This window comes from Saccostrea cucullata, unplaced genomic scaffold (assembly GCF_032062105.1).
Source record: "Saccostrea cucullata isolate Sc308-1 unplaced genomic scaffold, CSIRO_AGI_Scuc_v1 ctg74, whole genome shotgun sequence".
NCBI classification, from domain to species: Eukaryota; Metazoa; Mollusca; class Bivalvia; order Ostreida; family Ostreidae; genus Saccostrea; species Saccostrea cuccullata.
Window position 1 is genome coordinate 972157 of NW_026934212.1, and position 72089 is coordinate 1044245.

Below are 72089 nucleotides of genomic sequence, written 5' to 3' on the forward strand. Positions count from 1 at the left end.
GAAAAAGGTCAAAATAAAAGGAGTTTTGGCTTAGATTATATATGATGTAAAATATTTGATACTGAATGGCCGATCTTTTAAAAATCAAAACATTATTAAGAATATTCTTTTATTTAACTTTACGTATTCAAAATTATGCAAATCATTTAGAGAATAAATTTTTTTAATGTAACAACTAGAGTTAGCTTTCTTTCCTTGGCATATGTAAGTAAGAAATCTTTGATGCAAAAACTGGATCTGTTCAATTAGTTTTGAGGGTTTTTTTTAAATAAAGCATTTGATTAGATAAACTTTTATCAAGTAAAATTATACATATTATATAGAAAGATCAGTTTTTTTGTAATAGCTATACACAAAAATTCATATATTGCACATCAGGGTTTACAGAATTTAATTGTAGAGTTGATAAATTTCAGAGAATCGGTGTAAATCAAATATCAGTCTCAATTCTTAATTGTAAATATTTATGAATGTTCACAGTTCCCTATACTGCGTTGTATTTGAATGATTTCATTTTTTCTCATGTACATGTATTTACCCTCTGCTTTTTTCTTTTGCAGAAGGCAAAATGTCAAGTAGATTATGTTTTCACTTTTGACAGAACATTATTTACTTAGATATAATTTATAGAGTGTGTGTCTTCCATAAAAGGTCAAAATTCTAATTAAAACAAAAATATGATAAACATCGAAAAATCACACAACTAGATACATGTATCTATCCTAAACCCGCGGGGCTTTTAAAGATATAAAGATTTTACATAAACCGAATAAATAAAATGTGGCATTATTTCCTTTCCTCTATTCACAATTACCATTTCTAAAAATATTATAGAATGATGAAAAGGAACTGAAAAAAGTTCTATACTTATAAATGGAATCTTAAAAAAAGCTTAGCTTGAATCGAAGAATTGAATTGTTATCGGGACTTTCAAATACGTATGTTTACTTGACTTTCATATTCACATGGTATTTCTAAAGTAATAATCAAAGAATGCTCTTGGTTTTAAATAAAATTTCTACTGAATTTTATCTTTTTTCTGTAAATGACTCACATTTGATCAGACATTTTTCATTTAATAATTGTTTCAATACTTTTTTTGAGATAAAAATGTTTTGATTTTTATGATTTTATGTCAGCAAATAAACAACTAAGAAATCACTTAAAACATGAATTGTTTTGTTCGGAAGAACATAGATTATCACTGTATTTTAATCTACTGTATTTACATCACAAAGATCACAAAGAGTATCGATTGGATCAACATTATCGGGACCAAAATCACTCAAGATTGGCGTGCCCCAGGGTTCTGTACTTGGCCCCAGGATCTACTGCTTGTTCGCAAAACCAATTGGGGAAATTTGCTACAGAAACAACATGAACTACCATTGCTATGCAGACGACACGCAGATTTACATCATGATTGAACCCCGGGATAATTGGGATAACATCTCCGACCGGCTAACTACATGCCTAAATGACATACAAAACTGGATGAGTGCAAACTTACTTAAACTAAATCGGGAAAAAACGGAACTCATGATTTTTGCACCTAAGACCAGATCAGTTGAAATTGAAGCTTTTAGTCTTTCATTTGGAAATAATATCATCCACAATACCCCTTTTGTTAAAAATCTTGGGACATATTTTGATACGTCATTAACAATGGAAAAACACTGCAATGCATTATCTAAATCATGTTATTTTCATCTGCGAAACATCGGACGTATTAGGAACTACATCACTGAAGATGCATGCAGAACGCTCGTTAATGCGTTAGTTACATCCCGTCTGGATTACGGAAATGCTTTACTTGTAGGAATCAACAAACAACTTACAGACAAGCTTCAACGCGTACAAAATACGGCTGCGCGCATAATAACACTATCGAAGTCAAAATATGATCATATAACTCCTGTACTGATCAACCTACACTGGCTGCCGGTAGAGTTTCGTTGCCAATTCAAGACTCTTGTGTATGCATTTAAAGCACTCCACGGACAAGCTCCAACTTACATTAGCGAACTAATCGAACCGTATATACCTTCACGTACCCTACGCTCAGAATCAGCTAATCTTTTAGTGGTTCCGTCAACAAGAACTGTGACATATGGGAATAGACGATTTGACAAAGCGGTCTCCACTTTATGGAACTCTTTGCCTTTGAATTTAAGAAAGTGTGACTCTGTTGGAATTTTTAAGAAAAAGCTTAAAACCTTTCTTTTTAAAAAGGCCTATGATTTATAAATTGTGTATCTAAGACTTTTATTATATTTTGGACACTTTTTAAATTTTTATAGTCTTTTTAGTACTTTTACGTATATTGGACACTTTAAAATTTTTTTATATATTTAACTTATAATTTTTCGAATGTGATTGCTGTAAATTTTTAAGTTCTATTTGTTTTATATATATTGCTTGTACAGCGCCTTAGAGTTTAATATATAGGGCGCTTTATAAATGTTTAATAATAATAATAATAATAATACATCTTGGATAAATAAAATTTCATTGGTTGTAAGAAACGATTACTAGTATATCAGATATATATCTTTTTTCATGTTCAAGGAAGAGACAAGTCATAATAAGTTGACCTGTATATATGAAATGTTTTCTGATCTTCCTTCTGTAATATCTACTTCAATCTCTTTTGGTTAATATATGCCAAAAATTCATGAAACTTTCATTCAATATATATTTTAAATTTTATTTTTGTACCAATTATTTAAACCACAGATAAATTATAAAAGAATAAACAAATGTAGTAAATTGATAAAATGATAACAAGAGAAAGTACTTTAGAGGGCTGCGACACCGAGTTGCTTAGTCGGTTGCTTATTCTTTTTCTGTCATAACACTTTCACAGGTACATGTACGATAATGCTCATCTTTCACTACAAAATAACATCCGATCTACACACAACGAATATACTTATTCGTTAGAAGTTGTTTTGAAAAAAAGGGGGTCAACAAAAGAAAGTTCCTCTATTTCAAATTAAACAAAAATACGTCAAGACCAATCTAAATTTTTCCCCTTAATCAAAAAAGTAATTGGATGTATATATGTAACTTTGTGGCTTATAGTGCATCACAAATATTTTGCCAATGCCTCTCTTAATCCTCATATCTACAACTAATAACAACAACTATTTTTCAATACAAATTCTATCTGTGATCCTCTTGAATACAGTGTCAGCATTATTTTTGGAACATTCTTATATAAACCAGCAAAAAAAAGTTGTTTTAAAAATTGTATTAAGTAGCTTACTCTTTGGTTTATTAAAACAGGTTCTAATTCTTAGAACTGAAGAGTCAACCACGTTTATTCCTTCAGTATAATGTCAACAACTTTGCTAAACCTATCATTAATTTGACCTTCAACATCTTCAGCTTTGAATTTGACCAAATAAAGTTAAGAGGAATGAAATTTAGCAATCTACTTGTACAGTGTATGTCGTTAAACCCTATTCTTTGTACATACTACAGTACGTGGCAGTCTAAAAAATGCAAGTTAAGTTGCAATTAAAGACAAAAAAGCATGTTCCTGAGTTTTTTTTTTATTATGCAGACAACGAATAGAAACCATGCTCAAAAGTATATTTGAAATACTACAAATTAGGAGCCGAGCAAACACGGACTTTTGAAAAACATCAGAGGTGGGACCATGTGTCATGTTTGAGTAAGCATCCCTGTCTACCAGTGGCACCCACCGTGTGCTCAAGTCATAAATAAACCTTCTATTGCGATGATCAAAAGTATGTTGATCATTTTTTATCAGATTGATTGATTGATTGTATATTGTTTTAACGTCACTCTCAAGAACTTTTCACTCATATGGAGACGCCAGCACTTGCCGGTGGAGAGCTGCAAATTTTGTTCTATACTCGTGGATCGATACTCAGGATCATTGAGCAGGGAGGGATCTTTTTCGTACCAGCACCTACTGCGACACTGGACCTCGGTTTATACGGTTTCGTCCGAAGGACCGGTCTCAAGGTCCCACAGTGGGATTTTTATCAGGAAAAACAAGGCAAAGGTTTAGAAATCATTTTTTACTTCCGTGTTGTTGCGTTGTGGTCTCCTATATATCAATACTTACGGTACACACCACAAACAAAGAAATCGATGCATGGATTGATATATTTTGCGACTCTTTCTGAATTGAAATGACAAAAATATCCAATCCCTAAAATAAAAAAAATATGTTAGTTTTTTGTGCTTATATAATCAACTTTGTATTTTTTTTTAATGTAATTCTTTTTTTTCACATTTCTTTTTCACATTGTGACAAAATCCTACAAAATTCTCCAAATTTACCCCTAAATGAAGCATATGGAGATAGCAAACAATATTCAAGAGTCTATTTAAAAAAATCTATTAAGCAATACAAATTACGAGCAGAGCAAAAACGGATCTCCAAAATATCGGAGGTGGGATCGGGTGTTATGAAGGAGTGAGTATCTCCTCTCGACCAGTCACACCCGCTGTGTGCTCCTTGTCATGATGGGAAATAGCGGAAAAATCCGTCGTCAATTCAGTGTTAAAATAATGGACTGACAATTAGTATGAAAAACGTCAGTCAACATTTGCCTCAATGATAAATTGTATTTGCTGACAAGGTTATTGTATCTACCATAGAACTTACAAAATTATGATTTTAAAATTATTTTCAGGGTTACCTATTTGAATACTAGTATTCATCCATGAGAAATATTGCTAATTTTTCAAGAAAAAAAAGTTTGTGTTATTTATCCCTGATCTTTTTTATTTCTGGGGATCAATATTACTCTTTTATAATAATAAATAACTTTAATATCATAATTATAAAATACTTTTTAAATGGTGAGATTGTCTTTTATTACATACTTAGTAATAAATACAGGATTTTTGCATATGCAATATGCCTGACGTCACAATAGCCGTGCCAGCCCTGCAGAGCTGATATAGGTTATCAGCCCTGGAGGGCTGATAATGATCAATATCACACCCCTAATAAATTAAACCACAAAAACAAAAACAGTACTTGTGATCATACACAATTTTTTGGTGGGTTCATATTCTCTTAATTTCAACTGTTTGAAAATAAGGATAATCTAATGTACAAATAATAGATTATTTTCGAATTACCCAAACCGTATGAGACAATAGACCAAGTACATGCATGTAAGAAGTCCCTGCAAGGTTATTTACTTATTTTTTTATCAACTTAATGTGTGCTGTATTTTATTACTAAGTATGTAATAAATATAATGATCATACCCTCTGGCTGATATTGGTGTCTCGGGCTGATACAGGATGTGATATGGAAAAGGATATCTATTACTAGTATTCTCTATATAATAAATCAAGTAATTCTGTCTTAAATGGAATAATATTCATCTCGCTTATATGAACGGCAAACTTCTAATGTTTAAAAATTGTAAGAATGAAAAACATATAAATTAGATATTGTATTTATTTAGATTCAACTATTTATACATTTCATGAAGAAATAGAAAAGATTTTAAATTTACAGAAATCACAGACACAATTCATTTATTGGGAAAAAAATATGCTGTGTAAAATAGAAATTTCATTATCGCAATGTTTTTTTTTTAAATTTTATTACAATCAACTGAGATATATAAACCTCGTATGGAGGTGATAAGTGTGTACCATGAAGCTTGGTTGTTAAATTGTCATTAACGCCTTTCTCTATTAAAATAATCAAATACGAAACAGATATATCAGACTCTATGGTATCTATTCTCTCAAGCTCACCTGGATATATCGTGTCGACATAAGAACAAAAATAACCATATTGTTAATTGAAAATGTGTCGTCCATATATCCAAATGTCGAGTTGAATTTCACAGCAAGTGTTTTCTTTTACTTTTCTTTTTCACGTATACGATTTTGAACGAAATACTGCTTCATATGAATACAAAAATAGGTTTTCTTGTAAGAGAATGCATTTAAATACCCATTGGAAATGCGATAGAATGTTTGATGACCTGAAATCAAAATTTAAGCATCTTTTAATATCAACTTCAGAGTACATTTGTGTTTCATTAGCATGTTTTTAACAAAATAATTTTGCAAATGACCAATGACAAGATGATTAAGGTTACGAGTTCCACTTACAATATGTACTAGTATATGTGCAGACTTTTTGGAAACAAATGACAGCTGCTTTTTCAATTTAAATGGAAAATGCAGCTGTTAATTGTTTCCAAAAAAGTCTGCACTTTAATTCGCGTGGGGAATGGCTGTATATAAAGTTGAAAAGTAAAGTCGTAATTGTAATTAATATATCAAAGTTACTAAAAAGTTCTTTTAACGAAAGGGGTTAAGAAACTTCTGTAGGTGAACGTGCTTACACAGTGCATATTATTTTGATGGATATAAAATGTTATATTTTTGAGAAATTCATATTAACTTAGATCAATTGCATTTTATTTTTTTATCACTTTAAGGCTTTTCAAAATGTAACCATATTTATCCTATGCTCAAGAATGCTTCACTCGAAGTGTAGAAAGGAAATGACACTGGGGCTTCGGGAAACCTGTCCTTGAGCAGATAACACCACTTCCGAACAGGTCACGAAATCACTTTCTTAGCTTGCAAAGTAATAGTGCAAATAACGGCCTTTCAAGTCATATATTGTTTTAAAACAGTTGATGATTTTTTCTTGACAAAGAAGAAATATTTTTAGGTAGTTTATTTACTTATTGTAAACCAACTATTCACGACAACTTTATTTCGCGATTTACCAGGGATAAACTAGTTCGCGACGATTAATTTTCGCGATCAAGCCTTTTTGCATCTGTTTTTAATAGACAAATATACTATAAGGACCGCTCCGCGGCGAGAAATATTCGCGACGACGAGGCTCTCGCGAACTTCGCGAAAGTTTCTCGCACGCGAATAAAAGTTGGTTTACAGTATTCAATTTATGTTGCACATATTATGGAAAAACAAAAAAAGTCATTAACAAGGAACAAAATTATATTTTCAGATTTTTATATGACGTACATATCTGTGCAGAATATGGTATAACTGAAATATGCATCATCATTTTTGGACAGGCAAATATATATACATTAAAAAGTGACCAATAGATCAATACAGTACATGTTCATCTCTCTCTCTCTCTCTCTCTCTCTCTCTCTCTCTCTCTCTCTCTCTCTCTCTCTCTCTCTCTCTCTCTCTCTGATAAAATATACGAGTTTTCAATCATAGCTTGATAATGAAAATTGGATTGAAATTTATACAACATATACTACATGTGTGTAGAGATGCCTTTTCAAGGAAACGCTTTCAGCACCTCTCAGAATTCATACATTTGTTAAGTTTTACAATGCTCTGTACACTTTTTTGGAAAATATTCATGAAAACAGCAAAGTCGATTATATTAACAACATGTCTCTTTCCATTTTAAGACTTAAAGACTCGAACAAATTTCCGGAAGCACTTTATACATTCTTCTCTGAATTTTTCGCTCATGAAGCTGTAAATGACGGGGTTGAGGGACATACTGAGGAGATATGACCTCAGAATAAACTGATAGAAGGCTTTCCCTGTGTCTGAAAGAGATGGGTAGTAAGAAGGCTGTACATATCTAATTATAACGATGACGCAAAAAGGTATGAAGGAAAGCATGAAGAGTAGCGTCACCAAGAACAACATGAGGGTGATCTTGATCATCCGTGCCCTTCTGACCTCCTCGCTTTGGACAGACATGGATCTCTGTCTGTGAAATTTTGCTCGTTTTTCAGCTGCTTTGTTGCCACTGTTACTGTCTGTCTTTTTAAGAGATCTTTTAGTGTTGGAATTCAAGCTTTTCAATTCTGCCTCACTGTCCGAGGTTTCTTGGCTGTTGCCATATTTATTGGCGAATTTCTTCAGTATAGAGGGACTTCTCCCGGAACTGTTTTCATCCAGGAAGACATCCTCCGTGTGAGATTGACTACCACTCTGACTGTACTTCCTTGAATCTGGAGAGGTCTGGCATAAAAATGACGATCCTCGCTTGATTACCTGTATGGCAATTAGACTGTAGGCGATGATGAGAATTAGATCAATCAGCAAATTACCTGTCAGGAGAACAATCACGAACGCCAATGGGTAGTCAGTTTTCACAAAAGAATCCTCTATCAAGCACATATGACCCACTACGTATGTCTTAGGGGCTATTGGTACCGGTATGGATTGAATTCCATAGACGACTAAACCAGGCCAAGCAAAAACAACAGCGAAAAATGCACCAACGAAAACAATAATTTTAGCTGTTTTTGTGGACATCTGTGTTTTTAGGGGTCGGCAGATACTAATGTAACGGTCCACTGCAATACCTAGCAAAGTAAAGGATGAACAGTTGTTCATCATAAAAGTCAAAAATCTAGAAAACTTGCACAAAACTCCATTCGTAGTTTGAAACCATTCAAGCATAAAATACAGTTCTGTTGGGGCAGTGAGACAACTGTTTATCAAGTCAAATGCAGCAAGTGCTAAGATGAAAACCCTCGAAGTGGTCTTTCTCCATCTTGTGAAGTAAATGTAGAAGACAATGGCATTTCCTAGACATCCTATTACAAGCATAACAACTGTATAGATAAAACTTGGGATATAGACTTTATCGAACACAGAATCGTTTACTTTCTCCACAATGGCTTCATTCTGCAAAAAGGTAATTGTTTTTCCAGCAGTGCTATTGCTCACCACACTAGTTATACTACTGTTGTTTGGTGCACTGGTTATGCCGTATGTCACACTGTTGGTTGTACTATTTCCCTCCATGATATCTGAAATTAAATGGAAACTCTTTGAATAAAACTTGGAATATTCCTCTATGAAGCTTCTGTCAACTTGCTGTCGTTAATCACGCAGTAAGTTTCCAATAGCCATTCGATTGATAACGTTTTATATACAGTTAGTTCCTTTTTTAAAAATGAGATTAAAGTAAATGTAGATTTTTTTTCTTACCAGGAAAACAGTGCGGGTCTTGGGTAAAATTGTCAAAGAAGGAGATGTGTATCAGAATTCCTATTTTATAGTCATCAAGCAGTATCGGAAATGACGCCAGTTAAACACACAACAAAAACACTCAGACGTATACTGCTCTGTTGTTGTTTAATGCAACAACAACTATCTACATTCAACTGAAAAAAAACAAAACAATAATTGAGTAAATTCACTTTTGTTTACCGGTATTTTGACAAATTAATTATTGACTTAAAGTTGTTACTAATATATGAAATAATAACAAAAATTATCCTTTACAAACCTTAACGAATTTGAAATGTTAACTAGATTACATGTTAATAGATATTAATTGAAACATGATTATCTTTTGCACGATGTTCCTTTAGTATGGTTAGTAAATATAAATTTTTATGCCCCCCACCCCACCCTTCGAAGAAGGGAGGGCATATTACTTTTCTGCTGTCTGTCTATCTGTCTGTCTGTCTGTCCACCAAGTTTCCGTTCATTTTCTTCGCAGAGGTTATATCTACTAAAATGAAATTTGGTATACAGATTTTTCATAAGAATATCTAGGCCAAGTCCTGTTTTGGTAAGGATCGAGCCATTTTTGACAGAGTTATGTCCTGTGAACTTAGAAAAATTCCAATTGTATGCAGTTTCCGTATTTTCTTCGCAGAAGTTGCACCTGCTGAAATGAAATTTGGTATATAGATTTTTCTAAGAATATCTATGTCAATTTATGTTTTGGGTACGATTGAGCAATTTTAGATAGAGTTATGCAATTGGACTTGGAAAAATTCCAATTATTTGGGGGCATAAGAGTTCAACAATCATCTCTTGTTCCTTATTTCATTTCGGTTATAATTCATTGTAATTGAAATGAATTTTATTCGAAATAATTTGAATGTTCACTTGTATTTTTTTTTTCGTTGTGGTCTAATATTTGTATTTCATCTGATCAATAATTATATTGAAATCATAAAAAAAAGCGGCAGTATTATTTAAAAGTACATACAATCTAGGAAAGAAGGATATTTTCGAAAGGACCTTAAACAGTACCACATGCGCAATATATTTTAGAATTTACCTTCCAATAAATCAAGGAACGGATTAACTACTTACAAAACAAATACGCAATGTGCCTACTGATCGGTTTAATTGGAGCCTATTCAACACGCAACAGAGAAATGCCCGACGAATGCCTGACGTTAATTTCATCCGTTAAACACCTGTAGGTCGCTTAATTTATAATTATTCAACATTTATTTGATAACAATTTGTGTTGTCACCAGCGGAACCAACTGCCAGGAACAATGAATTTGTCGTTTGAAATAGCTCTCGGGCCCGTTATCAACGCTCCAACAGTTGGATATTTGTCTGGGGTCGTACAAGGGGGAGACAAAAGAGAAAACTTGGGCGTGATTAATCGTTCTTGAATTGATAAGGTTTTTTGTTGAGGGGATGTCTATCGGTTCCATAAATATGGCCCTACAAACAGGCTCCTATTGCAAATTATGACAACCAGGAATGGCTTCTGACTTTCTACTTAATTAAATTCCAAAAGTTACGAGTCGCCTATCGCGACGTGGGTTTTGGGAAATATTTAGAATGCGATTAAAACTTAATTGAACACTGTGCTAATCTATACTCGCTTCTAATAAGCATTTACAAAATCCTTTTGGTAAATATTTGAGAATGTCGAATACTTAATTGTTTACATATGCTTTAGATTATGTTACAAATTCTAGTCATACCACCACTTTGGGGTGGAATAATTTCCTTTGGTTAATTATGTCTAATACGACATTTATTAATTACCTGTATTTGGCAGAACATTAAGTAATTGCTGGTTAATCTTTTATAAGTAGTAATAAAATGATATTGACATAAAAGCAAATCTTGCGGTAAACATTGCAAGACACATGTCAAAATAAAATTCACTATTAGAGATTGGCAATGAAACATAGATTTACTGAAAAAGAACACCTCACATCTTTTCCTCGATATGAAAAAAAAACATAGTCTGTTTTATTTACATATATAGCTCGTTGCCTGCGTGGAGCAATGGTTAGAACTTTTGCTCGAGAGTCGCAGAGCGAGGAGCTTAATATCCTTACGTACGTTAAGTCGCGATTTCGAATCCCACTGTGGGACATGGAGACTAGTCCTTCGGATGAGACAAACCGAGATCCCGTGTCGCAGAAAGTGCTGGAAAATAATGCCTTCACTGCTCAAATACCCTGAGCCCCTAATAAAGGTTTGAATTTGCAACCCTCCACCGGCAAGTGGCGGCGTCTCCTTACGAGGGAAAAATTCTTGAGGAAGATTAAAAAACAAATTTAAAAAACCCAAAACATATTACTCTTTTAAGCTATTTTACTTATAAATTTCCGGAGGGTACTTCAACTCACAAGAGTTGCACATAATTTCAAGATCATCTGTATAAATATCAGTGATCTATATATTTCAAGGAGGAAGTTTCATTGAATGCATTTTCTCAATATTTAAGCATGTAAAGCAGAACTAGTAAAATGTTAGAAATTGTTTCTTATCCTTTTCCTTGTCAATAAAATGTGTTCAAAACAATAAAGCATCATATATAAGCATGTATATCTCTATCAAGGTGACCAAAAAGTAGAATATTATGTCTTGAAACTATTTTTATAGTATTAAGTCATCTCTCGTTTTGGCTGTTTTTAAATCTCTCGTTGTTCTCATTTTCTGTATCTTTCTCAAAAGAATGTTATATGTTGTTGATTTAATTGCACGTTTTATGTTTTGATTATTGTTTGTGTTTGCCATGTCCTTAAAACAGGATAGGTCAAGGGATGTGATGCATTGTGGTCAACTACAATCCAGAAATGATAGACAAATATGATTGAAATTGACAATGCATTCTTTTTTATTCTTTAAACAAAGAAAACTCTTGTCCCTGTTAAATTTTAAGAAAAATGAAACATCAATATTTAATAAATAAGTTAACAAAGAATGCATTTTAAAAAAAAAATGACAAGGAACATGTTAATATGGGGAAGCCGTAAACACTTGACCCATATATACGTCTTCCTATGAAAGGTATAACAGTTTCTAAACTTCATAAAGAATTCATAATAGTCCGGCATTGTTATGTTTTTTCAGTGTTGGTTAGAATTTTTCTTAAAGAATTCTACCAAAATTTATCATAAAGAATTCTTACTGTAAAGAAAAAGTTATTGATTTTGAAAATGAAATCAACCTATTTCAATCTTTTCATAAAAACTGTTGCGTTCAATTCGATCTGAAACAATAGAAAACTAGTGCTAATTGTAACGGGGACCGTTACAGATGTTCCCCAAACGCTCCCCAACAACTTCCTTTTGGTGCCATATTCCCTGTAAGCTTCATTAAATAAGACAAACTCTATGCATTTGAGGCTTTAACAACATTTACCCAGGAGAAAGTACCAAGTTCATTCAAATTTTAGAATTCCACGCGTGCGCATGTGAATGCATGTGCGTAATGACCATATCATCTTGTCTATACAACCTTAATAATATTTTAATATACTAAATATTAAAGTAATTAATCCAAAAGTATTAAAAAAATACTCGCATTAAACTGTATTTTTGATTTTACTCATTTCACGTGGAAGCACGTGCATACATGAGCATGATGACCATACCTTCTTGTAGAAGTCCATTACATCTATCTATGTTCTAAATCCCACCCCGTTTGGTTGAAAACCAAGGGAGTTATAGCTGTTTAAAGTTTCAGCCAATCAGATTGCAGTGCACGTACACGCACGTGTATGCATGTACATGATGACCATACCATCTTATAGAAGTCTATTATATCTATCTATGTTCCAAATCTCATCCTGTTTGGTTGAAAACCAAGGGAGTTATAGCTATTTAAAGCATAAGCCAATCAGATTGCATCGCATGTGCATGCACGCTTTTTCATGATAATTGCTATATATTTTATTGTAGGATATCCTAATACATGCCTATGTTTAAAATTTCAAAGGATTTCGTCAAAAAACAAGAAAGATATTGAGACTTTAGTTTCAGCCAATCAGAGCAAAGCGCACGTGCATGCGCGTAAGATCTTGCTTTTTTGACCATATCATCTTGTCTATGCTTCTAATATGAGTTTCAAAGCATTTCATCAATAATTTAAATAGTTACGTCTGTATCAATTATGTTGGACATTTCTCATGTTGCACGTGCGAGCTCTTGCAAGCACACGTGCATGCACATGCTTTCATGATAATTCTTATATTACAGGCTGTAGATCTCCCTAATGTATAACTATGTTCAAAATTTCAAATGATTTTATTAAAAAACAAGAAAGATATTGAGACTTTAGTTTCAGCCAATCAGAGCGAAGCACACGTGCTTGCACGTGCGATCTTGCTATTTTGACCATGTCATCTTGTGCATACTACTCATATATCCTTACATTACGAGTTTCAAAACATTTTGTTAAAAAATAGAAAAGTTACGGTTTTATCAATTATATATTGGTCATTTCAAGTTTTGCACGTGCGCGCTCTTGCAAGCACGTGCGCGCAAAATGACCTTGATTCCGCAAATCTACATAACATGTCTACTGACCCTAACAACATTTCACCTAAATCGGATGTGTAGTTTACAAGATCATTCGCGGACAAAATTTTCCCGAGAAGAAAAATAATAATAACTAGATTTGAAACTCGTTGCGAGCAACGAGAGGTCTTCCGTCCGATTCCGGAAAGGAAACGTAAAAACGATCTGCAAAAGTAAAAAAAAATTGCACACAAGGAGGATTGAACCCAAGTCGCCAGCATGAAATACCAACGCACTGAATATTACGCTATCGGGACTTCTACTCTAAATCTACTTGTATATATTAACAAAACAGTGCTTCTCTCTTAAAATTATGAAAGGCGGTTCAATATTCAAAATTTAGCGCCAAACGCCAGGAGTTTATCTTTGCGGCTTTTCTCTGGAATGTTCTATTAAAAAGGTGTGATAGCTTCAATGAAATTAAAAAAGAACGTTCTTATAGCCGTAGATCCGAGGATTAGAAAGTATATTTAACACATTTTACAAATTCCATATTGTATATATGCATGTAACACTAAAGAAGTGAAACGGTTATGAATTTTTTAACTTTTTTCAATTTCCTGTTTATTCCCAAAGTGAACTATCCCGATTAGTTAATCGAAAAAGGTTGAAACGTTTCGCCGAAAAACATGGCTCGCCCTACGACGGTCAAGGAATCAGATATCATTAATGCTCAATAAGTTGAATCAAGTCTTTGAGATAAGAATGCTAAAATAAACTCCATGAAGCGATCTTTAAAAAAAATTGTTTTCTTATTTTTGTCTTATTTATTAGTTTAATATGAAACAAGTGGCAATAAAAAAAAACAGTGGTTAAGATTTAAACTTACAATATAACTTGATATTCTTTTTTGAGAAAGTATTACTTATAAGTATGATTTAAGATCTGTTTTTCCGTGATGCACAAAAGATATTAGGTATCAAATTTCATTTGCACATTTAGTCTTTTCTTTTTCTACTTTGAAAACCAGCCAAAACCAATTATAGAAGACGTTAGTTTGACATAGAACTGCAACGTAACAACGACGTGACAATCGAAGTATTCCTTTACATTTCATTTATCCTTATGTTACTTTCGTTTAAGCAAACGCTCTGCTGCCCCATTGCGAAATACCGGAGACAGCCGCCATTTTGGACCCGCTTCAGATTTTCGAATGCTTATATCTGGAGTTTAGATTTATCAATATTCAAACAAATTATATAGTAAGCATTATAAGAAGGGTCTCTATTAACACCCAAAAAATAAATGAAAAATTTTGAAAAACAAAAAAGTTAGAAAATACACTTTTTTTCAATGTACACCTCGTAACGACCGGAAGTAATGACGACGCACGAAAAGGCGATTCTGCAAACCACAAAGTCATGATCTATCATCTCCAATAAGTCTCCAGTTCATATCTTCAGCCTTTTTCGATAAAAGTGCGCGACAAAATCGCATTTTAAAATCAGGAAATTGTCCATAACTTGGCACCAGAAGCGAATTTTCCAAATTTCTCTTCGGATGTAACATCTTCATATAATGACACATATTTTGTGAAAGTTTCATGAAAAACCGCTGAACAGTTTTCGAGAAATCGCCTGCACAAAATTTTAAGAAAAAAAAAGAATAATAATAAGAATAATAATAATAAGAAACAATAGAATCACTATAAGGTCTTCCGTGAAGACGGAAGACCTTAATAATAATAAGAAACAGAGTAAAAACAATATGTTCCCCAACTTCGTTTGGGGAACATAATAAAACATATTTACGAAAGTAATATAAGGTTTAACTCACATGGGCTCCAACTGGATTCGGTTTATTTAACCCGAAAATGCAAGCGTAACTCATAAGTTTATATGGGTTTAGCTTAATGTGTGTATGATGGTGTGTGTGTGTGTCTATGTGTGAGATATTAAGTGACAACCACTATATGTCTATTAATTTTGAATTAAAAATCGTCTGTGATCTTTAATTTCTTTTATAATGAGTTAACTTTAGTGAAGATTTTAGTGTAAAACGTTCACTTTTTAAAGTATACAAAAATGATGCAGATAGCAATTAAGATAGCTGGTTTATACATCCTGTTCTGTATCAATAATCAAGGAAGATCTTTTGAACATCCTTTTGGAAAATGATAATAAAAGAAATGAAATATTCGGATAGAATGTTATCCTATCAGATACAAAGCATGAACTAGGTTCCATGACAGCTATTAAAAAGAAGCATAATTATAATGTCCATACCAAAAAGAGGAGATCTTATAACCATACATCAAAATTGTATCACACTTTGCTAGGGTAGAAGGCGGGTACTGGAGGAATTTGTTAAATTAACGACTCTATTTCTGCAATAGCTTGTGTTAATTCTCGTAAAATTGAAGTAATCTTTGATAAGACTAACGCTTGTTTTCAGAGAGGAAATTCCTCCGGGTAGGTATAGCTACTATAATTTAATCTAATGCCATAAAAGTGTAATTTTTCTAAACCTTGTACAAACATTACTTGTGAGGCGTCGTCGTCTATTGAAGTAACTCTCTGACCCTCTGTTGTGCCGACATCCGTCTCTGCCATTCTTATTTGTATTCATTGAAACCATTTTTTCTACAGAAATGGCGTCTTAAAACATATTTATCTATTTTATTTTCATTAATTTGTTTTGTTTCTGATTTATTTTTTGTTTTTATGTTCTGTTTTTTTTTTGGTTTGTTACTTGTTTTCCGGTATATATTCTCGCATTGATGTTAATTTGTTTCTCTTTTGTCTTTGTTCAGCCGGTCACAACGTGGATTCAATTGCTAAGATTTATCATAACTCATTGCTTGTTTTTAAAGTACAATGCATCATATATGTGTTATTAAATTAATGTTTTTCGTATTAAAACAGAACATATTTTATTTTAAAAGATATTTGCAGAAAATTAATATAGCTTAAATACGTAATGTATTCAATAGTTTACTCTATGTTGTCTGAATCGTGCCCTAAATAAATGTCAGGTTTTAGAAGAGGGTATTTCCTGGGGACATCAGACCCAAGGGAAGTAACTACTTTCCAACTTAAGAACCCACTTATGTGATATACATCAACAACAAGCTCAAAAAGAATAGCTCTGTCGCATATCCCATGGTAGCCATCAATACTTGTATGATATATACTATTGAAAGATTCAAAATGATGAGTACATTATAAAAAGGTCCTGGACACAGATTTGAAGTTATAATATAATGAACTAAATGTTGCTGGAGCATTTCCCATTATGATATTATAAAAGTATGTTTAAAAAGTTTTGTTAGCTGGAAATAATCAAAACTATGAGTTTTAGGACGCGTTAAATTGAAACACACTCTTGTACTTTCACAAAGTAAATCTTCTTCAAAATATTCAAGAAAAGTAGAGAATTTTCTGTGTATGTATGAAAAAAGCTACTGTGTCCATTCCCCCTTAAGAAGTGTCAGGTAAAGTTTGAAAAATAAAAGTAATTTGTTTTCAATTCATAATGTTTTGACAAGATCAAGGACAGAAACTATAGAAACAAGAGATGTTTGTAAAACACTTATGCCCCCCTCCCCCCAAATTGGAATTTTTCCAAGTCCAAAAGGGCATAACTCTGTCAAAAATGGTGCAATCTTATCCAAGTTAAAACTTGACCTTAGATATTCATGCCATATATCTGTAAACAAAGTTTCATTTCAGAATGTGCAACGGTTGTGAAGAAAATGAACGGAAACTGCAAATAATTGGAATTTTTCTAAGTCTAAGGGGCATAACTCTGTCAAAAATGGCACAATCGTACCTAAAACAAAATTTGGCCTAGATATTCATCTGATAAATCTGTACACTAAATTTCATTTCAGTATGTGCAACGGTTGCAAAGAAAATGAACGAAAACTGCAAATAATTGGAATTTTTCTAAGTTCAAGGGGCATATCTTTGTCAAAAATGGTGCGAACGTACCCAAAACAGAGCTTGACCTAGATAATTACAGGGGCGTAGCAACAGGGGGGGCCAGGGGGGGAAATACTTTTTTCCCAACCTTACCTATACTATAGGAAATGTTAATTGAAAACCTGGTTGGCCCCCCCAGTTTTAGTGATGTACCGAAAATGAAGTATTAGAATTGGTACTGAAAGTAGTTGACAGTGAAAAAAAGTTAGCCTCTACCCCCCCCCCCCTTGTCAACTTTTTTGCAGGTAAGTAAAACAAATTTTTCTCCGACTGGCCCCCCCACTTTCAAAAACGATGCTACGCCACTGAATTATGTGGTAAATCTGTACACTAAATTGCTTTTCAGTATGAGCAACGGTTGCAATGATAATGAACGGAAACTGCAAATAATTGGAATTTTTCTAAGTCCAAGGGGCATAACTCTGTCAAAAATGGTGTGATCGTACCCAAAACAGAACTTGGCCTAGATATCCATGTGATATATCCGTATACTAAATTTTATTTCAGTATTTGTAACGGTTGTGAAGAAAATGAACGGAAACTGCAAATAATTGGAATTTTTCTAAGTTCAAGGGGCATAACTCTGTCAAAAATGGTGTGATCGTACCCAAAACAGAACTTGGCCTAGATATTCATGTGATATATCCGTATACTAAATTTCATTTCAGTATGTGCAACGGTTGTGAAGAAAATGAACGGAAACCAAGTGGACCGACAGACCGACCGACCGACCGACAGACAGCAGCAAAGCAATATGCCCTCCCTTCTTCGATGGGGGGCATAAAAATTATAAATCATTTTGCATGAGTATACTACAGAAAGATACGATGTTTTGTGTTTATTATACAGAAGTTTTTCTTTTAAAAAAAGCAAATTTAAAGAATTGTGCTACCCCGTTTTCAGTGTCTTACATGTAGTGGGTGTGATTTTATTATTTATGGCATATTATGTTCAAATATATTATTCAAAATTAATAACGAAAGTTAGAATTTTTGAAAATTATGTCAAACATGAAGATCAATGACTAAAAAAACAAGGCATGCTTGGAAATATCTTGTCACATGTAATTCACATATTCAATATGAAAGCTATATCTCTTCTAAAAAGTTATATTGAAAAATAACATTTTTGAAAGGGACTTTAAGGTCAAGTTTCACGGTTGAGGTCAAAGTGTCAAAAATCAACGATAGTTTAGAAAGGTCTTGTCACAGATAATATACATGTGTAATATGAAAGCCCTATATTTCTCTTTTAAAAGAAATGGCCATTTTAATTGACATTGCGTCGTCGATATATCTTAATGACGTGTGGAAGGCCACAGCAAGTGTTTTCTTCTTTTGACGCATGCATAAGATTTTGGTCAAACTCCGCTTCGTATGCATAAAAACGTCAAGGTCAAGGCGTCAAAAATCATAGCATGTTTGGAAAGGTCTATCTTGTCTTATTCGAAAAATATGACCAAGTTTTTGTGACAGACGGACAGACTGACAGACGAATGAGATTTAATGTCTCCTCGCTTTTGCAAAAGCGGAAGACAAAAATATTTTTTTTGTTTTCACTTAATAATGTTATGCAACAAGGACAGATTCTGTATAAAAAAAATGATCCGGTTTGTATAATATAGGCCTAATTTGAGTTCAATAGTTATTAATGATTAAGTTTAAAAATAAGAGTTATACGATTTCATCTTATAATGTTATGCAATGAACAAGAACAAACACTACAGAAAAGTAATGATTCAGTCTGTGCTATCTTGTATATAGTGCTTTCAGCAAAACTTCGTGAAATTCCCCACTTGAAATCCTTAGAAATACTTCCTGAAAAGACACAATTGTGTACACTGGGAGCTATGTAGAATGCTAAATTTACGTCAATGTTATCTTAAATATGCCGTGCAGTGAAATATTTAGCATCCTCTTGTATAAATGATTTTGTGTATACACAGTTGTGTCTGGATAACTAAAGTATTAGTGCTGTTTTGTTTTTTTTTTACATTAATTGAAAAAAGACTACTATGAATTTTCAATAAATGCCTACTGAATATTTTAAACAAGAAAACATGGATTTCAGCATCTTGTCAGAAAATAGATTTAAGATTGAAACAAAATTTCAGAATCATCTAGCAAAACTGCATCTGTACAACGCACTTTCAAAAACAGAAATTTTAAGTTTCTTGCAAATTTTAAATATATTGATAATTATTTGAACATGATTGGAAAAATTTTTAATGATCATGTCACTTCAGGATCTGAATTAGAGATGTTTTACATATGACTCTTAGGTGTACTAAAAAATGCGACAAAATGGCGTCCGCGTCTGTATATTCATTGGAAACCATTTCCAACACTATATGATGGTCTTTTAGAGTTACTTGATAAGTTTTAGAAGTCTAAAAATGTTTATTTCTGCGCAGTATGATGACCCTTTTTAAATTTGATTAGTATTAAGATACATTAATTTTTTTTTAATGAATTTATTCGATTTTTTGGTATTTATATTGGATTTTGAAAGATTACTTTGGCCAAAGTATAGTTAGTTGCCTATTGTTGCTAAGATCAGCAATATACCCCCTAGTCGCTCTTATTTAATTCAAGATAGTATTTTTTCTAGATTATTATATAATATAGATTATTAGAAAGACTTTTTAATTTCTTTCAATAATTTAAACTCAAATTAAATATAATTGATAGAATTTAATTAGAAAGTTTAAATGCATATATTTGGGTAGTAAATTTAAGAAAACAACTAAAGGATCTTCTTTTTGTCTTCTGCATGTTCTCTTTGAGGGTAAATCTCTCTCTTTTTTTTTTTTTTTTTTTTTGGCTAAAATCTAAGTCCAGAATTTTTCTTTCATGCATATTTTTTTCAAAGTGCGTTATGCGTCTCCATGGTTAGAAAATGAATACAAACAAGTTCCTGAGTCCAGTGGCATAATATTAAATGAAGTATTATATTGTTATAATAGTCTTTTTCTACTGGTCTCTGTAAGGTATCTATGATTAGTTTCTCTAGATTGTATGAGGTAGAAAAGAAATAAGGTTTAGAAATTTCTTAAATAACACGGCATGTTCAAAATAATCAATTATGAAAGTGTTAATAGTATGATTCGGAATATTTTCTCCTCACTCCTTTAAAGATTTGTAATGGAAACAAATGTATACGTAACTCCTTAATACTGATGAAGGGAAATCATTTTTTAAATGTATTGGTACAATTATGAAATGATGGAGACATATTTAATGTCTCCATAATCTTAAGTCTTTCCGTTAAGTTCTGAAAAGAAAGAGATCACTGTGGATTATTTTATAACACAACGTAGTCCTACGAAAAATTTGGTTTTACAATCCGGAGTGAAAATTGTTACGGAATCATAACCTTTTCAAAGTATATGAAATGTGACTAAAGCTTATGTGCAGACTCAAAATGCAACCATAAGAAATATTAAAAATACTTTTTATTTTCATTTATACATCAATGTGATAGGTTTATGTTCAACTGAACTCGAAAAAGTCACAACGGAGTCTGATATAATTGATGCATACATTTATTTGGAAATGCTCAATATCACTAGAGAAAGACATTGATAAAAAAAACTAAACTGTAAGATACACTTTTGAATTTTCTATTGCTAACTTTCCCCATTTATATAACATACGGACCCTGTAATTTATCTCAAATACACATAATGAGATAGGTAGGTAGGAACAGTATTCAAGTTCAGAGGTCCATTTAAACAATACAAAGCAGGGGAAGAGCAAACAATGACCTGTAAAACATCAGATGTAGGATCAGGTGCCATAGAGGAGTGACCATTGTTACAACACACTTTGAAAAATTACGCACTTTGAAAAAAAAAATCAAAGTGCATAGATTTTGTCTCAATCTTAACGCACTTTGAAAAAGAAAATCAAAGTGCGTATTTTTTTCAAGAGGGTTACCACATAGCATCCCCTGCCAAGCGGTCACATCCGCCGTGACATGATCGGAAATAACAATTCAAAGGGATTTTGTGCAGTTTAAGAATTCGATATAGATATGGAAAATGAAATTCACTTCCTTTGACTGATCTGTACTTTAAATGTTTTGAAAACTGAAACTTGTTTTCAAAGAATTTAATACACAGAAAGACTGTTGTTACACGCTTTGTCGGCTGGAAGCATTATATATTTTTCATGCTGTCTTTCTTTTTTATCACTTCTAGTGTGTTAAAAGCAAAATTATGAGTAGCATTTTTGAAAATCTTATTTTGCTGTTTAAATGTGTTATTATGATAAATCCGTACGTAATTTTTAACCTTTATGATCGATTAGACTAAAACAACGCATTAAAGTGTTTCGGAAGAAAGACTTCTTTACATTCGAATATACAGTATATATATATATATATATATATATATATATATATATATATATATATATATATATATATATATATATATATATATATATATATATATATATATATATATATATTACAAATTAGTTAATTACAATTTTTTAAACAAAATATTCAGTCATCAAAGTTGCAGTTCATATTGCTTAAAAAAGATAGGGTAAAAAAATAATAATTTGTCATTCTATTGTGTAAAGTTATTTTTTAATATTTAAAAATCCTTACCGTAGATTCCTAAATAAACACGCGGAATTAATAATTGAGTTACTTCACAAGAAGCAGCTCTCGCGAAAAAAAGTTACTCGCTTTAATTTTCGTGGAGATGAAATCCGATCCATGTAAATGTATGAATCTAAAATTTCTTTCAATATCAACAGCAGCCTAAATGTTTGCTATAAATTTGCATATAAATTGACTTAAATATTGTACTATTTGTCCGAACGAAAAATAGCCATTATTGCCTTTGTGCACTTTAGTAAGTTATGATCATCAAAATAAATACTTTGGTTTACTATGAAATTTTACTTTGGCACTGCTTTCAAAATCTAGGAATTTAATAACACTTTCATTAACATGAATATAAAATGTATGGAGAAAACGAGCAGTATTTCAGTTCAAAAGTCCATTCTAACGTTGCAAATCAGGAGTAGAGCAAACACGGACATCTAAAGCGTCAGAGGTGGGAATATATGCCATGGACGAGTAATCATCCCCTGCCGGTGTAAAGACGAATAATGACCCCCATCGAATAATGACCGGGGGTCATTTTTCGACAGCGAAAAATGACCCCCAGTCATTATTCGACGTAGAAAAATGACTCTTTTGCCCGTAGAAAAAGTGTCACCACCCTAAAAATTTGCAGAACCCACGTGAAGAAAAATGACCCCGTAGAAAAATGACTCCCTGTAGATTAAAGCTGAAATGTTTAGGGGGCAAAAAAAAATTAGATAAAGAAGCATATTGGCCAAAATGCTCACCTGAGCTTATTTGGAATAAATTGATGATATGTTGACATACGATTATAGCTATATTTTAAGGTCAATGCGATGATTCAGAATCTAAAGGAGTAAAGATTTATCGAGCCTAAAGGGTTAGGTAAACATTGTTTTTCGATGGTGGAAATCATCGTACTGACAGAAAAAATCAGCAATGTCATATATTATTATATCCTCCGCTTGAAAAGCGGGAGGGTATATAGTGATTGGGATGTCCGTCCGTCTGTTACGCTTTGGGGTATCCATCTGTTATCCGCAACTCCTCTTATATATAAAAAGATGTATTTGTATAACAGCTATGCCCCTGTATGGCAACATAGCGAAGATTAAACTTTTCTTAAAGGCAATTTAAATATAATGGTACCCAAAGTAGGGTCTTCTCACAAGAAATACAATTCCAAAATAGGAAAGTCCTAGCACCATTTGTTCAAAATTAATGGCTAAGGATAAGTGTTTGAAATGTAGGTCAATTTCAAAGGTCAAAGGGTCAAAGTTGATGGTTTCTTAAGATAGGTTTAATGTAACAAGGATTACATTTGTGAAGTATGAGAGTACTAGTATCTACCGTTTAAAAGTTATAGCCAAAGTAAATTAAAAATTTGGCATTTTGTGTAAAATGGGACAAACTCCAAGGTAAAGGTCAAAATGTCAAATTTGGTGGTACCCAGAGTAAGGTCTTATCACAAGGAATGTACACATATTGAATATGAAAGACATAGCTACAATAAATGAAAAGTTGTGGTAAAGGTTAAAGTTTTTGCGGAGAAACAGACCGCCAGATAGACAGACAGACGGACACGATAAAACTATATACCCCCGAATCTTCGATTACAGGGACATAAAAAGAAATGGTCTTCAATTAACTTTTCATATTATGAGACAGTATAAAGAAGACGTTACAAAAATGAAAATGTTTGTTCTGATTTTCATATTAAATTCTCTGAAAAATATACTCAGAACTGGGTAAAACCGTGGAGTAAAACAAGAAATAAGAAATATAATGAATACTGTGTGCTAAATCAAAAGGTTATGTCTACATGTATAGTTTTTGCATTAGAATGTGTATTTTACACTAGCCTATAGCTTTACGGGGCATATTTTTAGGTGTTATACCCACCCCACCCCCTTACTTATTTAGAGGGAAGTCGATTATCAACAAAAGCAACAAAAAAAAAACTACTAGAATGTGTATTTTACACTAGCCTAAAGCTTTACGGAGCATATTTTTAGGTGTTATACCCACCCCACCCCCTTACTTATTTAAAGGGAAGTCGATTATCAACAAAAGCAACAAAAAAACTACCCTACTTTTATTTTTCTATAAGGAGGGACTAAAAATAAGCTTAAAATAATCTACTATTCTACTAATTTTCAACTGTTACTTTGCCACAATACTTTCAAGTATACCCCCACCAACATTTAAAGTATGCTTTAATCATGGCGAAGTAAATTATGATATGATAGAACGTGTGTGAAGGCTTAACTTCATTTCAATATTTTATCTAGAGCCTCTTCCAGTATTATTGAAAGGTATAGAGTTTTATTTATATTTTTGCTTTTCATTTTTTTTTTTGGTTTTGATTTAACGTAATTTTTTTTTGGGGGGGGTTGAAAATTTCCTCCTCTTTCATTGTCAAATAGGATTTGCCAAACTTATACAAGCTAAAAGTTGAAATGAAGGAAAAATTAATTTTTCTATTAAAGAGTATTGGAACCTGATTGTTGCATGGTTTGATTTCTAAAAAACAAGTGGAATGTCATTCTTTAAGCAAACACTATAAGGAGGAACATTAAAAATGTATTACTTACTTAATTATTTACTTGACAATTAAAGAATCTCTTTTCACTTTAAAGGGGGTCATTTTTCAATGGGGGTCAATTTTTTATAGGACTAACATATAAAATAATGACCCCTATGACACTTTTTCTACAAAAAATGATTTTTTTCTACAGGTAGGGGGTCATTTTTTGTCAAAAAATTGACCCCCGGTCATTATTCGATGGGGGTCATTATTCGTCTTTACACCGGCCGGTCACACCCGCCGTGAGCTCCTTCTCATGATCATGAAATAAAGGAAGAATCTTTAATGAAAGATTGTTTTTTTTCTGTTTTATAAACTTGTTTATAAGTAACCTATTTCTTTCTAGAAAAATTTCGTACGTAGAACACGCTCTTTCGTATCGAATCAACTGAGATATGTTACTCTAATATGCAGTTGTTTGGGGGTATTTTAATACATGCGTAGGGGAAGCTGACGAATGAAAAGTTTAAGATATCACTTTTATCATCAAGTTTTGTTAGATTACCGTCTTTTTCTACAAAGATACCCAGATTTGAAACAGATGTGTCAGCTTCTGTGGTATCTTTTATAACAAGCTCACTGTCTTGATGTATCGTGTCTACGTTTGAATGAAAATAACTTTTCATTGATAATCTGTCGTCGATATATCTGACTATCAAACTAAAGGCCACAGCAAGTGTTTAATTTCTTCATGTATAAGATTTTGAATCAATTTTACTTCATATGAATACACAGGTCTGCTCTCAATGGAAATGTCGAAGAATTGCTGAAAGACTTAGTCCCCAAATTAAAAATCTAATATACAGGGTGTCCAATAATATATGATACCATTTCATGATTATATAAAATGTAATGTAATGAATTTTGAATAATAACAAATGTACCATATACATTGCATATACTGTCCAATTTTATTCACACAATTTGATGAACATTGAAGGGAACATGACAAAATGAGTTCACTTTGAAAAATGCTATCATTTTTCAATTATGACCCCTACATGACGTCAAATCTGGGTAATGATCATGTCAAGACATTGCACAAAATTCCAAAACTTAAAACAACCGTGCGGTTTTCTTTGGTTATAATCTGGATTTCCAATGGAAATATACCTTTTTACAAATTAAAGATTTAGATTTACGTTTAGTAACAATATCTTAAGACTGGATTTGATAAATAGTTTTAAAATGAGGGTATACCCAGCTTGTTTGTCAATGATTACCGGTAATCCATTTTGCTTGACATGCATTTTTAGCTATTTTTTTACGTAATTATATGTGGCTACATTATTCCAACTATGTGACAATTTTTAACTGAAATTATTTGTTGCTAAAAAATTGTATTTATTCAAATATTTAATGAGACAAAATTCAAAGAAATTGGTCAAGACTTGCGTTTATGACAATAATTTAAAATGGTATCATATATTATGGGACACCCTGTATATAGTCAAACCGATAATCAAGCATTTTTAAAATATCAACTTAAGAACATTTGTGTGTATACTAAGAATGTTTTTTTAACAAAATAATTTTACCAAAGAACAGATGACAAGTAAGTAAATTTATGAGATAAACTTTTGTTGAAAAAGCACCTGTCAATGATGTTAAAAAGCCTTGATTTTCATTTGTCATGGGAATGGTTGTATAGAGTTGAAATGGTTATGATGTCATTAATTTTGGTTAAAATATTGTAATTTTAAATTTTACGAATGTTTGTTGGACGCTTTTAGTATCCACATTTGATTTGTTTCTTGACAATAATGTTGCAAAGAACTTTTGAAACTTATCATTCACTGCTTTAATATTTTAGGTGGGAGTTAACAGAGTCTTGGTGGAATATCAAATGGAATCCACTGTATGTCTATTTATTTATGAAGGTTATGTATAGGTAAGTTACCTATCAAATTCAGTTTGGTTGGTTAGAATATTATATATGAGTGATAATTTCTAGAACAGGACTTGAAGCAACATACAAACAGTGTAATTCTAACATTTTGATGGGAAATGTGTTTATTAGGTTGGTGTGTTCCCTTTTCTTTGCTTAAATGTATTGGATTAGCTATATTAATTTTGATAATTGAATATTTTTCACCTTATTTTTCTTCACAAAAAGCTCTCTAAAATATTCAGGGCTATTATTGATACAGTCCTATAATTACAAGACAATATGGTCATTGAAAATCACCATGCTATTTTGCTTTGATATATCATACTTGCAAAAAAAAAAAACACTGACATATTTGTGTATATACAATGAAATTCGAAATCTCGTGTTCATTAGAACAATATATTCTCACATTCTCGCAATCTATAGACACCCTTTTTCCTCTGTTCTTTTAACCTCTCATACATTGCACACAATAATTTCACGAAAAAAAAACAAACTTTGTTACTTTTTAATCAATTGTAATTAGTTTTTTTTCATTCATTGTTCTATATTCTGATAAAGACATACTCAATCAAAACGATACGAATATGTAATATAACACATTGTCATGAACTTATCAACATTGTAAAACCAAGGCATATATTATATGCTTTTATGATACGTCTTGTGATTGTCTCATATTTAAACCGTTGAATGAAAAGTTTGGATTTGACACTTGAAATGAATCATGGGATTGCAATTTCGCACTTAACGTCAAGTCTTTAGCTTCCGTTTGATCATCGTCGTCATCATCGACGTCATCAATGTCGATATCTTCTGATTCCGGATCGAGATCATACATTTCCTCACTAGATGTCGCCGCGGTTTCTGATGCTGTGGTGGTTCCTTTAGTTCTATCTTCACCACTTTTTCGAAAAGGGTCACTCGCTTTTTTACTTCTCTTCCATTTCATTCGTCTATTTTGGAACCAAATTTTTACCTGAAACGACAGAAAACAGATTAACGTTTTTCATGAGCGTCTTTCTGCAGAAGTTCATAATGAAATGTAAATATCATTATTTAAGTGAACAACATATCCCAGGAACTTTGGTATTTTACATTGCGAGTCGAGTTCCTGGCGATTGATTAAGTAATTAGGAGGGAAAACAGCGGGACTATAGCACGGAATGAGGTGTGCTAGAAGCACCTGTTTAGTAGGTGTGATATGTGTATCAGTGCCCCCATGAAACTTTACCCTGAGTTTGCTTGACAACAACATCGCTGGAGGCTTGTAAAATCCCGCTAACAACAAGATATCCTTTCAAAACTCCACACTCATTGTCAACATTGGTCTGGTAATTAATTTCTGGTGGGGTTGATAAGTAAGACGAGAAGTTAGCCCAGGTGGGGGCTAGAAAAACGTCAGATTCCGTCATACACATATAGGCCTAGTTTACTATTTGGAGAATTGGTCATGATTGAAAAACATATTTTTTTCATTCATGCGTTGTTATTTTTTTCACAGTTTCGTATCAAATCAAATATAATTACAATATTTCCCAGTTAATTGTCTTTCCTAAAGATTTATTTTTTCAGCTTTAGACTGAGGACATGAGTAATGCATGTGAATCTTATACTCTTGTCTTTTATTTGTATTTTAATTGAGGACAATTATGATGATGGATTTATTCTGATACTTATCATTTGTATAGATTTTATAATTTAAAGGACCTTAATAATAAGTTCCAAAACTTTTCATGTGTAAAGACCTTACAATTTTGAATTGAAGACATAGACAAATTTACCAGAAGTCAACAGCTTACTCAGAACTTGTCTCAATATTGTATACATTTTTATATATCGAATTGAGTATAGATGAATGCAATCATACCGTCGTTTGAATATATTTTCCTGTTTTCTAAAGATTTTTCAGCGTTGCATTGAGGACATCGATGAATTAAATCTAAGACTTGTCTTGTCATCAGTTGTATCAGGGGATTATCACTGAGCAATGGGTGCCTAAACCTTCTAATCTAGGTCAAACTGATTCACTAATATTCCCACAAAAGCCAAGATGACTCATAATGCATTCGGGTACTAAGACGTACAAGGTCTATATTCTTATACTCTATCAATTGCAGATTTTAGTCTATAGGAGCATTTTTAAGTGTATTTCATTGATAAGAGGATATAAAACTTGTAGATCTCTTTTTAAATTGAAACAATTATTTTATTATCCAACACAAGGCAACATAATACAAATGTCCGTTACAATGTTTATATTCTTATAATTAACTTTGATTACTTTCAAAACCAATTAGAAGATTTTAAGATCACCAGGTTTCTCTTCATCAATCGTTAAGAAGAACGTTTTATTGAAATGTGTTTAACACTTACTTGTGTTTCTGTTAACATCAGTGAGGTCGCCACCTCGAACCTCTTTGGCCTGGACAGGTACTTGTTCATCTTGAACTGTCTCTCCAGCTCCAGGAGCTGCTGACTGGTGAAGGCGGTCCTCGGACGGCGGGTCTTACCCAGTAAACTAGACTGCTGCTGAGCTGGAAAGGTAACGAACAGTATTCAAGTTCAAAAGTCCAATGTAAACAATGCAAAAATAGAAGCAGTGCAAACACGGACCTCCAAAACAACAGAGGTTGGGTCAGGTGCCAAACATGCATTTTAAAAAGAGATTTCTTTAAAATTGTATTAAATATTTTTTGTGTTTTAACAAATATAAAATTTTCTTTATTTATGTAAATAACCATTTGAGATAATGCGTTCATCGTGCACGTAAGTTTGCAAACAGTGTTTAAAATAATTATATGATTTTTAAAATTCTTTCCTTGATAAAAAAAAAAAATACATTTAAGGTTTAGGGTATTTTGAAGAAACATAGAGTATAGATTTATAAACACGTTCGCTTCGTTTTGATAACCCTTTCTGTAGACGGAAAAGAGACAGAGTAATTTTTTTCTTTTATCTGAGGTCACTCGAGGGTAACCTTCTATACATCAATTTTTCATTTCTCCAATAATAGATGTGCATCACACAGGAATATCTCTTGGTATTCAATATCATGTTTTTATTTATTCTTTTCATATAGCTTATTTTTTTTACTTCTTTCTATTTTATTTGCTATTAACTGTTTTGTTAGTTTCCATGACATTTTAGCTGGGATAATTAAAAAAAACAATAATCACCTGGAAACAAAACAAAAAACAATCACAGGTTGATATTTGACTATGGGATGTGAAACCATGCTTAAAAATAATTTATCATCCCATCTTGTAAAATACCTTTAAGTTATTAGTGCTTGATGTTTAAAGGACATATTTTAAAGTAATATAGTTTGACAAAGTAAAACATATGTATATAGAGCAGTGTTTACATTAAGTTTTAAAAAATAATATACTCAAGTTTAGTTTGACATTCCTATTTTCTCGCTATTTAACTCAAAATGATATTAAATTACTGAATAAAGTTATCTTTCCGGATTTTATATTATTGGAAAATATTTTGTGACTTGACATCTTCTCTGCACGTTTTTGCGTGAGTACGATTCATTTGATTAAAATTGACCTAAGATTGTTTGTGCACTCTTTAGATTTCGTGCTTTTCAGCAGATTTCGGAAATGCTGAATACTAATCTCCTGAACACGAGACAATTTTGCCGTCTTAATCAATTTTAACCAAATTATCGAAGGAATTTGTTCATTTCGCTAACTGTAATTTATTGCTCAGAGCCCACTCGGGCGACAAATTAGGCGTACACTTTTAATCAAATTGCCAATCACAATAGTTCTAAAATCTGTTTCCATATTTCACGGAGATGTCTCAATAGCAACAGAAATATTGGGCAGACATCCTCTTTTTTTTAAAACTGGTTATCAAGGAGGGGGTATTTCCAGGTTAAGGGAAGTAATCACTTGTTCATTATTTGTAAACAGAATTTATTTTCTTATTCTGAAGGAGTGATATCAACTGAATTTAAAGTGTTATAAATGTAACTTTCTAACACACATACATTTATTTTAAATAGTGGAACAAAAATTTTAAATATTTAAAAAGGTATACATAGAGTGTAGATTTTAATAATCGGCTGGGGCGCTCACGATTGATTTTTTCATAGGCATTCTACTCCGTTTTTGTCAATCTTTTTTATTTACATCTTTCATAGTAAATAGTGAATGATAATGTATGTATATTTAAACATGCAATTTTTTGGTCAAAATACAACATATTTATGTTTACACATACGTATGTTATGAACTTTTTAAGTCTCGATTTAATAAGAGTTAATTGACAAATTTACTCTTACATCTGACATCATACCGTTATTAGCAGACGTATTTTTGCATTCATATGAAGCAGAATTTATCCAAAACCTTATGCGTGAAAAAGAATTCACTTCATGTGGCCTTCAACCCGACATTTAGTTATATAGACAACGCATTGTAAATTAATAATGGTAATTTCCATTCTTACGTCAATACGATATGACATATCCCAGTGAATTCGAAATAAAAGATACCACAGAGTCTGACACATCTACTTCATATTTGGAAAGACGTTAATGGTAATATGTGAACCAAGCTTTATGATAAACATGATTGCTCTAACTTTACAATTGTCAATTTCCCTTACTTATTTAGCAATATACCTTCATCACCTGCATACGGTGTTTATATCTCATTTGATTCGATATGCAATAGCGTGAACTTCGTATGAAAAATTTCTAAAACGATGTCAGTTAGTGATAAACAAATTGATTAAATAAGAATATCAATAGTCTCGTTTGAATTCATCATTTCATACGTTCTATAGTCGACAAAATGATCTTGTCAGCAAACAACAATTTATCATGACGTCAAATGCTTACTGACTTATTTCATACTAATTGTTAGACCATTATGTACACACGGAATTGTCGACTGATTTCTCCGTTATTTCCGTTATTATCCGTTTTTAGCTAAATTAGTCAAGATCGCTCAACTTTAACTTACTTTATTGTCTTTTTCCTTTTCCCGCAAAAAGCGAAGGGTTCTTGGAATTATCTTTTTATCCATTACTTTTGCAATAGGAAAAAATACACTCATCTGTAGATTAATATTATTTTACTATTTTAAGAAATAAGCGATATTTTCGCAATTTCAGTATCAGTTTACTTTTGATAATTTAATTTGTTTGAAGTTTTAGAAATTTCATAGAAAAAAGAGAAATCAATTCAAAACAGTTCACAAAAATGGAGAAATATATATTTGTACCACACGAAAGTACAATTGGAATTTGATTGCCTTTACTGATTGAATACTGTATTTTTCTTTGAATATAAATGTACCCCGTTGACAAAAGAAAAACTTTCTCTGATAATTCACTTGATAAATAGATAATACGTATGTTTACCTATAAATTTGAGCGTATTGGCACGTACAACACATTTTAAAGAAAATTATGTTTTGAATGTATCAAATAATATTGTATATTCATCAAAATAAAAACATTAATTTTATTTTAAGATGTGTTTACGATATAATCGCATTTGAATTTTTTATTCGATTATTTAGATTTATTTTTAACTAAATGCGTTGATGCTGCTCTTCGATATATAACCATATTCCACCATATAACGGTATTGTAATTATGTTAATTTAATTAAGATATTTGATACACAGGAGGATGCTATTAATTACTCAATTAGGTCTATCGTTGAAAGCTTAAGAAATGATACGCACATTTTCTACAATTATCTCATCTTAAAATGACCATGAATTCTAAAGACCAACCAATACGGCTGATTGAGTTTTCAACATCGTTCGTTCGCCGTTCTATTCAAATGGTAATGTTATTAATCGAAAGGCAACTTTAATCGGAGAAAACTCAAACAAGAACTGTCAGCAACTCTGCGGCAAATCGACTGTCGGAACCGGCTAATAGCGCGCCAATTGAAAATTAAATTAGCAAATTGCAAGCCTTTTGCCCGTAGATGCCGGTTTAATACTATCTTGATGGGCAACTTTGTTGACTTATATGAAGAGAAAAAATGAATCCAGCTGTCTAATGCGAGAAACTAACATCAGTAATGAAATTTTACTTCCAAATCTTCAACTCATTTCACTCAGTTCAAGTTGTGACAAATTAATAGATCATCCCTAGAGAGAATAGCGCCGAAACTAGATCACGTGATTAAATAACTATAGCTAAGAACTGACATACAAGACTATCACTGGCAAATACAGAATTTCCATCTCTCACAAATCACTTCTTGTTGTGAAATGTGATCAAATCTTATTTCAAATAGAAAGTAAATGAATAATTCATTCTTAAACCATTAATAAAAATTATTTTTTATATAAAACAATGCATTTATATTAGGAAAAAAAATACAAGAGGATGATTTTTAAATCATAAAAAAATATATATACATAAGTAAGTTTTTCAAAAAAAAAACAACACATATTTGGTAAATTCTCAGAAAAGTGATCAGTAAACGGAGTATGATAACTTGGCTTCGTAAATATAGAAGTTCCAAGAATAACTTTTGAAAGAAAAATGTCTTCTTTTTTTTTACCTCAATGGGCTCCCAAGCTAAGGTGAAAAAGGGTACACATAACAAACATAACAACTTCAAATATTACAAATTTGTAAATAGAGCACAAAGCACTAGAAATTAAAGAGGTGGGATCAGGTGCCTAGGAGGAGTAAGCTCCCCTGTTGACCGGTCCCATCCGCCGTGAGCCCATGAATTTATCAGGTAGACTAAACATTTTGTAGACAAATTAAGAAGAAATAAAAACACAAAAAACAAGGACATAACAATTTGTATGAAACAAGACAACCTAAATACGACAAAGTGAAACTACAATTGCTAATACAGTCACTATAACGAGCATGGCATTTACGAAATGCTGACTTTAAACGAGGTTGTTGAAATCCCTGTAAAAAATATTTAAGAGTAACCTGCCCGGGTTACATCCAAAGGATACCTTCATTTTCCAAAAGGTGATTAAGCTACTAATAAAAGAGGGAATTTTGAGGAAAGAAATAAAACGAAAGACCTACTGGAAAAAAATGAACAATATATCCCAAGTTTCTTTTCAATATGTGAGTACAAAAGGATAGCTACCAAATTTTCTAAAAATGAATCAAACAACAACAAAAAAATATTATAAATTAATTTTTATTGTTTACTGACATAGATGTCAAAAGAAAGAAATTCTTTCAGTCAATACATAAAGGTAACTTAAAAGAACCTGTTTAAGTATAAAATAGAGTTACTGAAATAGTGACAACTAAATTGTATGACATGAGAGATAACAAGAGCTTTTCCGTCGTTATTTCCCTAATTTTTGTAGTAATAAGCCACCAGCAACCTTGTTAACAAAATAAAGTTTCATTAGATTAAATTTTTTCTGAACTTTTTCATTCCATTTTTGGAATAAAATTTTGAACCAAAGACTACTGTAATTTCAGTCTAAAAGATCAAAACATGGGGCAGTCGGCTGGAGTGTGACCAGTTAAAAGGGATGCTTACTCCTCGTTGGCACCTAATCTTGCTCTTTAATTTCCTGAGGTCCTTGTTTTATGCCCTTTTTACACATTTGTACGTATTGTTTGTTTTGTTAGGATCAATAACCGTTTGTTATCTTCACATTGTTCATCTAACTCAAAATTGCAAGTGTTTGGCAAAACATGAGTGTAGTATGATAAAACGCTGTTTTGTTAAATAAAGCATTTCAATAAATCAATTCTCTGTGGAATCATATCAAACTCCTTTCTCAAATGATATAAATAAAAAATATCTTTCACGAAAAATAAAAAACCCTATCAACTTCATCTTAAGATACACATGAAGAATGAAAGCAAACTAAGATAAAATAAAAATTAAATATAAAAAAAAATCATTTTCAATCAAAGTAAACTAGTTTAGTTCGATAGAAAAAATGTTTTTTATTTCAGTCCTGGGAAAAAAATTCAAAATGCCTGAACACTTTTAATTGCAGGTCATTTTACATTATTATTTTTGTATTATTTATTTATTTTAATCTATTTATTTCTTCCTCAAATTCTTGGAAAACAATTTGTTTGAAAATTATTTTGCTTGTTGGTTTTTGATGGAAATATGGCAGGATATCCTTCTTTAATAAATATTTTTTTTTCATTTTTTTTCTAAGTATTAAATAAAATAGATGATTTGCCATCAAATTTTGATATGTAAAATTTTCAGCCTACAGTTAATATTCAATTTCATACACAATGAAAGCATTCCCAGCCCTTCACTCTGATCAAAGTGTAAAAAGTAGATAGAGTCCAGAGATTTATCAATCTTGACCAATGTCCATCTAACCCTTGTGACCCACGGCCCTCCTAATAGTTTGGTCTTGATATTGTTATCAGGAATGACTATTTAATTCGCCTATCATAGAGATAGTACCCAGAATCATCCGTCAGATCTCTGTCCTATCATATCCTTTATCATGAAGGACTGATGTTACCAAATAATGTCGGATCATTTCTTATGCAAGCTCTGGTTACAGATGAGATTAGTTATCAATCTAAATCCGCTTTTCTTCTAATTTCGGAATGATAAAGCACACATTGTTAAGACTAGAAGAATTTCATTACTTTTGTGTATTTGAAATTTGTTGATGACCAACTGGGACCAAAGTGTGTACTGATGGTGAAAAAATAAATAATCGGTCACATCATGGAATAAATGGTGGAAAAATTAATCTTATTGTTTTCAAGACGAAATAAGACCATGGTTTATTTTCTCTGTCCATATATTACTTAGATTTCTAGGTCCTTTATAAATACATGTGTACATGTATTCGATAACTAGTTTTTGCATGATAATGAATGAACAAAATCTAATAAATAAGTTTGTTAACAAAAGTATTACTTTCCTGGATCCGATTAGATTTCTTAATATTATTTTAACAACTAAATATTATAAACTTTTAACATAAAAAACAGATGTTACGTGTCATATTGTTCTATCGCAACAGCTGTGATTTATTGAAAAAATTGATAAAATACCTCTTGAAAAAAACATAAAACATGAACTCCTGTTGATAAATTGAAAAATGCACATTCCTGAAATATTCAAAACAGGCAAACAAAAGCTTAGCACGTCAGTCAATCATTTTTGATATGGGGAAATATTAAAACAATTAACCTGTTCTCTGCCCCTGATACCTCCTCGACACCGCTCGTCCTCGTAAGAAGAGGGGGTAAATTAAAAATTTAATCCTACTTCAGATACCATCACCAGACGAGAGTGTGAATGGTTGTCAGATTGTTAGTCATTCATGGGAATCGTATAAAAATGAAATTTTAAAAGCAAAAACAAGAGGTTAGAGGGCCAAAATTCTCACCTGAGTTAGTTTATCCCACAGATCTTCAGAAGATATTTAAAAGTTTTTTTTATTTTTCTTGAAAGGTTGGGTTCCAGTATTATGGCCCATCTCTAGCTCTGAGGACCTCTGAATCTACAAACCTTAGGTATGATCCAATACAGATTTACCTACCATAGCCTTGCACTTATGGAGATTTTTTTTGAATGCATGTAATTTTTAAAAATTTGATCCTGATTTTCAACAACACTAAATTGTGGTCCTTTGCTAAAAATAACATTAAATTTACACAATATGCTAATGTCTTCAAATGGATGTTTCTGTTGTGGTTCTTAAATTCTTTCATTATACAAAACATTCTTATATAGTTCTATGCCAAATTTTGATCTCGTATAGTTCCCCTACAATATATAGAATCTATATATCTTAGGAGTTTTTGACATAATTCTAAAATAATTTCAACTTGTATGGTCTAGTGATTGTGGATAAAAAAGAGTTATTTACAATTTTTGCAACATATTCTTATGTGAGAAAATTAATTATTTGATAATTTCTTTTGTGGACCCACATAAATTCTAAGGATGATAATTTGGAAAATTTTGAATTGTACATAGAGTCTAGAAACATTCATGAAAATTTGATCTTCTATCGCCCATATATTAATAAGTAATTTTCAAAGTTTCAATCTAAAACCAGTATCCATTATTTGAACAATTTACAATTAATGATAACATTACATTTGGAAGCTTTTCATACGTTACTTTTTTGTTCCATTTGTTCTGAAGAAGTAGTTTCCCTGAAGAAAAATTTGTAAAGACTTTTTCTTTATAATTCAGTGAAAACTTTTATCCCTTATTGCTTCTCTTCCCTTCTACCAGCATCCTTGATTTGAATAATTTACAGTAAATATTCAGTTAAGAACTTTCTAGTCAGTTTTTTTTCTTGAGAAATGATGTTAAATTTTTTCTACTGTAATTTAAATTTTAATATTAATTTTAATTTCAATTTCAATTTATAGATTCGATCTTCTATTGTTACAGTTACCCTATTCTGAACATAGGAAAGGAAACACAGGAAATCTGTTCTTCCTTTTAAAGCTTCCACATACGTTTTAGCTCTTCTAAGCCAATGGGTCTTAAAAAAAGCATTTTTAATTCCCCTACTCTATTTTTCCCTTTTATTTATTATCCCCTTGGTGTAAGTTTGTCCTTTCTTCCCTTTTGAAATATAAGAATCCCGTTTCCCAGTTATACATATTAGTACAACTTTTGTTGCAATTAGTCCAATGGCTTTAGAAAAGTTGACAGACACCTGACAATAGGTGATTAGAAAAGCTCATTGAAGCTTTTTGCTCAGGTGAGATGACAATTTTAGGGATCAATAACACAGACTATTTTCTCTTCCAAAGCTCAAATATCTCTAGTTAGAATGGTTTCTCTTTCACTTGTTTGGCAAAACCACATAAAGTTGTGAAAAGGGTAAAAATAACTTAACAGCCCATTTTAATTTTCGAAAAGTTTTAAGATATGTAAGAAGTTCTTGTTCTTGTGAAGCTTCTTTGAAGCTTTTTTTCCTTGATTAATATTTCCAACTTAAATTTCCATTGAAAGAACTAATTTCTATTTATACTAATTTATGCAATGCATCTATATATACGTTTTTCCAACCCTTTTTGTGTTCTTTGTACGTTTTTTAGATTTTGAAAAAATCTACAAAGTTGACATATATAAATTGAGATAACTTGTCAATAGAAAAGAAGTTATGTTGGCAGATTGAACTTCAGATAAGAAAGCAATTAATCATAGCTCTGAGTAATCAAACAACAATGTTTGGTCAATAATTTTGTCGTTTTTCCCTAAGTAGACAATGTTATGTAAAGTACTGTGAGATTTAGTGCATTATATTTAAAACATTCATACTCTGTAGTTTTCTTAAATGTTCTTCTACATTTATACATATGTATTTAACCCATTTCATTCCATCTTTCTGAACCAATTCTTTATATTTTATTAAATTTTGATTCTGTTTTCATCTAGAACACACAAAATGTTCTTTCAGCCAATTACCTGTTTTTCCTCTTATATGTACATGTACTAGTGTTTTTTATGTTATCTACTTTCTATTTTGTTTTATTTCATTGCATTCTGTCCAAGTATGGAATACAGTTATTCGTCCAATCCCAGAAAGTGGTCCCTTGTAATCTCCCAGCATTGTGTGTGTAAATCTTGTTCTCACTTCTGGCATACACAGCTGGATTTGCTAAGCTTAACATATAATGTACCTTATCGTCATTTTTTAATTCCATATCACGTAAATATCGATCATCGATTGGTGAAATGGATTCAAAATTTGTTTACGCTCCAAGACGTCTGTGCTAGTACCTCTCCGATAATGATTTCTAGCATGACATGAAAGGTTGCATTTATTGTCCGAAACCGCGCCGTATCTTGAATTCCGGATTGTGGGGATTAAGGTCTACATAATTGGTTTAAGGGGAACTTAATGATATAGCGTACTACTTGAATTTTAGAGATAAGATAGACGGGATAAATATTTGATTTTGTACGTACAGGTGCAAATATCTGTCCCTTCGCACAACAATGGTTAGATAGGAAACAAAACCAAATTGAAAAGAAAGCAATTAATTTTGTTCAATTGGGGATTAATTCCCTTGTTGCAAATTGAATGTAACCCCTGCACATGAGTTTGTTGGTAGAAGTAATGGATTAAGAGAGGTGATTATTCACACAATTAGTCGCTGGAGCGCGTGATAAATCGCGTTATAGACCACCGTTGGTTGCTACGATTTCTCTCGATTTCTCAACCCCAATGAATGTGTTTTGAATCAAAAACATAACACAGTATCAAAACATTTGTCGACTGATTTTTCCCTTTGTGTTTTATAGAAATTGATTTCTGGTGAGGAATTTCTCAGTCACCAGGAAAAATTTAGTTAAGGTCAATAATTTTTATAATACATATATTCCATTTATAAGAAAATTATTTCTTAAAAAACATTCTTGCCAAGAAACAGGATATTTTAACAAGAATTGCACTACAGGATTAAAAAATAATATCCCATTAAAAATATTATAAACTTAAGTTAAATCAATTCCATTTAAAAAAAATCACATTTTAAACACTATGGTACTGCTTTCAAGAAAAACTTATAAAGGGGGCGGGACTGTTTTGTTCTCCTGGCTAAATGCTAGTCGAAATTTGAACTTGATTGATATTGAAATTTATTAAAATTCAAGATTTATTGGATTTTAAAGAAGTTTTTAGAATGTAAATTCAAAGAAGAAATATCTACTTGCAGAATACTATGAACATTGTTTACTTCAGAACGACATATTTACATGTTATATATGACTTAAACTGCTGATCAAATACTTATATAGACTTATATTTTCACCTGATTTATAAGAAAGGAATATAAATAGCATATAGAATTACAATATTTTTTCTATATTTTATATCTTGAATAAACGCTTAACATCATATTCAGTTTATGATATTGGGTTTTTATGATATTTTAATTCGACCATTTTATTACATAGCATGTTATATTTTATTACATAAATGCACTTCATTGGAAAATTTAAAAATTGTTTGTTTTCGTATAATGTATTTATTATGTCCAGTTTTTAAGGTTTATCTATAAATACCAATAGAAACATGATTTTAATTTTTGAGAACATTTCATAAACAAATATTAACTATGCAAATAGGTTTTTTTTTCTATCAAGAATTAGAATATTCAAGAAATCAATTCTTTAACAATAAATTCTATGTTTGTGAAATAATATTTATTCATAGAAAAAAATATCCATTAAAAAATGAAGGAATATTATTTAAATAAAATACTACTCAAATTTTATTTTTACGAAATAACAACTATATTTAATTTGGTTTTTTAATATATATATATTGTTTCAGTTGTCGTAATGCTTTGTTCCCTATTTTGACATTTATATTAAAATCAATGTTAAAAATTTACATTCAATGTTCTACATTTATTTAAAAGCAATTCACTTCTTTATATTATTCAACGGGTGATATACTAGTATATTGTATACAAGTATATTGCTAGCAGCAATATGTTTCGTTTAAATAGAAATTGATGTAAAAATGGTTAAACATAAAATACCAATTTAATTCTTAGGAAAAATACGATGAGAAGAATTATATATTTATCTACAGTTTTAACACCGGGGGTTTTCTTCATATGAAATTTTAGAAATTCTTTGTTTTCACTATATCTCTCGGACAATTACTTGAAAAAAACATTGTCTTTCTTTAATGAACACAAAAATAAAATAAAAAAAAAACGGAAAGAGAATTGATCAAACTATTTACTTTAGTTCCGTAGACTAATTATCGACCAAACATCGGTTTGACTTTCCGAAGAAGACGCGTCAAATTAGCGCGGAACAATACTTTGTAGATAATCTCCGATAAGACAAATTTATTAAAACAAACACCCATTTTACAGAATTAAACCCTATTTCAACACATTAAAGATTTAGACGATTTATTTTTAAATTTTTGAGCGCTTAAAAGGCTCATATTCTTGGATCATCTACAATCTATAATTCATCTTCTAGCTTTAATGATCATTTATCTTCATCGATGGGTTTTGTTTTGTCAAGATATGATCCTTTTTCCCGTAATCTGGGTGCACGAGACGCTTTCTGATCCCCAGTTCCCGCGCAGACGGTACAACCAGAAGAGAAGGGAGCAATGTCTCAGACGAGGCCTTCATTTGTGCCAGCAAGTTCTCACAGAACCGGAATATGGTTAAGCTTAAATTATTATGTCAGCTAAAAGATTTTGTGGGAAAATATTTCTTGAGTTGCTAATGTTCATTCATTTATTTGAAAACGGTTTATACCGACTTCTTAAAATATAGTAGTTACCTTTTTGGGATGCATTTATTTGTAAATGTATAAATGGCAAAAGACGATTTATAATTATTATCATCGGTGTCCAACATTAATTATTTATGTTAGTATACTTTTGCTTAATTCTGCATCATTAGAAAATTCAATATCAGCAATACATACTTTCTTTTATTATATAAAAATCAATAATTATAAAGTTAAATTTCATTAGTATACCCGTTATATAGAAAATGACAATAATCTCGTAGAAAAAAGGTAAATTATCCAAGCTACAATGTTATTATTACATCAATGTCATTTATTTGAAACAATCTGAGTTATAGGATCAAAAGTACATTGTTTTCTGTGTATGTATATTGTTTGATGAGGTCTTTTTAAAATGTTACATGTTACCCTGCACACATTTATGTCGTTATCGGGCCCCTTGGTGTAAATAATTCTGGCCACTTTGTAAATATCTATACTTACCAAATGAAACCTTTTGAACAGCCATAAATGGCAACATGTTCAAATATATGATTACATGTTAAAGTTGTTTATTCACCCTCTCCAGTGAACACATTGCTGATATGTCCTTTGATAAGCTATATAAATGTACCCTTAGTTTCAAATTTGCACCTCATTGTTTTAGCCACCTTGGGCATGAAGTTGTTATCTTGTTTAGAGTAAAGATTGTAAATATTTTTCTTTTACTGTGAAATATCTGGTCAGTTTATCTTGTATCATATGATATATAATGAATAATTTTGAATACTACTACAAACAAAATATTTGTAAGAATTCGGATAATGAAATTATAATTTATCTTCATTCTTAGCGATAAATTCTTATATATCCCTTTTTAAAGAATCTCTTTCCTTTTTTACAACAGCCACAACATGTATTTTCAAAATATTTGTATTCTTCTTATTTTCATTTATCTATGAATAGCACATTATGATTAGTTCTCATGATTTTAAAAGTTCAAGTTTGTTTTGGCATTTAGATCATATGTTTGTTATTTGTTGCTGTCCCAGGGGTAAGATGGTTAATTTGACTTTTTTGTTGTAATTCTTTTTATGTCTTATTAAAAGAGAATAAATAAATATTTTTTGTGAAAATTATGCTTCTTGTTTTATGTTTTAAACCTTATTTTTCGTTAATATATGAAGCCTTAGTTGATTTTAATATTATATGAAAACCTATAGATTTAATGGAGCAGGATTAAATGGACAGTTTATTTTGATATTGACTGGCTATCCTTTTTTAAAACGAAATTTCCATACCTCCATAGTCCATCATTCTTGGCATAAACATGCCACCTCTGGCGAACCACTCATTCAAGTAGGGTTGAATCCCTTGATGTGATGGGGGCATTTTAAGTCCAGGATTCATTGGAGAATGAAAAGCACTGCCGGGAAGAATCGGAAGCATGGGGTGACCGGGCTGAGAGCCATATCCGTACATTTGATGGCCCGGAAATAGTCCATGAAGGTGATTGGAGGGGATAAGTGATCCTGGATGCTGGGGATTCAAAAGACCGGGACGAGGAATAAAACTTCCGGTAGAAAAATTCACAGAATTTGACGGAGAGATGCTCGACTCTGGACTAGACGGGCACCTGTTACTTGATCCCGAGGAAGAGGGCCGAGGAGAATCGCATGGAGACTTTGGATGATCCTTTGCCGGATGTCCCTTACTGTTACCGACAGTTGGTATTTTGTTAGTTGCTCCATGAATTTGTCCTTTGCTGCTCAATTTTGAGTCCTGTTTTTGTGTAACGTCATTTGAAAGCAAAGCGTCAATACTAAAGGACATGGTTAAAGTCCCAAACGCAGAATTATCCAAAACCATTAAACACGATGTTAGAATATAAATGGTGCAATTTCGAATGATTTTTCACGTCATATTCTTTGAAAGTTCGTAATTTTCTTCAGTGGCTTGCCTTTTTCAAATTCTTTTGCTTGACCGTTTGATTTTTCCTTGGCTAAATCAGATCGGTCAAATTTGAAGTCTTTCTGAAATCCGGTAGCACAGCAGAGTAATCAATGTGATACTTCCTTATGATTTTATCTTGTTCGTTCAAAATGTGAATGTAAAGGCGGGGCCTACTGGACTTGTTCAAATATGGTTGTCGGTAAATAACTCTGATAGCCCATGCCGATAACAGATTGGCTCAAAATTATTTCACATCAATACATCTCCACTTGGAAAAACAGAGATTGAATACAGCTTATTACTAAAATTAAAATCAAATAGACGAGAAAATGAAAGAGTAAAAATGTGTCTCCTAATGCATTTTTTAGTCTTCAAAACTGCATTGGAAAAATAACGGATTTTCATTCATTTTTTAAAATATTGACTTTTTTTCACATGGTTTGAAATTGAAGATACACCATGTAATCATATTTCAATAAAAAGAAGTGGCTATGACCGTTATCTTTATAACCCCATTATCTTCCAGTAAATGACCACTTAGCTCTCTAGAGAACGGAAGCTAATCATTGTCCTAATCCCGCCTGTAATACCCGTTATGAATGGTCCTTACAATACCTCTCAATGGAACGATACTTCAGGAAATCGCCATTTGTTCTAAAGAGGTAATGAATAATAAATAATATAAATAAGTTTGTATGATTTTTCTTCTCTTGAGTATGCAGCAAAAAGCATTTACACTTGTATTCAATTCACTTGATAAAATTCAGGCACATTTGGAAAAAAAAAACATAATGTTAATTCTTTTTTATATTATTGCACTAGTTTTAAACTACTTTATTTATTTATTTATTTATTTATTATCTTTTAACTTAATTTTTATGTAATATGTACATGTACCTCGTTTTTTACTCGAAATTCAGAAATTTAAACATTACATGTACATGCATTTGGTGATCGCTTTGTTTTATTTGATTTAAAATGTAGAAACATTTTTTTAAAAATTATTTTCAAGTGCAGCGATTTAGATTAATTTTGTTATGTTTGAACAAAATTCCAATACTAGAATACTTTTTTAAATATCAAAGAGTGTTCCTGTTATGCAAAATAAACGCTAAACAAAGCTAAAAATTGTGATTTTTCTAACTTTCCAAAATTAATTAAGGAAAAAAGTTTTTTTAATGCTATTCTTATATCAAAGATTTTCCTTTTTTCTAAATATCGAAAATAGTTTAACATTTATTTGATGCAAATGAAAAGTGAAGATAAACAGTATATCATTTTCAAAAGTATATCTAAATAATATAATTTATCAGTAGAAATTAGAAGAGCATATGAAAATAGAGGTGGGATCAGATATCATGAATCAGTAAGCATTCCAAAATTACAATATATGATCTTCACAAAACTTAAGGAAACCAAAGTATATAATTAACGAAGAAAGTCAAATTTAGCAATTTGCAAAATTTCTTATGTGAAGTAAAAATTGATATTGTTTTTTTACTTCAAATTTTTTTTATTCATTATCTTAAATTTTCAAATAAATTCAGTTGATATAAAACGCATAGTAGCATTATTATTCATATGACAAAAAATGGGTATACATGTCCCAATTTTTTTTCTTTTTTTATTAATGACATTTATAATGTTAAAAATCAACAATGCCTGAATGCCTTGCAAATGTTTGAATACATTTTGTCAAATCAAATAAAAAAGTCACGTTTTTAATAGACTCACGGCGCGCTTGACCGATCAACGTGGGATGCTTACTCCTGCTGGGCACCTGTTCCCTCCTTTGCCATTTCCACAAGGGCCTGTATTTATGTCTTATTCACAGAAAGGATTGTATTATTTGAAGTTTTTATGGGATCCAACACTGTTTGTAATCTTAACTCTTTTTTAAATTAAATTATAATTCATCCCATAAGTTTTTGGAATATTGGAGATAATAAACAGTATCAAACCTCAAAGGCTCATTTAACAATACAAAATAGGAGCAGAGCAAACACGAACCCCCAAAACATCAGAGGCGGGATCAAGTCCCATGGAGGACTGAGCATCCCCTACCGACCGCAGGCACACCCACCGGGTGCTCCTTATCATAATTGGGAAATTTTGGAAAAATCTGTCGACTCCATAGTCGACAATTCATTGTGCAAATAATGGCCTAACAATTAGTATGAAAAACGTCTGTCAGCATTTGACTCAATGATAAATTGTATGTACTGACGAGGTCATTGTATCGACCATAGAACTTACGAAATGATGACTTTAAACGAGACTGCTGATATTCTTTTAATTTTTCATCAACTTGTTTGTCAATAACTTACTTCGTTTTAGAAATTGTTCATACGTAGAGCATGCTCTAGATTCAATCAGAAACTTAAGCATCTTTTTTTTATATCAACCACAGAGTACTTATGTGTACAATTAGAATGTTTTAAACAAAAAATTTTGCAAATGACCAATGACAAGATAAGCAAATTTAAGAGTTAAAATTCTATTGAATAAGCAGCTGTTAATGATATAAAATAGGCTTGGACTTTAATTTATTGTGGGGAATGGTTGTGTATAAAGTTGAAAAGTCGCAAGTTTTTAAGCTGTTGATTTTTGTAAAATCTTGTGATTTCCAAACGTCCTGGAATTTTTAAGTATCCACATCTGATTTATATCACTTCTCGAATATATTTTTGTACAGTACTCTTCAAGCTCCTCCTTCACTGCTGTTAATATGTTAGTGAGGAGTAAAGAAAGAGACTTGGTTGAACATTTACTGGAACCCACTATGTATCTTTGTTTGTAAGGATTTTTATGAAGTTGGATAAAGAAACGTCATAATTTTTTTTGACTGTAGTTTCAATTTTTTTGGTGGGAGCTTTTGGCCAAAAATATGATTTTGTCTATATGATAGTTTTTAGAGAGCTATTTCGTCATATTAAATTATTAGTAAAAATTGTTGTTTCTTGAACACTTAATTATGAGATCTGATTTAGTACGAAAACAAAAAAAAAATGTGTTTGATAAAAGCAATGAAGCCAACTCTCTTTGACTTAAGCCAGAATCACCCGGCTATTTAGAATACTACAGTCCATATCATGAGTGTGCTATCTGTCATATAACAAAGCAAATCTAAATCGCAGTTGAAAACAAATCTCAAAGTGTGTTTTAGTTTGTGTGCTTTTGTATATTTATTGAAAGATGCGAAGTCAGATATTTATTTTTTTTATTTTAATTCACATATTTTTATACCAATTTCGTTTTGTTTTCTGTATTTTTCTCTCAATGAAGAAAGCAACAAAAGAGATAATTTGTTATACTTCTTTAACCATTCGAGTATTTTTACTCATATTGCATTTGCTTGTGAAGACCTACAAATTTAAACTTGTACTAGGCACTTGAGCCTTTGGGCAATCAGGAATCAATTCTGTACCAGTGCCTACCTACACGGGACTTCAGTTCATATGAACTCCTACGAAGAACTGGAGTCTCCTGTTTTGGCGCAATGGCACTGCGTCTGCTCTAGAGTCGCGGAGTAAGGAGTTGATCCTTACGCCGCGGGTTCGAATCCCACTGTGGGACGTTGAGAACAGTCCTTCGAATGAGACCGAATAAACAGAGTTTCCATTTATGTCTTCTAATGCTTATAGGCAAGATCACCGCAGCTTGTTTTTGCTAATTTTGTAAAGTCAAATAAAACACTTTGATGTTGATGAAAAATGTCATTTATTAAAATGACGGTATAAATGTGAACAATTTAACAAACAAGAAGGGGGATCAGATTCACAAGCTTTGCTTATCAGTTACGTAAAATATGATAATGTCTGATCCCCCAAAACTGACTATAAAAAAGTATCTGTAAGACAAGACAATCAAAACATCATATTAAAAAGTTAGCAAATAGATGGCACATCAAAATAAAATAGGCCACAGAGTTTCCATGCTGCAGTAGGTGCTGGTACTAAAAAGATCCCTCGCTTCTCAATTGATCTGGGTGCCGAATATAGATTTTTTTAAAAAAATGTAAAGCTCTCCACCGGCAAGTTTTGGCGTCTCCGTATGAGGGATAAATTCTTGAGAGGGACGTTATACAACAAACAACGAAAGGGTACGTTAAACAACAATGAACAAACAAACGAAGGATCGGACTCCGTCTTCGATACAACACATAAATTCAATTTCAATTTTTGCAGGTGAATATGGAATTTATTTCACGAGTGATTTTTTTTAAAGCAAAGCATGAGTAAAAATACTGAGTATCAAACAATCTGTCACACGAGTAAAATAGATTCCATAGTCAACTTTAAAAAGTTGAATTTTTATTTTTTGTCTCTGTTTTTTCGTACCACGGAGTCAAAGGATGTGACTTCACAGTTTAGCAAATGCAAGTAACTGGAGTTTATTTTTAGAAAACTGATTTTCAACCACCTTTTTTCATGTTGCATTTTAAAAAATAAATGAAAGTATCAATATGATTTGACTTATTAATGGCAAAGAAAAGAAAATAAAACATTGCACCTAAATTTAAAATATTATAAAGGCTGTAAAGGCTAAAAAATATTAAATATTGTAAACATATATAGACTAAAATTAGATCGAGATTCAAATTTAAATTACGCAAATGAATTATGCCTTTTAGTTTTATTCATGAGAAGGGAAGAGAACCTCCTCAAACATAAAATGATATAATATTAAGATCTAAACTTTAAAAAAGCATGTTACGACGTGGTTGGATATTAACATATTTTTATTTAGAATCATACGTTGTAGTAGTAATTTGGGATAAATTATATATTAGACATATCTTAAATGATAGTGCGCTTTCAAACTGCTCTTTGACAACTTCCATTAAAAAGAATTTCATTATTTTTGAGTATTCATTTAAAATGTACAATCAAAATCGATGGAAATTCTGCAGAAGTAATTTGCATCGCCTGGGGATGAGAATAATTTTTATAAAAAAAATTGGGGAAAAAAGATAAAATACAAGGTCCCAAACGTTATAATGATATCAGAATTTAAGCAAGAAAAAAATCTTCGCTTATTACTTCATATAAATGTAGAAAAAGATAAAAAATGTTATTGAGGCTCTACCTAATTCAAATTAGGCTATGTAGTAATCCTATTATTAATAAATTTAATTAAAAAGCGCTCGTACAACATCAGTACAAAAAGTGAAATAATGAATACCTACCACAATAGAATTTTATATTTTCAAAAATCCATTCATACCCACTTTGATTAAATCTGTGTTTATCAAAAAGTATGTGCAATAGCTAGTGGCAAGCACGACCTTCTACTCATCAAATTGTAACAAATGATAGGCATAAAACCTCTCGCACAGATAAAATAAATTTTGTCCTAAAATTGCTCATGTAGTAATATAAAAGTAATTTCTCCGAAGCAAAGATACTTTAACACTAATCAAGGTGCCTTGTTGTGACAAGTTTGGAACCAATGATGCAAGTAGTAAATGGAGATGACTGACAAATATTTCTAAGAGGTTTACTTTCGTGGGATCTTAAGAATAAATACTAAATTCACAATTCTCCTCCTAGAATGGTTATTTAATTTTTCAAATATTTCCTCAATCCTCCAGAAAAACAATTGAATACTTGTATTACCAAGAAAACTTACTAGATACATTACATGTATTGGGTCATAGCTTTTCTGATTCTTATAACGTCATTTCAAAGAATTGAGGTCATTAAAATCACAATATCTACATTCATTTTCATATATCTATTTTGATTCCAAATTTGATCATAATCCACTTATGCTTGGGATGAAATTCTTTCCAACAATTGATTTCAACATTTCGTTTATTTTAAATACTTAACATTTTGAAATTCTTATTGCCAATACATCGATCGACACTATATTTCAAACATACGGAAAAATATATTATTAAAAAGGGAAATTGAAATCACGATAGCATTCACTGGATTAAAAACACAATTATTTAGATCACATTTCAAATAGATGTAAAACTTTTTTTCTTTAAACAAATAAAATGTAATAATGTATATCAGACAAGCATTTTTAACTTGCTTTGGAGACTAATAAATATTAGATATTTTCTCCTTAACAAAATAGTTTGCAACTTTGCATGGCTTCATTTTTTGGCACTCTACGCAATGTCGTTTTTTTTCCATAGGCTCAACAGTGTTGTATGTTGATTACATTGAGAGAAAAAAACATTTATTTATTTCATAGAAATATTGAAAAGGAATGTTTAAAATAAGGAAAACATTTTTATTATTTAAAATCTTCAATCTTATAACAAAAGCGCTTTAATTTGCCTGCTCTGAAAAAGGAATGATTGTCACGTAAGAAAAATATGCAGTTTTTGATTTATAGAAGCTCAGTATATTAATGAGTTGATGACATTTAAGTTATATCAGTACTTAAAAAATAAATGAAAAGAAAATCAGACAATTTCTTGTTCAGTGTATTAAGTCCTTTGCATTAATAATCTCGTTTCTTTGCGTTTTATATAAGACGCACGTGAAAAAAAAAACTTTTGCTCATGATTACATTCAAAGATTTAGGGAGAATAAAAGTTAGCACAATTTTCAATTGAAAAGATTCATTTGAAGATATTTTTCAAAAGATGATTCATGCTACTTGTATTTTTCGATGAAAAGATAAAGATTGTCCTTTTCTAATAGAAAAATATGACTCATTTAAGAAAGAATAGCACCTGAACATCAGATGTTTATATTAGGGTCTTTCTTGAAACCAGTTGATCTTTTATCCACAATGAAATCCCCTAAATGGTCATCGCACAAATACCTATGGGTTAGCTATATCGATCCAGCTTTTTCTAGATATGTGAAAAGTCCCAGTCTTGTACAAAGAACAAAAGTTTCGTGCAGATTTTCAAAACTCATACCAATCTTAAATGCATCTTAAATCCATTAACAATGATCGAGGTTTTTGCTCATAGGTCTGCAGGAATTATTTAAGCCCTATATTACAAGACCATATTGTTCCAGGCTCTCGACATTTAACGCATGCTGTATCGGTATTTCATTTTCTTAATTTCATACCATAATAAACAAGAATAAACACAGAGATTAGCATTTCCCATTCATAATTGTTGAATATCGTTCAATAAAAGTGACAAGAAAGAAATTATTGCTCCCTAAGTAAATTCGCACCTGTATCTATCACGGCGGAGGTTTTGGCGAGGCACTTGTATGTCTTCGGTTGCCATCTTTAGCATGAACAACGCCGGAATTAATCATTATCTATGTTTGTTTCTCATTGTGGACTTGACAATGTGTTTCTTAGCATGTAAATATTGCTTATTGATGGCTCTAGAATTATCTACCTCTTGGTTGGGTCTTCCCGGCCAGTATCTTAATTGCACGACATATATTGTCCGCCAATTATATGAAAGGTATTCATCTTTCAGTATTTCCCCTTTACAAAGCTCTTTGGTGATCTTTTTTTTTTCTTTGGAAAACTATAAAGATTCAAGATTGCAGGGTGTTTTACTTTCATTTAAATAATTTTTATCTTTGGTTCTTTATCATATGCTGTGAAATACATTCTTTGTCAATTATCTACATGTATAGATGACCATATTCTCTGTATACATAGTTCCAACTAGACTGATACCAATATCATCTCTCTCTCTCTCTCTCTCTCTCTCTATATATCTCTCTCTCTCTCTCTCTCTCTCTCTCTCTCTCTCTCTCTCTCTCTCTTATAAATCTGTAAATGAAAACTGAAATCATCTGCAGTTACGCTGTATCTCTATTTTGGAATTATGTCCTTTACCATACCCTATGAAATTGCACGAAGACAATGCAATGTAACTTTGAATTTGAACATCCATCTTCCTTAGAGTTTAGAAACTGTTAAATAGACCTGATGTAATAAAAGACCTTCCATTTGGTAAAATAAAAACAAATAATAAACACGAAATAACCACCATAAATTCAATGACTTGTCTCGAGATCTTGAATCAATACAGTGGGCTGTTTCAAAGGCCTGAAGTGTTTGAACCTGGTCGTATTAACACCTTTCGCTTGGCTATGATGCCAATTTCTGACACATTAGGTCTTTTTAAGATCGCCAGAGGAGTAATTTATGATTTTGATTTAAGCAAAATTAACACCTGGTAGGCAAAACCTCAAACACATCTGCATTTTATTGCGTAAGTGATCACAAATTTCTGTCAGATTTTTATACCGATAACTTCCTGTATTCAATTGGAGAAATTCCACATTTTCATGAAAGTTCAAATTTATCGTTAGCAGAGAAGGAGCCATACTCTTTTAAAAAAAAACCGTGTTCAATAGTAGTTTCTTGAATTTTGCATTTGGTAATATATATATTTCATTGAATTTAGTTATATTTAGTTTCTATTTAATGTTCTAAACTACACATGTTGTAAACTACACATGTAACATACATATCTAAGTTCTAGACCTACATGTACTAAGATAATTGATTAATTGTTATTTTCTTTTTCAGCAAGATCAAACTGATATTTTTTTTAAAGAATCGAAGTTATACCCTTAGAACTCCCGGTAAATGGTACAATAGACTGGGTTTTAGTCTCTTACAAAGTCTAAAAGAGTTAAAACGAGGTGTTCATTCACAAAATAAAAATTCTAAGTGAAGTTACTAGTCAGTTTAGGTGAAAATACTGCAGCTTCACTTCTGCATTTTTGATATTTTTAAAGTTAATTTTTAAAGTAAAGAAACAAATAGACATAAATTGTAACTCACTTTAGTATTGCAAACATTTCTATCGGAAAATAAGAATAGTAAACTAATAAGGATATTAGGATATGAGAAAGAAACAATGAAAATACGAGGGGTTATCAAAAAGTTCGTGGACTAGCGCCATAAAATTAAAACTGCTCAAGGTACATCAATGAATTTTGAAATATCTAGTTAACATCATCTTTTCTATCCAAAGAATAAACCACAAATCATGAATGTCATTTGTTAATAAATTAGTAATGTTTTTGTAAGTAATGGTATGTCCAGGCGGCGCAACCTCGAACATGACGTTTTTTTTCGACCTAGGTGAATCCGAGAAAAACTCCTTTGATATGAATTTTTGACATCCGAAAATCCCGTTTATTCAGGAATGTGTCGGGACACGTTTTATAAAATATGAAATTTTCACTTCATTCTGGAAGTTCTATATAATTTTATCGTAAATTTTACACGGAATGTCCAAACAAATGAGGCCTTGAAAATGACGCCAAAAGGGGTGAGGGTTTCCGTTTCCAACATTCTATAAAGTTTTGCCCCTGTAAAAACTAGTATAGACCTAAATTATGATGAAACTGGCTACAGAAAAATAATATGCATCCAGAGTACTTGTCTTTTAATGTCAAAATAGATTCAGAGAGTAAAGGGATACACAGTTAATGTCGAATTGCAGTCAAGGTGTGAAAAATCAATCCCGTCAAAAATGACGTTGATCATATGTTGTAGATACATTGAACTCCCAAAAGCAAAATATGCCGGCATAATCAAGCGCGGATCTCTCCCGATATATTAATCCATTTGAATATTATATTCATTGAAGGCCACTGTTCATGACATTGTAAAGTCATATAAACAAGGCGGGTTTAAGTCCTTACTCAGCTCCAGGGAATCTCATCAAAAAAAGTGTATGAGGTAGGAGAAGAGGACATTGAAAAAACAATGATGTTATTGGACGTCATGAAAATAAACGACGACAACGCCGGGTGATTATATAATGTCTTTTTCATTTTAAAATAATTTGGCAAATAATGAACGTATCAGGCTAAAATTTTCAACATTTCTTTATTTTGTATTGTTTCATGTTCCATATAAATTTTGAAAGCACAGACTTCATAGTACTAATTTTATAGCCTCAGTCCACGAACTTTTTGATAACCCCTCGTATACTTATTTTTTAGGGAAAAGAATAAATAAATTATTTATCAATTTTTACACGATTTCATTAAATCGAAATTAGTTTTAAAGTGTTTTTGTAATATTAACTGATGGAAAATAAATTAGCCAATTTATTTTAAACGTTAATATCCTAAAGCGTTGAAAACTTTTTACTTATTTTTTGCAACATATAATGACAGCAATGTAAACATGTACGAACAGATACATACTAAAGGTATAATATATGTTAAATAACTACGCATGCAATACCAGAAGCGATTAAATACTGAACCCCAACGATTTAATATTGTAGCTGAAAACACAATAAGAATTTGTTTCAAATTGTCATAAATTTATTTGTTTCCAAATAGACTACAGCAATTCAGCGGTCTCGTTTCAAGTCATCATTTCGTGGGTTCTGTAGTCGGTGCAGTGGCCTTTTGGCAGATACAGTTTGTCATTGAATCATGCTGACTGACGTTTTTCATACTAGTTGTTAGTCTATTATTTATACACTGAATTGACGACGGAGTTTTCCGATATTTCCCGGTCGTGACAAGGAGCACACAGCAGGTGTGACCGGTCGACAGGGGATGCTCACTCCTCCATGGTACCTGATCCCACCTATGATGTATTGGAGGTCATTGTTTTATGGAATTTTGATCTTGAATACCGTTCATTATTTCCATATGTTCCATCTAAGAGAGACTTTCACAACAAAAGTATCCAAAATTTAATAGAAAGTTGTTTTTTTTTTTTTGGTAATAGTGAAGATGTTAGGTTGGTTTCCAAGTTTTGAAGTCTTAAAATCAGTTTACTTTTGTGCAAGAGATAATGTATCAATGCTTTAAATGGAGTGGTTAGAGAATTAAAAATAAAATAAGAGGGGTTTTTTTCATTTTTCATTGAAACTGTAACCTTTTTTATTTAAATTGTCTAAGTCATCTTCAAAAACACAAACAGAAAAAAAAAAATAAAAATGGGAAAAAAATCGTTTGAAGTGAAACATATCAAACATTACAAACCTTTCTGGTTTTGCTTGCCATTCATCAATATTGGGTTTTTTCACCATAACTTCATGGAATTTTAAATTCAAACAGTATTTTAAACAGTCTGCAAAATGAGTTTGTTTAAAAATTATTCTGATTTTTTATTATTCTCATAAGTACTTGTCTTTATTGAAAATATGCACGAGTTTTTAATTGATCTACGTAGTTTTTTAGGTCAAGTATTCCTATGATTTGATGGAATTCTAATAGATATTATAAATTCAATTATTGTTTTGTTATTAGCAGACCTGTCTTATAATACATCTGAGACAGAATTCAAAATCTTTCACATGCTATTACGTATACATTTAAATACTAGCATATTGAGGAACTTTGATCTACTGACGATATTAATTATATTCCTAGATTGCATCGATTATTCCCTTTTGAAATTGAAGAAAAAGACAACATATGGTCTAACAAATCTCTTATTTTTGTAAATGGGAATACAGATAACTACTAGTATATACGTGTATGACAACCTCAACTTGTCTTTCGTAAACTTCCCAGCAATATACCATTACATGTATCACCTGCATATATGAAGTTTATGTCTCTCAGTTAATTTGTTTTAAAAGAACATGTTCTAAGTACGAACAATTTTTTATTTGAAATTGAGCAAATTATTTTAAAATATAAGTTGACCATACAAGAATATCAAATGTCTCATTTAAAGTCAACATTTCTCAAATTATCCGCACAATGACCTTGTCTATAATAAGTCGAAAACTGACGGACATTTTCTTACATATTGTTAGATAGAATTTTTGCCCTGATTTATTTATTTATTTATTTTTTGTTTTGTTTTTCTAATCGTGGCAGGGAGCACATGGCGGGTGTGGCCAGTCGATAGGGAATGCATACTCCCCAAACAAGCTCACCTGATCAAACTTCTATGTTCTTCTATGTTCTTTAGGTTCGCGTGTGCCCAATTTGCATTGTTTCAATGGACATTGTTCCTTATCTTCAAATTTCATACATAATTTTTATCACTTCTCTTGTGTTTTTTATTATTATTATTTTGTGGTAATTATTTTTATAATTCTGCAAATTTTAAGAATTCAAGAATTTTAAAGAAATTTAAAGAGTTTTAATTAATCTAACTGAAGAAAAAGAGGGACATCTTGACAGACGATACGTTCCTCAGTAATATATAATTTTCTTCAAGATTCTGTCATTGAAGTATCTCTACTTGAACATGTTTATTCCAAAAAAATTGAGGTACCTCACCAGGTATTTGTGTAAGATAGCAGAGGATGTCATTACTTAATTTGCCAATACCATTCATTTGACATACTTTTCACTGTTTCGATTTAAGAGACAATTAGAAACCAGTCAGAAATCAGAAGGTTATCAAAATTTTATACAAAATATACTTGGGGATCGTATCGTCTGTCCTTAATGAGTCATTTCACTCTTCTAACCTATTAAGTGGTCAGGGTCATTTAATATATAAATATTTTCTTAATCGTTTAGAAGAAGAGTTAAATTTTGCCAGGTTGACTCACGTGGTTTTTGACACGTATTCGGGCTTAGCACCGCAAACAGATTAACATGAAGCATTGTCATTCAATCTATAGGGTTCTTTTAATGAAAAATGAATTCTTTCCTCTAATGAATTATAAATTCTTTCTTGACAACCTAATTCTGACATCGTCTATACTTTATTGAATTGTGTGAGCATTTAATGAAGACATTGGATTATAAGCTAAGCAAAAATGTCTACTGGATCATCTCTTCACCTTTATGGCAATTATTCTGCTGTCTTATTTTCATATTTTATTTCATAGATTACATTCAACGTTTTACAATTTCCCGTACGTATGCAATATAATTAAATGAACTATGGTGGTATTTTTAAAATTTAAATATACCATTTTCTCATTCTTTTTTATCTCTAAAATTCATGTTGAAATGTCATTAACTTTTGTTGGCATATTCTCACATACATGTACAATTATATCTTTTATTTGAATATGTTTTGTTAAAATAGTGCTTTTTCTGTGTGTTTAATGTAATTCGATAACTTTTTTCAGCGTACATTTAAGAATTAAAGTATTAGGAAGAATGAAGCATATTATTCCCTCCTTTTATCTCATCCGTAGAATATTTGCTATTTACTTTCTTTCATATAACTGAAAGAATATCCAGATCTCAATAACTCATATAACTTCAAATATTAAGAGTAAGATAGGTAAGCCAGAAAATAAATAATGATAAGAAAAACGTGTTTTCTATTTTTATAAGAATCTATATACTAGTATTCGATTTTTTAAATAAAAATCTGACATAATTAGCAATATAAATGTATATTCATAATTGCTCTAATGATGCAATAACGAGTTCAGCCAGCACTGTCATTTTGCAAAGCAAAGCAAAAAGAAACAAAGTGGGTGTAGAAATGAAGGCAACCAAGTTAACATCGTAAAAAGACAAAGAGTACGTTTGAATGCTCGTAATTAATAGGTGTAAATCGCACGGAGAGGAGGGTACAATTTGTGTCTAATCTCTTTCGTGTTATATTAACTATATTTGCTTTGGTAGTTTATCATTGACCAGTTAAGGGTGTAACTAAAGCTTTTATTTATTTGACAAGGCAAATTTAATCTGTTGTCAGGACTTGTTTTCATTTTCGAAGGCATGAATATCCGGTCATCGGGATAAATGTATCATCAACTTCGACACTGCACTTATTGCAGTTTACTGAAGTACATGTAAATAAAAAAAAATACAGTGCATCTGTACTTCTTTTGTGTGTACGGCCATTATCTAAAGCTCTAAAACAATTTATTGATCAAAACTGTGTCTTACGCTATAATTTAAGTAATTTAAAAAAAACTAATTACGTTAACTAAACATTGCAAAACACAATGCATGTTGCTTTATTTTTTGAAGATGTAATGCTTAAATAAACCGCAGAAGTACTGAATATGTCAGCATTATAAATTGTTTATTAATATATTTTAAATATTTTTTTCTAAAACAGTAAGTAAGACCTGGTTCAAACACATCATTCTGATGTGAAAATCTCCAAAATTCATTCTTTATATATTTGAATTGGGAAAACAAATCCATGAAACATATGGATTATAATTTATCTCCATGCACTTGATATGTGGGATCAAGTGACATGGAGAAGTGAGCATCCCCTGCCGATCGGTCACACTCACCGTAAGCTCCTTTTCATGATCGGGAAATAAAAGAAAAATCCATCGTCAATTCAGTGTATAAATAATGGATTAACAATTAGTATGGAAAACGTCAGTCAGCATTTGACTCAACGCTGACAAGGTCATTGTTTCGACAATAGAACTTACGAAATGATGACTTTAAACGAGACTGCTGAAATTCTTCTTTCATCAACTTGTTTGTCAATAATTTACCTAGTTCTAGAAATTGTTCATACGTAGAGCTTGCTCTTGCGTATCGAAGCAACCGAGATACATAAGTATGAAAGAGATGAAGGTATATTGCTGCATATGTATGGAAGTTGATGATAGAAAAGTTAAAGTCATCACGTTTTTCAAAAAGCCTTGTTGTTACATTACCATTTATGCCTTTTTCAAGTACATTAAAATATCTAAATATTAAACAGATATGTCAGACTCTATGGTTCTTTTATCTCACGCTCACCAGGATATATCGTATCGACATAAAAATGGAAATTATTATTGTTAATTGACAATAAGTCGTCGGTATATCTAAATGTCGAGTTGAAAGCCACAGGAAGTGTTTTCTTCTTTTCACGCATAAAATTTTGCATAAATTCTGCTTCAAAATAGGTCTACTAATAACAGGGCGCAATTGGTACCAATTCCAGTAGATTATTGGAAGACCTGGTCTCCACAAAGATGTTGTCAATCAGAAACTCTTGACAAGCATTTTTTTTTATGTCAGCTTCAGAGTATTGGTGTATAATGAAAATGTTTCTTAACAAAATAATTTTGCAAATGACCAATGACAAGGTAAGTAAATTTACGAGTTCCATTTTTATTGAAAAAGCAGCTGTCAATGATAAAAAAAAAAAAAGCCTGGACTTTAATTTATTTTGGGGAATGGCTGTGTATAAAGTTGAAAAGTCATACGTTTTTCAGCTGTTGATTTTGGTGAAATTTTTCGATTTCAAATTGTCCAAAAGTTCCTAGGAATTTTTAAGTATCCACATCTAATTTACACCACTTCTTGAATATACTGTTGCACAGAACTCTTGAAGTTTCTCCTTCACTACTGTTAATACCTTAGTGAGGAGTAACAAAAGAGACTTGGTTGAACATTTATTGGAACTCGCTATGTATCTTTGTTTCACATTTGAAGTACGATAAAGAAAATGACTGAATACAGATACACAAGGAGTTATTGGCTTTAGAATTTTATTTTTTGATAATTGATTTAAGAAGAAAATATTTAAAAAGAAAACTTTTACTTAAACACAATATCGTTCATCACACCTGAAAAGAATTCTTCCAAAAGATATTCATCTATTTGATACTGTAAAACATACATATAGTACTTCTTCCCAAAAAGTCCAAAAAGAAGTTTTTTTAAAAGAGAAAGTGCTCCTCCTTTAGACAGTTTTTAAGAAAAATGAAATTAAAAATAAAACAAATCAAAGACATGATGAGAAATTAAAACAGGAAAAATACAGGGAAAGGGAATGATGGGAAATGTGAGGAACCAAGGGTCTAAATGGTTATTGAGTATAACAACTTAGTTTGTCTGCTAAATACCCAGGCACCGGGTAATATATACTGACACGCAAAAGAAACGCAACACCGTACTTTATGAGGAAATGATTATGTAAAGTAAAAATTTTGTATCTTAAAATGATGGATATTTTCAATTTGGTAATCATTAGCAATTTGACGGTTGAACGATTTTCATACCATAATCGGAAGTCAAGTTTGAGTCTGCTTAACAGAAATCAAAAATTGCATGTTTTACAAAATATTTGGCAATATTATGGAGTTTTAAGGGTTTTGATAGTTCATTACAAGGAAAGCAGCAATATTTCCAAAAATATCCTTTCCTTTCCCGTTACGATGCTAAGGCTTCTTGAAAATGGCAGCAGTACGCATTTCCATTGCTCTAGCTGGAAAATTTCAATGTTTAGGTGATCGAGAGTTGCTGATGCAAAAATTAACTACATTACGCCTCAACATGGCCTAACGTATCAGATGCATTAAGGACAGTCCTTAAACCGGAAGTCCAAGGGTGGCTACACTGCTCTAAGTTAGAGAAAATTCGACCTAATCATCTGAAGAACGGGCATTTAAAAATGGCAAAGAATAATTCCTTCGCTCAGATCTCGATATTGATGAACCTATTGTATCGTAGAAATTAAGGTGCAATTGATGTTTAGGGCAGTCTTACACGTTTTACTTGAATAGCTGGGAGGGGGATGTTTAAACAGTCATACATTACTTAGTAAAGTAAAAATATAAACAATTTACATTTTTATCAAATCTCTGATGTTCTGAAAAGTGAGTTTAGCCTTACTGTTTTCAATTTAGAAAATCATTATTTTAAAAAAAATCAAACATTTGTAGATAACTGCTTGTTGCGTTTCTTTTGAGTGTCAGTATATAATACATTATTGACTGTATGATCAAAAGAAGACGGCAACTGTAATTTCGACAAAGTAGAAAATGGTTCAGTAAATGTAGTGAAAAAAACTTTATATATGTAGCAATATGTAATCTGGATGACATTTTAACAAAGAAAAGAAAATTTACTTCTTCGTTTTGCCCTTTCTCTTTAATTTTGCTTTTACAACAATGAATGAAAGTAAGAAGTGATTACTGCGCGACTAAGAAAACAGACACAGACTGCAAGCAGTACTTATATCTGTTCAGTAAAACACAATAATCTAAGACTGGTATGTAGTTTAGAGCGGTACTTTTCTGTATGTTTCAAGTGACCCAAAGTTCAGAAAAGAGGATTAACTGAAAGAATTATGCCAAGACAATTTCAAATAACTACAAACCACGCGTCATCCCTCTACCTTTGTGGCAATTGAACACAAAACAGGCATATAAAGAAATTACAATAATCAAATTTAATGCCTGTTCTTTTTCCCAAATGCTTTGAAAAAGAACAAAACACAAATGTATTTTGAAGTTGTATTCTATTGATTTAAACAAAGGTTTTAATCAATGTACAAAATATTGTTCATATAAGCATCAAAAGGTTTCCAACAAATATGGGCAATAGTTCTTTGCTCATAAAAATACTTTTTACATACATGTATAATGATAACAGAATACAAACTTAATATCAATTACTCTTTGTCAAAAAAGTATTGTCAAAAGAGGTATGCACAGTTTCTTCATACGAAACAAAATCAAAACAAGAAATTAACAGGTAAACTTTTGGTATAATTATTTGTTGACCTACTTTAGTTATAAATGATGAGAATAATAATTTCTAAATTATTTCAAAAATGTTATCTTTCTATGGTATTCAAAATTCTACCTTTCTACAACCATTCATATCTCTTTACAAATTTTTGTCACTTTGAATCGCATTATTTTTAAAATATATTTGGTTAAACTTGTTCATTTTACTTAATAAACATGACTCAAGTTGTTATTTTCAATTTTTGTATTAAAGTTTGTTTGTGTCTTCTGTCAATTTAAGATTTTAATTCTTTTTTACATAAAGTATATAGGTAAAATGTTTGATCTAAATGATGACTAATACATATGTATTCCAAAGGGGCTGGGTGTAAAGTTCCAGTCTTTTTATATTTGAGATGAATTATAATTTTATATTGTATTACACAATTCACTATGATAAATAATTTATAATTATTAATTAATTATTATTCAATTCTGAATTGGAGTTATTTATGTTCGAAAATACTATAGATGCAATAACTTCAAGAATATTTTTTCTACACTTCACATTTAATGTGAAGTCCATCATTCACATGGTGCAGCACGGTATCGTAATGTGGTCGACAAAAATCAAGAACAGGGACCTGTTTTACAAAAGAACTTACGACTAAGACCAAACACTTAAAATGATTGTAAATTTTTTCAAAATTAATAATTATCTGAGAAATTGTTTGTGTAAAAATATCTTACCACATTCCTTTTAAAAGGTATAAAATAATTGTCTATATTATGTTAATTAAAAAGCTATATGATATGGAATGCCATATACGACAGCCAACTGCTTGCTGCCAACTGCTGACTGCTTACTGCCAACTGTCAGCTGCTTACTTCAACTGCCACACAAACTTGAATAAATTTAATTTTTATATTGATAATTATGTAAATTTTCACAAAAAGAAGAAGAAAAAACCGGCGCGGATCCAGGACATTTTTTCCAAGAGGGTCACCCTGATAAAATTAAGTTAAAAATGACCAATATTTTTTATCTTATGTTATATAAAATGTATGCAAGTGATAAAGTACATTGTTTATCTTTTTATTTGATTTTTTTTTAAATTTTAAATACATGTATAGGTAATAAGATGACAATGTTCTGCTTCTAATCTTTAAAGAAGTACCCCCTCCCCCACCATAGACAACAAAACCTTTGAAGAGAGAGAGAGAGAAATAATAAAGATTTTTCGTTTCGCGGAGAAAGATGTTTTGAAAATAAATTAACTTTTTTTTCTATAGTTAAAAATTACCTGAAATGAAAGGTATATATCTTTATGTGTTATAATGTTTCACATGCATAGAATGTTTTTGAGGGGGGGGGGGATTTAAAATTTGTACAGTCACGGGTTAATGTATGAACTAAACAAACTAAAACTGACCTTGGACCCTCCAAGAAAACGCCGATCAAACATTTATATCTCTTTTACGAATAAGATATGTTTTACATGCATAGATCTAGAGTCTAGAGAGAGGGGTCCGGATCACCCCTCTGAAATTTGTAAAGTTAATTAATGCATAAACTAAACCAACTAAAAGTTATTTAATGTATTAAAAAATCAACTAAGAACCTTAGACCTCCCCACCCCCCTCTTCCCCGAAAACGCGGATTCATGTTAAGTTGGAATAAAAAATGTCATAAACATGAAGGTATGACGCATAAGAAAACCCCTCTCCTCGACCGAAATAAATTTTCACATTTAGGGAAGGACTTTACGTTTTTTTCTTGTCAAGAATTTTCTGGGTTGGATTTTTTTTTACCAGAGTGACCCTCTTGAAAAAAAAATGTCCTAGATCCGCGCCTTGTTTGTTTGTTTGTTTGTTTTTTTTTTTTTTTTTTTTTTTTTGAAAATTCACATAAATATCGATATAAAAATTAAATTTATTCAAATATGTGTGGCAGTTGGCAGTAAGCAGTCAGCAGTTGGCAGTAAGCAGTTGGCTGTCGTATATGGCATTCCATAATATGAAGATAAGTCGTAAGTCCTTTTGTAAAAAGGGCCCCTGTAATAAAAGTTTGCATTTCTGATATGAGTTTTACGACTTATAACCAATATTGTATGAATGATTTGGTTTAAAACATATCAAAACTATCAATGAAATCCGTTTGAATTAGTTTTAGAATTTGATATAAGCAAAGATCAAATACCCTAAAACCTGGAAATTTTTCGTATTTCTCTTGTGATAACTTAGTGCTAGAAGAAAATTTTATGACATTTTTAATGGACCAAAATTGATATCATTGAAAAAATTCTGAATCCATTGTAAGTTCAACGTTCACCATTCAAGGACTACTCCAGTTTGTTGTTATTCTTCTTGGTTCCACAAGCAACAAAAAGAAAATAATAGCTTTATATCCTATCAAAGTGAAAGTGCCCGTATTTGTATTAAGTAAAGTCCTATCGGCTCTTCAAAATGATGAAGTGTATAAAGAGTTTTTTTAATTATTATATATTAGAACTCGAAAGCCGGACTTGGTGGTAAACCATATTCATATGGTCACAAAATTATCATCCAAATAAACTCAGTAAATAACAATAAATATTTTTCTTCAATATACGAGTACATGTACATATACACTGTATGTAAGCATCGATAATATTTTTATCAGATACTTATTATCACTACAATTTTTATCTGAAGGGGAAGGGGGGCTTATCAACACTTGTACATGAAAATAATTTTTTGGATTATAAAAATGGCCTATGTTGAGGTTTTCAAATACAAAAAATCTAGGCCAATAGATGTGCTCAGTTCCTATGGTTATCAAAAGCAAAATATATAACAATTTATAAATGATTTCAATATGGAATATCAGAAGCAAAAAAGCAAACACTCTTTAATATTCAAACTTTATTAGTTTATTTACGATATAAATATAATGAGCCTTCCATGTGTTTATTTTAGAAAAATGAGATTGAGATTAATTTATGTACATTTTTTTTGATATACCAGTTCAAAGGAAAAATACAATTCTGTTATCCATTAACATTAGAACAAAATGGAACAAAATGGAAAATTTTAAAGCTTAGGACTTTTTTTTAAAAAAAAATGTCAATCGTAGATAAAATAGAACATATTACAGAGGCATTGGTGATAATGAAATATGCTGTTCTTTAACATGCACAGTTGGCGAAACTTTGTTTCCGTTTATTCCTCAAATGAATCAGATTCGTTTGAATCTCTGTGCTGTGCTGTCTTTGGTCTTTTTGCTGCAATTTTTCTCTTCTCGAGCACTGCTTCCCTTCTAATCTTTGCTTTCTCTAGTTTCTCCATTAATTCCTTGTCCTTTGTTTCTAAAATATCGTAGAAAATATTGGCAATGTTTTGTACGAAGGCACAAAACTTTGTATGTTTGTGAAAACAAAATACACACACACAGAGAGAGAGAGAGAGAGAGAGAGACTAACCTTTCCACTTATAATCTTCTTGCACTATTCTAGAGGATGTACCGGTAACCTTGATAGGAGGAAGTTTGGCTGGAAGAGCAGCCTTAAATTCAAGGTTGAAAGCCATTCCATCTTTCTTCTTTACAACATCAGAGATCTCGTTTCCTTCAGCGGGGTTAGAGTGCATCCTCTCTACTTCTACAGATGAAGCGCTGAACATTAGCCATGGGAGAGGCTTGTTCTGAATAGAATCTTCCAGTACTTCGTTTTTGAGCTCTTTTTCTATTTTTTTTGTATGCTTCTTCTTCTTCGTCGGACATAATACCAACTTTGTTACTCCGCTTTCTCATACAGCTATGTAGAATACCCATTCTTACAACTAACGTAACAAAGCTGTAGCTAGGTCTACTGTAACGTCACACCTACTGTGGCGTCAATTCATTGTGACGTCATCATGACGTTCGTGAAACTGGAATTTTATCATCAGGGGTAGGAACATCGATCCATAGCACGTGGTTGTGCTATAAATTTGGAAATTGGGATAAGAGAAGTTTCTTTTCTTTTCTTTTTTCTTTTAAATTTTAAAATAATATTTTTTTTTTTTTACTGATATAAGTCATACAAAAATCATGAAAAGATTTTTTAAAAATATATAGAAATTGAGATTTCTTCTACTAGTATATTATTTAGTTATGTCTTTATTTCTTAAAATTATTTATTACTTGTTTATGTTTTCATTTATTTTATATTATTTATCTTGTTCTGGCCATTTTTAATCATATATTAAGTTAGTGTTTAAAGTTATTTTAAAATAGAGCTAGCTGAAATATCAATTATAACACGACTGATGATAAAATTTCTGTTTTCTTTCGATCAAAAACAACGTTTTTTCGGGGGCTAATTTAAAAACTTAGGATGAAATTGAGTTAGATTTATCTAGTTATTTAAAATTGTCCTTTTCTGTCAATATATTCAGGTTATGTGACTAACACTCTTTTGCTTTCTTTGTAAAAAGGGAGAATGAAATTACGATGAAAGCAAATGACTAAATTAGCTTTTTGAAACTCTAGCTTGTAAAAAAGGAAAGACAAAAATCAACACAGACGACAAATGAATGAAACTGTATCTATTTGATTTTTTAAAGAAAAAAAGGTTTTTAAAAAATGCTGAATTGTAGTAATTGTAGTAAGAAAAACCTTTTTTGCAATTTAAAAAGGAAAAAACTTTCCCATTTGTACGTTTTAATATATCTGTATATTGGTTTCTTGTTTTGTCATACAGTTTGAATGGATTCATCAAGTTAGAATAGAAGTTTCTCCTCCAATGAATATATTAATCCATGATAATTTGAAAATTCTGTATTTTTTTTAATATAAACTTTTGCTTATTTTATTGTATAAGAATTAATAATGGGGTTCTGCCAAAAGATTCAGTCTTTTGTTCCAAGAGAAACAATTGTTCTATCTTTGTAAATATCTGTAATTCTGCAAGAGGGCTTCAGTTGTTAGGACCAGTCCTGTTTATTACATTGCTCAGTTAACAAATGGTATTGATCTTAATACCAATATTGTATTTTGAGTGGGGGTCGGACGAATCAAGCACGAATTTTGCTGCAATGGTATTCAATATATAGGTTTGAATTGCTACTCCAAGTCCGATTGCTATAGAAGTAAAAAAATGATAAATAAAAACATCTCTCATTGATCGTGTCGTATATTATCACCGTGTACAAAAGGTGACTGTTTTAGAATTTATTTTGCGAACACCTGCTCCCGACATTGCTCGTATCTAAGATAATCCTGACACTTTCTCCTAGTCGAGGTGGCCATATTTTACGTGGTCTTCATGATAAACTTCAAATCGCCAGGTAATAGCGAAAAGAACATTGATAACAATTGTTTTACATACTTATTTGAATTTTATTCATCAATTTAAGTTTCCGTTTGGATGTTAAGGCACGTTTTCGGCCTGATTCGTTAAGGTGTAAGTGCCATTAGAGCACGATCATATAACACAGTAGCTCCGTATCGTCAACTCACAGGTGTTCAACAGGGCCACGCACACACTTCGATGCGTAACTAGGATTTTTAAAACTATTAATTTGATTAATTTTGTATTTATTGCACGTCCGTACAGATAAAGGAAGAGGTGATTGTAAACTGAGATACAGGTATCAAAAAGGAGGGAAAGCAGAAAAAGGTGGTTATCCGCGCGCGATAAGTGACGATTTTACGGTAGCGATGAATGCGGAGCTAACCATAAATAACAAGACAATTACGAATATCTGATGAACTGCACTATCGAAGTGTACGACAGGGGGTCAGGGCCTCATTTAGGGTCAATTTAGGGCCCTTGGTTTGAAAAACATATTGGTTTGAAAATTATTTTTTAACGAGAAACCGTTTTTAGAAATTAACAGCTCGAAGTTGATACATTGTCAAGTGAAGTAATAAGAAAAAATTGGCGAATAAAGGGTTAAGGAATCGTTTGAACGTCTGAAGTGAAAAAAAAGCTATGAATACAAGTACATTGTACTCCCTTTGAAAAAAAAATCGCAGACGTTACAGTCTGAGAGGTAATATCGCTTAATATTTCTGTGAAGAAGGCATTAGACGCCATTTTCCAAATGGTCAATCTTCTTGATTGATATTTGTTTGTTCTATTGGCTATTTTTGTCATGAATTTTGTTTTATTTGCTTGTCTTTCTCACTGGACTTTCGTCCCGAGCGATTTGTGAGAAGAATCTGCGATATTCAATACCTTTCATGCACGAAATCTCGTAAACGGCGCGAGAACCAAAGACACACAATGACAAAGTAGCGTAAAATAGATGAAAATGTATCAATCAGCGGCGAGGGTCCCGACATATCTGTTCAAAATGATAAGTTGGAACCATTAATGCAATTAATGAAATGAGAACAAGTGTAAAGGTCGCCAGATTTGGGATGGGGGATCCTAATTCAATCAGATGAATTAGAGAGGCAACGAAGTGCAATCTCAAGGCCCCTAATAAGAAAAACGAACATCTCAACAATCTATACAAGCACTTAGGTTCCCTCAATTAGGAACTGACCGGAGAAAAAGCACTTACTAAATGACTTCCTCTCAAATGATCTTTCTATCCGACATAAATTGATGTCTCTGAATCTAAATATTATTGGAGCAGCACCAATAGCCATTAGGAAAACTCGCTGCTTTAACATGTTTGAGCAACGGTATTCAATAAGTTCTGTAAACAACGGAAGCCAACTTGCTGGCGAGCCAGATCGCTGAAGACATTGCGTTTGTAAAGTGATGATGGCAGCTTTCATTTTTGCATTTACTTTGGAGTTTGTCATAGAAGTTGATCGTTTTTTGCACAAGTATTGCCAGTTCGAACGGCGACGTACTTTTTCTCATCTGTTATTATGCCTGTTAAAAATTTCTAACGACAAATGTACACAAAAATATGAAATATAGATAAAATTGATTAGGGTAATTGCAGGTGAACTACTCATCTTATTCAATACAGTAAAACTTCGTTATCTCGACGAGGAAACATCGAGATATCCGGGTAAAATGCATGATTAAGTCTTTCAAAAAAGTGAGACAACCAAATCACTTCCAACATATCGATGATATTCCAGATATCAGTGTTTGAGATACTGAAGTTCAACTGTATCTGCAATGCCATGAGTATGTATAGCAATCTAGCAATATATTGCAGTCTTAATATCTCAAAATTCTCAGATGTTTTTTTCGGTACCATTGGGTCTGAGATAATTAGGTTTAAGTGTATATAAACCTCTGTGGTGATAACCTGCCAGAAGGTTCTTGCATGAAAAACCCAAAGATGTATCACTGTAGTTATACAATACTCAATACAGTGATAGATCATCTTGACAAATTTATCTAGAATATTACACACATTTTGCAAGAAGATGAGGAAAGTCGAAAGGAAATGCATGTAATGCCATTCACTGATTAATAAGGTTATAGAATAACTTTTAAACTAAAGTTTGAATTAATCAGTATGTAAAATTAAGAAAAAATGAGATTGTACCAAATTCCAAAGCTTCAGAGGCACCTGGTTTCATTATTTTCTTTTACAGCATTATTATCTTTTATGCCATACCTTTTTTTGAAGGGGGGGGGGGTTCTAGATGCATGTGGCTATTCAACAGCATTGTAAATTGGTATAAAGTTTCTCTCAAGTACAATTCATTTTTTTAAAAAAACATATTGATTGAGAATCAAATCAAAAGCAATATCTTGTCTAAGCATAAATTATACACCAAAGAAAATTAAAACTTTTATTATATTTATTTTCAAGTATATTTTGCAACATATATGTACAACAATATACAATGAAAAGACGTTCATGTACAAATGACTAAATAAACGTTAAATGTGATGATATGTCAGAGTAGTCTGCCCCTGCATTCTGAGGACCCACAGTAACAATAGAGAACCTTTCCTGGCACACTGCCAACTTCGTAATTATAGTCCCAGGTCAACTCTGTCCCAGCTCGTACATACCTAATTAATGGGCACAAAAAATATGCATGTGTTGTCAATAGCAAAATATGGAGGACAGGAGAATACAAATACAAAGACTTTTACACATTTACTAGTGTATATACATTTATTGGTAATATCAGAAATACTTACTGCAGAGTGAAAAATGCAACCCATGGAAACCGGAGATCATGCGTATCCACAAACACATTTTGTACAAAGACATTGGGGTTACAACTATGCTGAAAAGGGATATATTAAAATAAAATATACAAACTGTAATGCAAAAAAGAAATCAATCAAATCTCTGCATGTTTAATTTTAGGTACATATGAACTAGCTGTGGTCAAATTTATTCACAGATAACAGAACAGCTGACAAATGGTAGTAAAACTTACATTAAGATATCGGCCAATATTTCCCTGAGATTTAGCATCCATGATGTAGCAGGCTTGTCCATCCTGATAATAATGTCTAGTTGCTCTGTGCACAGGCTCTTCATCTAAAACAATTTAATTCTGAGGTATTATCAAAACATGTTAACCAATTTTAACATTTTAACAACACAGAACTTTTCATTGAAATTCCTACTGGTAGTACAGATAAATTCAATTTTGTCAAAATCAACCCTGTTGCTTAAAATGATTAAAACATCTTCCTGTAAAATTGTACAATGTAAATTTTAACAAGAGGCCCATGGGCCTTATAGGTCACCTGAGCATTATGCAACAACTTTCCAGTGATTGAATTTGATTCATGTTTTAAGCCAGATGCTATGCATTCACAATTTTGAAAGAGGCACCATTGATCATCATAACAATACACTTAGCAGTTGTTTAGTTTGTTTACTTAATACCCATATGCAGGGTAAGGGAACAAAAAATGCATTTCAACTAATCAGTAATATTCAGCAATAATCATTAGTGCCCCTACCACACATGAACCCCTGACCCTTAGGTCTTGATATTTGATTAATACCAAGGAGCAGATTTCAAACCATTCATTCATTTTCAGTATATAAGTACAGCCCCCCCCCCTTCTATGGTACCCCTGACCCTGGGGCCTTGAAATTCACAATTCTGGAAGATATGGGCCCTTGTCCAGCATAACTATATAGGTAGTTCATCTGCTTAATACCCTGAAGCAGAGAAGAAAATTTTCAAAGATTTAATGTATTTTCACTATATAATCAATAGAGCCCTGCCCTAACACCAGAACCCCTGACCCTGGGGCCATAAAATTCACAATTTTGGTAGAGGCACTCTTGCTCATCATAACTATGCACTTAGTTAGTTTATTTAATACCCAGGAGCAGAGAAGAAGATTTTCAAAGAATTCATGTATTTTCACTATATAATCAATAGAGCCCCGCCCTAACACTAGAACCCCTGACCCTGGGGCCAAACAAATTCACAATTTTGGTAGAGGCACTCTTGCTCATCATAACTATGCACTTAGTTAGTTTATTTAATACCCAGGAGCAGAGAAGAAGATTTTCAGAGAATTCATGTATTTTCACTATATAATCTATAGAGCCCTGCCCTAACACTAGAACCCCTGACCCTGGGGCCATAAAATTCACAATTTTGGTAGAGGCACTCTTGCTCATCATAACTATGTACTTAGTTGGTTTATTTAATACCCAGGAGCAGAGAAGAAGATTTTCAAAGAATTCATGTATTTTCACTATATAATCAATAGAGCCCCACCCTAACACCAGAACCCCTGACCCTGGGGCCATAAAATTCACAATTTTGGTAGAGGCACTCTTGCTCATCATAACTATGCAGTCAGTTAGTTTATTTAATACCCAGGAGCAGAGAAGAAGATTTTCAAAGAATTCATGTATTTTCACTATATAATCAATAGAGCCCCGTCCTAACACCAGAACCCCTGACCCTGGGGCCATAAAATTCACAATTTTGGTAGTGGCACTCTTGCTCATCACAACTATGTGCTTAGTTGGTTCATTTAATACCCAGGAGCAGAGAAGAAGATTTTCAAAGAAATAATGCATTTTCACTACCTACTTATTTAGCCCCGCCCTAACACTAGAACCCCTGACCCCAGGGCCATGAATTTCACAATTTTGGTAGAGGACTCATTGCTGATTACAATCATGCAAACAGTTTGACTGCTTGATGTCCAGGAGTAAAGAAGAAGATTTTTAAAGATTGCATTAATTTTAGTGGTTTTGGCCCCACCCCTCAGGCCCCAGGGGGGCAGGGATCATGAAATTCACAATTTTTGTTCCCCTTCACCCATAGATGCTATAGGCCAAATTTGATTGAAATTGGTTCAGTGGTTGCAGAGAAGAAGCTGAAAATGTTCAAATGTTAACGCACGACGACGGACGAAAACAGATAGCAATAGGTCATCTGAGTTTACTCAGGTGACCTAATAAAAAGGTTGAAGATTTAAATCAGCCTTGTCATTTGACAAGACGCGAGTCTGTGTTTGTATTTTTTTAATAAGGCAAAGCAATAATACTCTGCCTCAGGATACAAAGGCACAGAACCACCTCCTAGTTTTCATTACAAAAAAGATATGAATTTTACTGCACACTTACCAATTCCTTCGTCTCTTTGTCCTTCAGCTGCGAGTTTGCGTTTAGGATCAGGCAAGTTCTTAAAACGTGAGGTAGTGCTTCTACGAGCTAGAAAGAATTGGAATTTAATTTAACATCAAATTTTTGAGATGTAGAAGTTACTGAAAAAAATCTTAGTCCAGATAAAAAAAGTTTGGATTTGAATGCAATAATTACCTGTGAATGCTTGAGTTACATGTGGTTGGTTCTGATCGACTACTGAAAAAAAAAATTATAGCTTCATTTAAAGGAAATCAATGAGCTCAATTTCTTTGGATTCTAAAAAATACAAAATTATTCAACTTTTACTGTTCCTTAGTATTTAATTTAAAGACAAGAAGTTTCAGACCTTTTTTTTCTGGGGCGGGCTCGTTTTTCGGAGGTTTCTGAGTGGGAGTGTCTCCATCTAGATCAGGAAGTGAGTCCGTGTCCACAGAATCATTGCACACTGACTTCTCCATCTTTGTTGCCTGAATCTGCTCTTCGTCATCATCCTCATCATCATTAATTAGGATGACCTCGTTATTCAAGAGAGAATTGTTCCCTGAAGAGGGGGCTCCAAGCTTGACCGACCTTAGGAAAAAATATTTAATTCAAACCAAAGTGCTATATAGAGTTTGGGAAATTTAAAAATAAGAATGAATTTGTTTTGATAAAGATATAACATGAAAATTTAAATTCTAATGCAATTGTTTTGTAAAACACATTTTGATTGGCTAATGCACTGATGTTTGAAGCAGTAAAACAAGCATTACATGTAACAAGAGTAAAAGCTTTCCATTGTGACGTCGTAATAGAGCGACGCAAAAACACAATGCTCCATGACGTAATATAACGAAACTTAACAAAAAAAGACCTAAACAACAAACAAAATGTATGGATTGCATTAGAATGGGAATAACTAATCTTCTAATTTAGTATTTGCGATCATTAATGCCGATTTAACGGTTGCAAATATCCATTTTACCGGTAAAACTCAGTTTGCGACCGTCAAATCAGCATTAACGGTCGCAAATACCAAATTAGAAGATAGTTGTTCCCTAATTTCACTATTTTATTTTCACCTTTTAATTTCAATTAGCAGTTTTATTTTATTTTTAAATTTTATTGGGAAATAAGTTTTTCACAATGGTAAAACTTATTTTGCGACCGTTAAATCAGCATTAATGGTCATAAATACCAGAATAAGAAGATAGTTTTCCCTAGTTATGATTACCATTCCTCTTGATCTGTGGACCTGGACGAGTCACGCCTGAGAACCAGTTTACATGGCTCTTTCCTGGTTCCCTCTTTAGTTTCTGTACTTCCTCCCTGTTTTCTGGTCCTTGTTCTGTTAAACAGGAATTCTAACTTAGGCAAATTTTTAGATTTGGTGCCCCTACTCTCAACTCTAATAGTTTTTCATGTGGTTCTGATTACACAAACAATATTTCGTAAATAAAATTTGAAACATTTTAAAAAAATTATCACCATTAAGAAACTATGCATAAAACTGCTTTACGTATGAAAAGATCATTTTAATTAATGCAAAACCAAATTTTATTTTGTGTATACATTCATATATTCCAAACACTGTTAAACTGCAAA

General features: G+C 31.7%; 4 protein-coding genes across 10 annotated transcripts in view; all 4 read right to left on the bottom strand.

Annotated features, from left to right (window-relative positions):
* Window positions 1-6969: 6969 nt before the first annotated feature.
* Window positions 6970-9111, bottom strand: LOC134240171 (cholecystokinin receptor type A-like). The gene is made up of 2 exons (XM_062722275.1): window positions 8965-9111; window positions 6970-8783 (listed from the first exon to the last, which is right to left on the bottom strand). Exon 2 carries the CDS (start codon window positions 8776-8778, stop codon window positions 7417-7419), a length of 1362 nt encoding a protein of 453 aa, XP_062578259.1. The 5' UTR covers window positions 8779-8783; window positions 8965-9111; the 3' UTR covers window positions 6970-7416.
* A 17990-nt stretch (window positions 9112-27101) lies between these two features.
* Window positions 27102-42760, bottom strand: LOC134240202 (motor neuron and pancreas homeobox 1-like). The gene is made up of 3 exons (XM_062722303.1): window positions 42055-42760; window positions 28930-29090; window positions 27102-27532 (listed from the first exon to the last, which is right to left on the bottom strand). The coding sequence occupies exons 1-3, from the start codon at window positions 42620-42622 to the stop codon at window positions 27206-27208; spliced, it is 1056 nt and encodes a 351-aa protein (XP_062578287.1). The 5' UTR covers window positions 42623-42760; the 3' UTR covers window positions 27102-27205.
* Window positions 42761-63076: 20316 nt separating this feature from the next.
* On the bottom strand, window positions 63077-63829 carry LOC134240203 (uncharacterized). The gene is made up of 2 exons (XM_062722305.1): window positions 63440-63829; window positions 63077-63325 (listed from the first exon to the last, which is right to left on the bottom strand). Exons 1-2 carry the CDS (start codon window positions 63636-63638, stop codon window positions 63180-63182), a joined length of 345 nt encoding a protein of 114 aa, XP_062578289.1. The 5' UTR covers window positions 63639-63829; the 3' UTR covers window positions 63077-63179.
* A 3872-nt stretch (window positions 63830-67701) lies between these two features.
* Window positions 67702-72089, bottom strand: part of LOC134240172 (histone-lysine N-methyltransferase SETDB1-like) — a 24823-nt gene continuing 20435 nt past the window's right edge. For 6 of the 7 annotated variants that reach the window (XM_062722282.1, XM_062722280.1, XM_062722281.1 and 3 more), the window contains 7 exons: window positions 71719-71832; window positions 70852-71075; window positions 70680-70721; window positions 70485-70571; window positions 68314-68417; window positions 68069-68157; window positions 67702-67936 (listed from right to left, as the gene is read on the bottom strand). In XM_062722282.1, coding sequence (XP_062578266.1) covers window positions 67819-67936; window positions 68069-68157; window positions 68314-68417; window positions 70485-70571; window positions 70680-70721; window positions 70852-71075; window positions 71719-71832 — 778 coding nt within the window. In that variant the 3' untranslated portion in view covers window positions 67702-67818. The remainder of the gene's footprint in view (window positions 67937-68068; window positions 68158-68313; window positions 68418-70484; window positions 70572-70679; window positions 70722-70851; window positions 71076-71718; window positions 71833-72089) is intronic. The other variant, XM_062722278.1, reaches the window with a different exon arrangement.

Coding starts and splice junctions, on each gene's coding strand:
- LOC134240171 (XM_062722275.1), bottom strand. CDS start 8,778: ATGGAGGGAAATAGTACAACCAACAGTGTGACATACGGCATAACCAGT.
- LOC134240203 (XM_062722305.1), bottom strand. CDS start 63,638: ATGTTCAGCGCTTCATCTGTAGAAGTAGAGAGGATGCACTCTAACCCC. Junction 63,326..63,439: donor AGAAGATTATAAGTGGAAAG/GTTAGTCTCTCT, acceptor ACGATATTTTAG/AAACAAAGGACAAGGAATTA.
- LOC134240202 (XM_062722303.1), bottom strand. CDS start 42,622: ATGGTTTTGGATAATTCTGCGTTTGGGACTTTAACCATGTCCTTTAGT. Junction 29,091..42,054: donor AAGAATGATGGACTATGGAG/GTATGGAAATTT, acceptor TTACCTTTCCAG/CTCAGCAGCAGTCTAGTTTA. Junction 27,533..28,929: donor TGATGTTAACAGAAACACAA/GTAAGTGTTAAA, acceptor CTGTCGTTTCAG/GTAAAAATTTGGTTCCAAAA.